Source organism: Venturia canescens, chromosome 4 (assembly GCF_019457755.1).
Source record: "Venturia canescens isolate UGA chromosome 4, ASM1945775v1, whole genome shotgun sequence".
Classification (NCBI taxonomy): Eukaryota; Metazoa; Arthropoda; class Insecta; order Hymenoptera; family Ichneumonidae; genus Venturia; species Venturia canescens.
The window spans coordinates 2,529,144-2,592,275 of NC_057424.1; the positions used below are offsets into that span (position 1 = coordinate 2,529,144).

The window sequence follows — 63,132 nt, forward strand, 5'->3', positions numbered from 1 at the left end:
AGACATGATCGTGAAAAGAAAAAACGACGGGAAGAAGAACGCTCGAGTGATAGGAAGATATCAGCGAGATGTAATTTGAAGCGATCTCATAGAAGTCCGGAAAACCAAGGTCGAATAAAAAAAACACACAAGAATTCAGAACACAGTAATTCAACTGACATTTCTACTGTGGTTGATATGAATTTTGCTAAATTGACAGAAATATTAACAGGTATGGTGAAACTGAATACTCAATAGACAAGTAATAATTTTATAAATGAAAAGTTTCTACCTGAATTTGATCCATCGGAAAAAAACCTATCTGCAATGGGTTGGTTGAATATAGTAAATACTTGTGCTATACTATATGGATGGGATGAAAAGACTAAACTTTATTTAGCGGTGTGCAAGCTTCGGGGAAATGCAAAAGTCTGGTATAATGAATTACATAAATCACAATTGACATGGTCAGTATTTTCGCATGCTATTGTAAAGCAATTTCCGGATGAACTTACAAGGAAACATAGGGAGGCCGACCCCTCCGATTTTGATCTAATTTATATATGTTGTAATACATCGTAAACTAAGAGACACGTATTTTTCCTTATCGGCCCATAAACGGTTTAACGGGGTGAAAACAACCCCCGAAGATGGGCACCTCACGGGGTGGTTTCTCAGTTTTGCATATAAGCGCTCTTCATTATTGATTGGGCTTTCAGCAATGTTCATCGCTTCAAACGTGATCAATAAAAGTCGTATAACATTTAATGGATTTACAATCATTTTGTATTACGCGTGCAATAGCGGTGTATATTTCACTTGAATATCCCGTGACGAACTGATATTTGTCTCCAAAAATTGCTTTGAGGAATATGAAAATATACACAACACCCAAGCCAGATAAGCACGCTTGGCAGAACGATAAACAAGGAGACAGATGGCACAAGGCTACAACCTACGCACAACTATAACTACGCACATATCTATCTTCCGAATAATAGTCATATCACGATAAAATCACGATCAAGACACTTTGGAGTTTGGTAATCGGCGCTGGATATCAAGGCCGTGATATTTTTATTCCGTTGTACTCTGATGTATCATTTAAGAGTATGGATCAGTCGGCTAACCTCACTTGGAATTTTTGAAATTGAAATTCTCTGACACGGTTTGATCGATTAAAAAAAGGCTCTGTCAGCCTACGCAGAACGATGGCAAAAATCGACTGACAGAGCCTTTTTTTAATCGGTCAAACTGTGTCAAAGAATTTCGATTTCGAAATTTGCAGCTATCTCTCTCGCACTCACGGTTGCGATATACCGACTGATCCATCCTCTTTATATAAATTTACAGAGCGTAGCATGGAGTGTTCACATCATTTAATATGGATATACATACTATACTTTATAATTAAATCTAATTTTCTATATTTTTCTGAACGGGGCTCTGCGGCAGGAATTCCTTTCGAATGTACAACATTCTATGGTCTATAACTTATCACATTTAAATCTATGCTTTATTTCCTTCATAATAATTAAATCGTAACTCACAAAGGGGCGATGTGGAAATTATCGATACGGGGATGATCTCGCGTAGAAATATGGTCAAAGGTAAACTTATTTTCGAGTTTGAAGACATTCCAATAATATATGTAAGTGGTTGTGCTACCGTACAACAATATAATTGAGAATAAAAATGTTTTTATAATGATATAAGGTATTACGACGAAAGGGGTGATTTACCCCCTTAAAAGCGAATTTTTCCGAAAAACCCCGAAACACGTATCGACTAATTTTTCGACCTCTACAAAATGCAGTTGGTACCGTTCGAATCGGAAGAACAGTTTTTATGGTACAGAATAAAATTTTCGAATTAGAGGTTTTTCACCCCTTAAAAACCCTTTCCCCTAAAAAGTCTTGGGCGCGTTTCCGATGATTTATCAATATAAATATTTTAGCGTTGGTTTCATTTGAATACATAAAGCGCTTATATGCAAAACTGAGAAACCACCCCGTGAGGTGCCCATCTTCGGGGGTTGTTTTCACCCCGTTAAACCGTTTATGGGCCGATAAGAAAAAATACGTGTCTCTTAGTTTTCGATGTACTACAACATATATAAATTAGATCAAAATCGGAGGGGTCGACCTCCCTATGTTTCCTTGTTAGTTTTGGAAAATTACTCGAAGAAGCAGTTTTATATAAGGCTGTGTCTACTCGTCCGGAGGCCGGACGAATAAGCGACCGCTATTCGTCCGGATATTTATCGAAAATGAGGCCATATTTTTTCTGTTTATACTTTCTTTGAATATAACGGTATAAAATGTACATATCCGGACGAATAATCGTACGGTATTCATCCGGATATCTCGATTATGCTCGTTTTCGTACATATCCGGACGAATAATTACAAGTTATTCGTCCGGATATGGAATACATAATGGTACAATATATCCGGACGAATAATCGTACGGTATTCATCCGGATATCTCAATTATGCTCGTTTTCGTACATATCCGGACGAATAATTACAAGTGATTCGTCCGGATATGGAATACATAATGGTACAATATATCCGGACGAATGATCGTACGATATTCATCCGGATATCTCGATTATGCTCGTTGTCGTACATATCCGGACGAATAATCACAAGTGATTTGTCCGGATATGGAAACATAATGGTACAATGTATCCGGACGAATAATCGTACGGTATTCATCCGGATATCTCGATTATGCTCGTTTTCGTACATATCCGGACGAATAATTACAAGTTATTCGTCCGGATATGGAATACATAATGGTACAATATATCCGGACGAATAATCGTACGGTATTCATCCGGATATCTCGATTATGCTCGTTTTCGTACATATCCGGACGAATAATTACAAGTGATTCGTCCGGATATGGAATACATAATGGTACAATATATCCGGACGAATAATCGTACGGTATTCATCCGGATATCTCGATTATGCTCGTGTTCGTACATATCCGGACGAATAATTGCAAGTGATTCGTCCGGATATGGAATACATAATGGTGCAATATATCCGGACGAATAATCGTACGGTATTCATCCGGATATCGGCTGTAGTTCCGAAAGGGACACTTCCCCGACTAGAATTTTACGCCAGGACCAGGCCAGGACCAGATCATAATTTAATCGGGTTCAAATAAGGTCCAGATCATGTTAAATTCATCAGGACCTGATCAGGACTGTAACGCTTAACCCACCACAGGTCCCGATCAGAATTTTCTCATCATATCCTGGTCGGGACAACCAGATGCTGATCAGAAATTCCACTTCAGGTTTTGATCGGGATTTCCACTTCAGGTTTTGATCGGGATTTCCATTTCAAATTTTAATCGGGATTTCCATTCAAGATCCCGATCATAATTGCCAGATCAAGAGACTCTGTAAAGAATCTGTAGAGTCTCGGGACAAGTGGCTCTCGCCAAGACTATACTTTTTTTGAATAAAACGATTCGCGATTTATAATATATATTATAATCAGGCAATTATGATCTAGAATGAATTTTATTGATGCTCAATATTATTATTTGAAGTTTATTGAATATTATTGAAGTATATTATATTTTAATTACATCAAAATTTAAAAAAAATTTCATAACATACGCATTTAAGATTACACGTTGCTAGAATTATCCATTTTTTTTTTATTGATGCGTACAAAACGCTGACCGTCCCAATCTTTCGCGTTGTCTAATACAGACCGTAGCGATTTTAAAATGTTTTCCTCACTCAGTGGGGTAGTAACACTTTTTGAAAAGACCTTGATTACTGCATCTGAAATTCATGAACACATGAAATATAAAGAAAACTGGTTTATAACTGTATGTAACTTATATATCTTATAATCATTCTACCTTTAACGCAGGAGTAGATTTCAGTCGATTTGAACACATGTTTGTTGGGCATAGGTTTGACCGAAGTGAATTGCATAGCAATATCTCTCGACAAATACGTACGGAGTATATTACCGATATTCTTTGTCAAAGTCAATTTGTCGCTGACGATACTCAACATACGGAACATCTGAAATCAACACAAGACGAAAAAAAATATATTCAGAATAATTAGAAAATAATAAGAAATTGATGAATCTGATGTACTAACCATTTTTTTCCGATAGCTGGTTATTTTCAGCTGTTCTTCGTGCTTAGCAAAATCGTCAAAGGATTTAATCGGTATTTCGATTGGTTGTTTCGGTATTTCTGCTAGCTCTCCTTCGCTCATATCATTCACGTTTTTCTCATTATTGCCCCCTTGCTCATGGTCCCGAAGCAATCGAGCAATATTCTGCTCGATATTAGAGACTCTCAAATTGAGTTCGACAATCAGTCCATTGCCTTTCGCAATTTGTTTAGACAAAACATTATGCGATTCTATAATAGCTGTGAGCACGCCTACAAACAAAAACGGCCATTTAAATATCAATTCACACGCATTAATTCACATTAGAACTCTAAAAATCGTTTCTATTTATAGTTTATTACCTTTGAAATTTTGTGTGTTATTTACGTCTATACCTCTTTTCACCTTTGACATTTCGGTATTTTTTTCGGTGACGACAGATCTGTCCACGACTGAAACTTCGAATTCTGTAGCACGAGAAAAATGTATTAATATTTGTTGACAAGTGCAATTTTGAGAGAAATATTTACCAGAAGTTCCGCTTGTAACAGATAAGGATGATAAATTTTTGTCCGGTTGTATAGACTTGGGAGCTTTTTCACTAGTCTTCATTTCATCTAGAGTGGAAAATAAAACAGATTTGGCAAGGTAAAAATCTATTAAATCTTTCAATTTTGCTGCGATCGTGAACATTTATTATTCAATGCGAATTTTTTATATTGACTACCTGCAATTCTGAAATTCCGAGAGGATCGTTCTGTAGAAGAGTGAGCAGTTCTGTTACTGCATGGTAATCTCGCAAGTTCTTCCAGCTTATCATCGTTAGAAAACTCGACTGGCAACCGTTTTTTTTCATCAGCCTTTCGTTCATTCCGGCCACGTTTCTTTTTGGCTTTCAACTTTGTTTTCATCTTTCGTTTTTCATCATCAGTGGCTGAAGTGGTTGATGAAACTGATGCGTTTGGCTCTTCTTCGGTTCTTGAACTAGTTGAAGATCTGCGACCTAAAATTTTTGAGATTTCGATATAAAAAAAAGAATACACCAAGAAAAAATACAATTCAACGTAAAATGATGAATTACGTTTGTTTGATCCAATCGTTTTTTTCAAATCTATCGACACTCCGTTCAGTTTCCTTTTCACTCCGTCGGCATCTGAATAATTTTTCAATTTTAAAGCTTTTTTGTCTTCATTTGCTTTTGTGAATGCAGATGCATCTGTATCAGAAGTATACACGTAAAGCTTATGCTGCAGTTCCAAAACTTTTCTTTCGGCTTCCTGATATGTTGCTGAAATATCACATAATTGGTAAATGAAATTTCAAATGTAAATGACAAAATTTACATCAATATTCAATATTAAGGAAACCACAAATCGTACCAGCTCTTCCTCGAATGTCGATAGCGTATGTAGGCCAATCTTTTTCTGGACTTTCACAGTTGGTTACCATTTTTTTTAAGTGAGCTGTTCGTTCTGGTGTAAACGGACCTTTCATAAATTTGCAGTAGCAACCGTCAGGATCATCCTCTTTGAACACCAGCCATGTTATTGGAATAATATCAACATCCAACAATTTTTGGCTTTTCGGTTTTTCTAAAAAAGCTACTATACGATACTTCAGATCCATTTCTGAAATCAAATATTAAACAACAAAATGAAAGCAAAGATAACATACAATAGATTGATTTTATCATCCATAACAGGAATATCCTTGTTTATTTTTTAACAACTATACCAAAGCATATTCTTACTTTCCGACAAAAATATGTATGAATACTCTGTCAAGTATTTTTCAAGCAATAACGTGTTTAATGAATCTTCATATTTGTTTTGGGCCAAATAGAGCTAAAAATGGATATTGCCGAAATTTACTCTAACTGAAAATTTGCATTCATTTCACAAAATTAAATTGAAAAAATCACACCCAACAAAATATCTAATACTTTCATCATTCAGTGAATTTTTATAACTCAGAGTGTTTGAAAATATTGGTTGAATGAATGTTAAAAAAATTTTATTTCAACATGAAACAGATTTAAAAAATATTTTAACTCGTAATTTCCGACGAATGACGTGTGAAATGCATTTTTTTAGAATTATAAGTAATGATAAAAACGTGTCCAAAGAGAATAAGATATTTAATATAATACCAAAATATCTAAGGTTTGAATATGTGCATTTACAGAATTTTCACGTCGGAAGTTATGATCAAAAAATATATCAAATCGATTTCTTAGAATGCCAACAGAAGTTCTACTATAATTACTTGAATCTACGAGAATAATGTTTGGGTTTTTTTGGGTACATTCTTGCTCACTGACTTCAAAACCATTTTTTCTCAGTACTTATTCGCAATTTCTTGTGATTCAGAATCACATTTACTTTCTCATTTTGCTCTCCTTCGATTTCATTTGTCAACAATGCGGGTGCTACGATCGAATGCTACTGCGTACGGTTACAGTAAAAGTAGTGAAAAGTGGGGAAAAAAGTAATGACAAAAACACACGATGTTGTCTAACGTACTTCTGAATTTGATGAAAATTCCGAAGAAAAAATTGCAAAAGTTTTCCAAGTCGCTTCTGATACGACAAACGAAATTCCCGAACTTTTCGCTTCCTGCGTTAATGCGTGCAATATTTAAAAATTTGAGAATTCATTATTATTCAATATGCGAATCTTCTAACCAAATGTATCGCGAAATGAAAGAATACGACCTGCTTTTGGTATTGACTGACGAACAGATCTCTGCACGATTCAACGATTCATAATCGTGAAAATAATGACATATATTTCAAGATATATAGTTCCATTTAAGGCAGAAGAAAAAATTCGTCGTATAAATTTTATCCAAGAAAGAAATTTTTTTTTCCTAGGCATTGAAAGAATATATTCAAATATTTTTGTTAAAAGTTATTTGTTTAAAGTTATTAAACTGTTAAGCTAATTATAATTGAACTTCTGTTGGCATTTGAAACAAAAGATTTGACATTGATAATAATTTGCGACGTGGAAGCTCACACGAACCACACGTTATTTGTGTGAAATCTTACCTGTATAATTGAAATGATGTTTCCCAGTACGTACCGTTCACTCACACAAACCACTATAATTTTATTGTCACCGCGATATCAACAATAAAATAATTTTTCCACCGAATCGCACTGAACCGCACAACCTTCCCGTATGAAGATTATTCCCGAACTGCTGCCACGTTTTCATAGAAGGACGCACGGTCAAGCGTTGACATTGTGTAGGTTCCGACTAGTGTGCATCGACTGACGAAGTTCGAAAACAAACCGAACGTAAACATCGAACATTGTTAGGGATCGTTCGTGTGAAATAACGTGACGATTACTTCTTGTCGTTGAATATTTTTCACGCTGCTTCAAGGAAATATACGAACACTGGACTAACCGATACGTGTAGACAATTTTTATTTTCGTACCGTTGCGTTGCACGCTGCCATAGAGTTCGAAAAAAAGCGACGCGAATATGTCTTTCTAAGCGTTGTTTCTCGACTGCGCATTCGAAAGCAAAACAACGGCTAACGTGACTCGCGCCGTACACGCCTCACACCAAATACACAAAGAAGCATATCACTTTTTTTCGTCTCATAAACACGGGAATCATAAAACTTCACATATGAAGTAACGGCATGGTGAACATTTTGTCTTCATGTTCATCACTTATTTTGAGAGTCACCATTTTTTTTTTTACATTCTTCAATGCACAAATTTGGGCAGTCGCACCTCTTTTTGACACTCTCCACATTTCCAGCGATTCTGAATTACATGGATATTCGTAAATTGGTTTCAGTTTCCGTAAAATAGTGCCAAATATTTTAATAGACTCCTGAGTTTCATGAAGAAAATAATATATACTGTTTATTTCCATTACTTTACCGTTAGTTAAAAGGACAGTGTTATTCGGACTTTTATCGGTAAGCAGTACATTTTTATATTGCACTCTTTTAATAGAAACTTTACCCGTTCTGTCTGGGCGTAATTCTCTCAATATTTTAAAACATGACGATAGTTTTGCTTTTTGAATATTGACAGAATTCATTTCGTTAAGCCGACGGCATAATTGTGATAAAGGTTTATTTCCATTGCGAAGAAGATTTTTTATTTTTCCGAGAAGATTTTCGAATGGATATGCAGTTATATCTGATATCGGGCAATTCATAAATGCACAGTCATCTGCCAAATGGATGAGATTATGCATATTTCCAGATAAGCACTCTTCGCCATATAAACTTTTGGCTATTTTAACAAATTTTTTCAGCAAATAATTTGCATGTTCCCGATGACTCACAGCAAGCTCTCTAGACCACAGAATACGACAGGCAGCATGAAGTAGTAAAAAATGACGGTACACGTCTCCAGACAATATTTTTTTGAAAATGACAGGTCCAGCGTACAAAAGTATGAACTGAAATTCTACAGCTTTGAATCTTTTTACTTCTGCTAATGTTCTCGTACACCGTTGAAATTCATCAGGTATTTGCCGTTGTATAGCAATTAATATTTGAGTTAATAGTCGTTGAATATTCTTACTTAATTTTGCAGTTTTAACGTTTCCATCTAACCAAAATTCAAATAACTTTTTCATTATTCCTAAAAACAACAAATGCATCGGGTCCAACACAAATGTGCGTATCATATCGATTGGCGGATTTATATGAAGTAAGGGGCTATCCGCGTTGTGATGATCGGGATTGCTTTTTTCACGAAACGTTCGGTCAGTCCGTGGCACACAGTCGGCTCTCTTTACGGGATAGATAGTTAGCCCTTTTCTCACTCTTTTTCCTTTCACCGAACATTTCTCACACGCCCAATATCCTCCGTGACCTTTTATGCACTTTATAAACGAACGTGCTGGTCTATCACAGATGATTGCTTTAATATTAATTCGAAATTGCTGATTATTTATGAAAAATCCATGTTCTTGAAGCTGGTTGATTTCAGTAACAAATTTATCGAAATATTTGTTAACGTTGGTTGGTTTATGATTTCCACAGTAAACAGCCACGGGGAACGGTTTGTATACGTCAGATTGATGATATACTTTACATAGAATAGGCCAAAATTGTTTTGCGCTGGATTTGAATAGATTTACACCATCGATATTTATTAACAATTCGATAAGACGATTCTCATGTAAGTCGGGATTGATACATTTTTCGAGATAATTCTCAATTCCAAAGTAAACAAATTCACCGTCATCAGATTCATCGAGCTTCTCGATATTGTAATTAATATTCGTCGTACCCATAAATGTTTTCGCACTTTTTGGTAAAGAGGGGTATTTACGTCTCAAAATATTCAGCAGCGATTCAAGACGAGAGTGTGGAATGGGCGGATTTGACAAAGCCCACTTTCGTATTTCTTCGATGTCATCAACTTCTTCAACTGATTCATTTTCACTCTCAGTATCACTTGATGATTCTGATGCTGATTCTTCTTCGTCTGAAATATCGTCATGCTGTCTATGTTCATTGTCTGATGATTCCCCCTCATGAGATCTTTCATTTACAGAAATTTCTTCACTTCCTTCAGTTTTACTATTTACATCACTATTTACATCACTATTTACATCACTATTTACATCACTATTTACATCACTATTTACATCACTATTTAACACTGGTGCATCATCTTCATCCGAACTGCAATTAATTCTCTCATTTCTCTCATCGATAAGATCTTGTTCATTAGAAATAAGTTGTTCTTGTTGATGACTTGTACTTGCCACAGTTTCATCACAAATATTTAATTCGTAACCTGAAACTATTGGGTTACGATAATTTCGTACTCGCTCTTGGCCGAGTTTACGTTTTTTCCTTGCTTGAAAATCTTGATTCGCCATTTTCACGCAATAAATATCGAAACTTTACAAACACGTGATTCTTCAACGTTCATTCAAAGCGCGCACTGTTGATATTTGAAGGTTAAGTCTTGCTAAACTCCGTGACGTGACTACAGCGTCGTTGAGTATAGCGGCAGAACTGCGAAGTAAATTTCGACTTGTATTTCGATAGCATATATATATATAAAACTTCGAATATATATATTAGAAATTTATCATAATTCCAGAAATTTATCAATTATACTTAATCAATTTGTATTTTCAAATTCATAATTTGTTATAACAATTTTTTTATAATATATTGACTTCAGCCTAAATAACTTGGTCGGAAAAAGTCTTGAAAAATATATAAATATATATGTGGCCTGGTTACTTTGCTATGGTCCTGAATAAATCATGATCAGGATAACCTTGGCATATTTGATTATATTTTATCTCAGGTTATCCTGATATGGTTCTGAATAAATCATGATCAGGATAACCCTGTCATAATTGATCACATTGTATCTCAGGTTATCCTGATCTGGTTCTGAATGAACCATGATCAGGATAACCGTGGCATATTTTATCACATTTTACCTCAGGTTATCCTGATTTGGTCCTGAATGAATCATGATCGGGATAATCCTGTTATATTTGATCGCATTTCATCTCAGGTTATCCTGTTCTGGTCCTGAATGAACTATGATCAGGATAACCTTGGCATATTTAATGACATTTTGTCTCAGGTTATCCTGATCTGGTCCTTATTCGAACCGATCCAGGTAAATCCTGTCGTACGATATCTCTGGTTATACTGATGTGGTCCAGATCGGGTCCTAGCGAGGTTTGCCTTCTCTGGCACACCTCACTTTTACCCGGTCGGGACCTGACGTGTGCTCAGGATAAATTCTAGTCGGGTCGATTTGAACACCCAGCTTTTGCACACATGAAAAGGAGGTTAAAACAAGGTCACACCTAAAATTTCAACCGCGGCAAATGATTTTTTCAATTTTTATCATCATTTTTGTGTGTCGGCAGCCAACTCGGAAAGACATACACCAAGCGAATTTTCATATCTTTATATATACGACAAACGAGTAGTTTGGTGACTTTTTGAAGTATTAATCGAGTATTTTGATGACTTCTGTGCACTTTGGTGACTGTCACCGAAATACCCTCATTAGATCTTTCCGGCGCTTCGCGCCGGTTAATAATTAATTTGAAAGTTACATGATTGGCAAACGTTGCGCTCCTTGGCTGGGCCACTCCGGGGATTTTTACCTAAAAATTCCGTCTCTCCGGCGCGAAGCGCCGGGGAGACCCACAAATTTACTTCTTAAAAATTTTCTGTTTTCTTTGTTCAAATTTAAACAATTAAAGAAAAAAATTCTTGAAAAGTAAATGGGTGGGTCTCCTCGGCGCTTCTCGCCAGGGAGACGGAATTTTTAGGTAAAAATCCCCAGAGTAGCCCAGCCAAGGAGCGCAACGTTTGCCATCCATGTAGTCTTTAAAACAACCGTTGACAAACGTTGCGCTCCTTGGCTGGGCTACTCCGGGGATTTTTTCCTTAAAATTCCGTCTCTCCGGCGCGAAGCGCCGGGGACACCCACCCATTTACTTCTTAAAAATTTTCTGTTTTCTTTGTTCAAATTAAAAAAATTAAAGAAAAAAATTCTTGAAAAGTAAACGGGTGGGTCTCCCCGGTGCTTCGCGCCAGGGAGACGGAATTTTTAGGTAAAAATCCCCAGAGTAGCCCAGCCAAGGAGCGCAACGTTTGCCATCCATGTAGCCTTTAAAACAACCGTTGGCAAACGTTGCGCTCCTTGGCTGGGCTACTCCGGGGATTTTTTCCTTAAAATTCCGTCTCCCTGGCGCGAAGCGCCGGGGAGACCCACCCATTTACTTTTCAAGAATTTTTTTCTTTAATTTTTTTAATTTGAAGAAAGAAAACAGAAAATTTTTAAGAAGTAAATGGGTGGGTCTCCCCGGCGCTTCGCGCCAGGGAGACGGAATTTTAAGGAAAAAATCCCCGGAGTAGCCCAGCCAAGGAGCGCAACGTTTGCCAACGGTTGTTTTAAAGGCTACATGGATGGCAAACGTTGCGCTCCTTGGCTGGGCTACTCTGGGGATTTTTACCTAAAAATTCCGTCTCCCTGGCGCGAAGCACCGGGGAGACCCACCCGTTTACTTTTCAAGAATTTTTTTCTTTAATTTTTTTAATTTGAACAAAGAAAACAGAAAATTTTTAAGAAGTAAATGGGTGGGTGTCCCCGGCGCTTCGCGCCGGAGAGACGGAATTTTAAGGAAAAAATCCCCGGAGTAGCCCAGCCAAGGAGCGCAACGTTTGCCAACGGTTGTTTTAAAGACTACATGGATGGCAAACGTTGCGCTCCTTGGCTGGGCTACTCTGGGGATTTTTACCTAAAAATTCCGTCTCCCTGGCGCGAAGCGCCGGGGAGACCCACCCATTTACTTTTCAAGAATTTTTTTCTTTAATTTTTTTAATTTGAACAAAGAAAACAGAAAATTTTTAAGAAGTAAATGGGTGGGTCTCCCCGGCGCTTCGCGCCGGAGAGACGGAATTTTAAGGAAAAAATCCCCGGAGTAGCCCAGCCAAGGAGCGCAACGTTTGCCAACGGTTGTTTTAAAGGCTACATGGATGGCAAACGTTGCGCTCCTTGGCTGGGCTACTCTGGGGATTTTTACCTAAAAATTCCGTCTCCCTGGCGCAAAGCGCCGGGGAGACCCACCCATTTACTTTTCAAGAATTTTTTTCTTTAATTTTTTTAATTTGAACAAAGAAAACAGAAAATTTTTAAGAAGTAAATGGGTGGGTCTCCCCGGCGCTTCGCGCCGGAGAGACGGAATTTTAAGGAAAAAATCCCCAGAGTAGCCCAGCCAAGGAGCGCAACGTTTGCCAATCATGTAACTTTCAAATTAATTATTAACCGGCGCGAAGCGCCGGAAAGATCTAATGAGGGTATTTCGGTGACAGTCACCAAAGTGCACAGAAGTCATCAAAATACTCGATTAATACTTCAAAAAGTCACCAAACTACTCGTTAGTCGTATATATAAAGATATGAAAATTTGCTTGGTGCATGTCTTTGCGAGTTGGTTGCCGACACACAAAAATGATGATAAAAATTGAAAAAATCATTTGCCGCGGTTGAAATTTTGGGTGTGACCTTGTTTTAACCTCCTTTCTATGTGTGCAAAAGTTGGGTGTTCAAATCGAAGTGTCCCTTTCGGAACTATATCCCGGATATCTCGATTATGCTCGTTTTCGTACATATCCAGACGAATAATTACAAGTGATTCGTCCGGATATGGGATACATAATGGTACAATATATCCGGACGAATAATCGTACGGTATTCATCCGGATATCTCGATTATGGTCGTTTTCGTATATATCCGGACGAATAATTACAAATGATTCGTCCGGATATGGAATACATAATGGTACAATATATCCGGACGAATAATCGTACGGTATTCATCCGGATATCTCGATTATGCTCGTTTTCGTACATATCCGGACGAATAATCGTACGGTATTCATCCGGATATCTCGATTATGCTCGTTTTCGTACATATCCGGACGAATAATTACAAGTGATTCGTCCGGATATGGAATACATAATGGTACAATATATCCGGACGAATAATCGTACGGTATTCATCCGGATATCTCGATTATGCTCGTTTTCGTACATATCCGGACGAATAATTACAAGTGATTCGTCCGGATATGGAATACATAATGGTACAATATATCCGGACGAATAATCGTACGGTATTCATCCGGATATCTCGATTATGCTCGTTTTCGTACATATCCGGACGAATAATTACAAGTGATTCGTCCGGATATGGAATACATAATGCTACATTATATCCGGACGAATAATCGTACGGTATTCATCCGGATATCTCGATTATGCTCGTTTTCGTACATATCCGGACGAATAATCATATGTAAATCGTCCGGATATTGAATGATACATAATGGTATTGTGTCTTTCTGTGCGGAATCGTTGGGCGAGTTCGAAACGTGTTTTCTTTGAAGTAAACTTTGTGTCTTTTAATCGTGGAGCGAAATAATTGTGTTAAAAAATTATAGCGAAATAATCTAAAATTTGATGACGTGATGATTCATTTAAAATTTTAATAGTCGTTCTAAGGGGGGCTACGCCCCCTGCGACCCCCGTCGCCCACGTTCAAATCGCTTACGGATATTTAGCATCAATCGTAGTATGGAGGTGGGCATGGCTCTAGGCAGATTTCAATAAAACATCTTCGAGCTCAATCGTTCCCACGACAATGAATCATCGCGCCAAAACGTACTGCTTCCAATGAAATTGTTTGTACATATCCGGACAAATACCGTACAATTATTCGTCCGGATATGTACTGCACACTGGCATCGTCATGTATCCGGATGAATACGCACGGTTAATTAATCCGGATATATAAGGGATATAAGAAAGTATCTGTAACGTAGGTATAACCAGATACAGAATATGCTAACCTATACGCTTTCCGGACGAATAACCGTCGCGTATTCGTCCGTACTCCGGACGAGTAGCCACTCCGTTTATATAAAAGTAAACCTGGTTTGGATTTGCAAATGTATTGTTTCAAAAAAATAGGAAAAATGAATAAGCTAAAGCTTGTATTAACGGAGGATAAACTTGTTGATTTTGTGGCACATGGAATTTGTGATGACAGAATTCGCACTATGATTTTAGCATCTCGTAATAAAACTCTATACGAATTGAATAATTGTTTGAGTGTTTATCAGGAACTACTGAAGCGTAACACCGACTCGAGAACTTTATTTTATTTTTATTTCAACGACATGGCACGCACGAGTGTTTACACCGGCGGCCATTTTGAAAAACTGTCACTTCGCGAAGCGGCGCTCGGGAAGCGAGGCGCTCAGCGCTGCCAACTCAATTTCGCTTTACCAAAATTCCCTAGACTCGCAAAATTCTTGATTTTATTCAATTTTAATTAAATTATATTATTCTTGTTCAGAAAATTAATGCGGATCATTAGAAAAACATATTTTGAACAAATGGGTGAAGATTTCAGAGTAAAATCATTTAAAAATTTAAGAAAACTTTTCTTTGAAAGATCGAGCGTGCACAGTGCGCATGCGCGATTACCTACATTCAACAGGCACGTGCAAGAACGTGACTTTCGGCAAATTTGCGAATAAAATAAAATAAAAATAATCTTATGGACAGAATTGATAGAAAATAAAACAAAATAATGGAGAAAGTCATAAAATGAATTAAAATTGATCAAAAAATCATTTTATTAAATTTTATTGAATTCTTGCACATGCGCAGAGTGACTACAGCTCGACTCGGCCAATTGGGACCCACGCGGGGGACTTAGCGCACCAATCAGAGAATTTAGAGTGGGAGTCCCTGGTTCGAGATTAAGTCGCGCAGCGAATTAGAGTAAGGGACAAAGTCCAAGCGCGTTATTATTATTATTTCCTTTGTTTCAATGGGTATAAAACCCCGGCGCAGAAGCTCCGGTAGCCAGTCTCGTCTCGAATCTCGCCACGCTAGGAGCTAGTCTTGTCTTGAATCTCGCCACGCTAGACTCGCTTACGCAATAACGCTCTCTGAGCTAACAAAGAGCCAGTTTCGTCTCGAATCTTGTAGAGCTTGACTCGCACTCACAAATATCAAACGCCAGTCTTGCCTCAGGATCTCGCCACGTAAACTCGCCATAATAGAAGCGAGAATAAAGAAACATAAATTCTTTTTGGCTCATTTCAAAAATAGCTCTAAAAACAAAGAGCAAAATAACATCGCTGTTATCCCACTCAGAATTCAAACAGAATAACACCTTTCCTCCTCACGCTAGGAGGGCCGGGTTCATTCGATTTCGTTTGAACTCAAGATTCCTAGGTAAGTTTCCGATCTATCCAGGAGGGCCGGGACAGTTCGATTTCGTTCTGTCTCAAGATTCCTGGTAGATTTCCAATCCTTTTTTCTATCCAAGAGGGCCGTGGCCGTTCGATTTCGTTCGGTCACAAGATTCTTGGGTGGGACTCCTACTTTTCCACGCCAGAGGGGCCGGGACAGTTCGGCTTCGTTCTGTCTCAATATCTCTGGGTGGATTCTTTTCCATCAACGAATCATTGTTTTCTGAGTGGTGATCAAATTCTTTCAAAATTATTAAAACCAAGCAAGTTTTCTTTATTCTCAAAACGAGAAAATTTCGAGTCATCTATCATTTTGAGCTAATTAAATTATTCAAAAACAAAATCACTCACCAAAGATCATTACTTTGGATTATATCGAGTCACCAGAGTGAAAAAGTAAATAAAATTCACTCGTCACACTCAATTTGTATTGTATAGAGTCAAAAAGTGAGTTTCTAAGAATTATAGCTCAATTATCAAATTATCAAATGAAATTAATTAAAAATTTATCAAAACCAGCGTTGGCGAGATTATTATCGTTATAATTGCGAGAAATATTAGAAATTTGACATTAAAAACAAATTCCTTCATACGAGATAATAATTATTATAATTTCGAAAAATAAATAATTGCGAAATTCCAATACAAAGAAAAATACCGGAAATAAAATTATTCATGCGAAATAAAATCTAATAAAACACAATTCTCAGGCAAAACAAAATTCATTTATTTTTGTAATTTGATCCGTGAATATTCAAAATTTAATAAATACTTTGTTATTTTCAATTTAATTTCATTTTACTTTTGTTTTTCTTTCATGCCCGCTCTTCTTAATCATAGAATTGCTCGAATCCACGCGTGACGGTGTGCACAAGCACAAACGTACCGTTACACTACATATTGCTAAAACTAAAGAATCAAATAAAAATCATCCACGTGATGGTACATTTGTAAAACAAAAAATACACGAAGAAAAGAAAATTGCTTGTTATCGATGTGGTAAAATTGGACATAAAAAACATGATTGTCCTGATAAAGAAAATACCTCAATAATAAAAACAAACGAGAATTCAAAGTTGAATGAAAAGAATGATAGTAGACCTAAGTGCGGATTCTGTAATATGGTCGGTCATACGGAGAATCGTTGCTATCGCAAAAATGAGAAAAAAAGAGTGACGAAACCTTTATGACTAGACCGTCTCGCAGTTCCCTTAAAAGTCGGCCAAATAAACAAGTGCAAAGTACGTAAACCACTCAAAATGTGCCGTATAAACAATATTGAAAATGAATGTATTATTGATTTGGGAAGTGATTGTTCGATAATGCGCGATAGTGAAGCGAAAGTGCTTGGATTGAAACTATTGCAAACAAAAGAAATTTTATCAGCTTTCAATCAAGCGTTAGTTACTCCAATCGCTCGCGCTGAAATTCAACTTTTAATTGATGATATAAATTTCGAGATAGAAATTTACATAGTCCCGGATGATCAATTATCAAGGAAAATACTTATTGGTCGTGATATACTTGCAAATTCGAGAGTTAAGGCAACTGTAGATGCTATGGGAATAAAGTTGATAAAAGACAATACTTATGACAAGTTGGTGAAACCTCTGGAAATTAATAATGTTGAAATGAGCATAAGACCAATAAATGAAGATGATATTCAATGTTAAATAGTAGATCGTAAAGTTGTGGCTAAAGTATTACAGTTGTTGAACAAATATCGTTCGAGTATTGCATTAAATATGAGAGAATTGGGCAAAGCTGAAGGTACAACAATGCAAATTCGATTGACAGATGAAGAGCCAGTACATTATCGACCTCGAAGGTTGTCTTACATGGAACGTAAAAAAGTAAAAGAAATTGTTGAGGAGTTAGAGTAGACCGGAATTATTCGTGAAAGTTATTCACCATATGCAAGTCCGATATTATTAGTACCAAAGAAAAATGGAGAAAGTCGAATGTGCGTTGATTACAGAGCAATTAATAAAAAAACAAAACCTGATCCACATCCTTTACCACATATTGATGATCAAATAGATCGATTATCAGGCAAGAAGTTTTTTATTTCATTGGATTTGAAGTCAGGATTTTATCAAATTCCAATGGATGAAGACTCGATTGAAATAACTGCATTTGTGACTCCAGATGGTCATTATGAGTTTTTGCGGGTACCCTTTGGTCTCAAAAATTCACCTGCAGTATTTCAGAGAGCTATTAATAGAGCTTTAGGAGAATTAAGATTCTCTATCGCGCTTGGGTATGTGGATGATATACTTATACCAGCGACGAGTATTAATGAAGCTCTTGAAAATTTTGAACTTGTTATGAGAGCTCTTCAAAAATATAATTATACTTTAAATCTTGCCAAATGTAAATTTTTGGAAACTACTATTGAGTATTTGGGTAGAGAGATATCGGTAGAAGGAGTACGACCGGGTAAACACAAAATTGAAGCAGTACTAAAAGCAACAGAGCCGACGAATATAAAAGAATTACGATCGTTTCTTGGTCTTGCCAACTATTTTAGAAAATTTATTCAGAATTTTGCTAGAATAGTTGCTCCATTGACATCTTTATTACGAAAAGATGTTGCATTTAAATGGGGGCAAGATCAGTCTAGTGCGGTAAATCAAATAAAGAAAATACTCACAAATAGACCAATTTTAGCTCTCTATGATCCTAAACTAGAAACAGAGGTGCACACGGATGCTAGTTCTATCGGTTCAGGAGCGATCTTAATACAAAAAAATAACGATGAAAAACGAGTTGTCTCCTATTACAGTCGTAAGACTTCAGTTGAAGAACAAAAATATCATTCTTATGATTTAGAGACACTCGCAGTGGTTGAAGCTCTCAAAACATTCCGAGTTTATTTATTAGGAATAAAGTTTACTGTAGTTACTGATTGTACTGCAGTTAGAGCAACGGCTGGAAAAAAAGATATATTACCTCGAGTTGCTAGATGGTGGGTTTACATGCAGGATTATGAATTTGAGATAGTATATCGACCAGGAGCTCAAGGAGCGCATGTTGATTATTTAAGTCGAAATCCGGTTGACTGCATGTTAATAGATATAACTGATAACGAATGGATTAAAGTAGCTCAAATGCAAGATCCAAATTTAGAAATCATTCACAGAATACTTGAGTCTGGAGATGTTCAATCTGATACGAAACAATATTTTGAAAAATATGATTTGAAAGGTGGAGTGATTTTCCGACGAACAAATACGGGAAATAAATGGGTAGTACCACGAGCTTCACGCTTCAACATTGTTAAGATGTGTCATGATGATCAAGGACACTTTGCTTTTGAAAAAACTATTGAAAAAGTTGAGGAACATTATTGGTTCAAGGGCATGCGAAGATTTGTTTCTAAATATGTTAAAGCATGTCTAAATTGTTTGTATTATAAGAATATATCCGGACGTAAACCAGGCTTGTTACACCCCATAGAGAAAGTCGCTATCCCATTCCATACTATACACATTGATCATGTGGGTCCGTTTGTGAAGAGTAAACGTAAAAATACCTACATATTGAACATCGTGGATGCCTTCACAAAATTTTGTATTCTTGAACCTGCAAGAAACACGAAGACTAAGTTCGTGATAAAAGCACTCGAACAATTATTTGCAATTTTTGGAGTAGCTACAAGAATTATCAGCGATAGAGGAACGTGTTTTACATCTCATAGTTTCGCTGCATATTGTCAAGAATATGGTATTAAACATGTGTTAAATGCTGTAGCAACACCAAGAGCAAATGGACAGGTCGAACGTGTAAATGCTACAGTTCTTAGTTCACTAGCTACTACAAGTGCTGGTGCTTCAGAAGATAAATGGGACGATTATGTCAAAAAAGTATATATATATAGCCTTTATTTTCCCTTACGGGTTACAGCTTGACTCCCACTTCCATTACAAAATTTCACATTTCCTTATTCTACTGATTCTACTCGGTCTTAATCTAATCGCACGCACGCTTCGCTCCGTTTCTTGAGAAAGAGAGAGAGACACACCACATACACTCCCTCACACATTCTTCTAACCTCTTGCACTTCGCCCGCCTCTCCCGACCTCCGTTTCCGCTGCACCTTTCTACTCCCTCCCTTTTACCCCCTCCACTCCTCAATTTTTTTCATCCACTCCTCCCCTTGTCCATCCCCTCCCAACACCTCTCCCCTCATACTCTGCCATCCCTCTTCCGCCCCCCATCCCGTACATTCCTCCATCACATGCTCCCAAGTTTCTCTCCTACTCGCACATACCCTGCAATCTCTCCTATCACTTTCCTCCCAGTACTTCCCCCCTCTCATCTCGTCCCCTAGCCTGAACCTTGCTACCCTCCCCCAACTCTCCTCGCTCCATCCCTTTCTTAAGTACCCCGGCCCTCTTTCCTTAACAAATTTGTAATCCCTATTGCTTCTTGACTTTATTATTTCCTCCCATCTCCCCACTTCCTGCCTTTCTCTCTCTGCCCTCACTATATCCTCCCCCCTCATCTCCCCCCACCTCCATCTTCTCTCCACCTCCTCCTCATTACATCCCATCCTTAAGTAAAACTCCCACCTTTCCTTTTCCCACCCTCCTGCTTCCCTCCTTCTGCCTACCCTTCCCTTCATTTCCTCTCTACATCTTCTCGCTAATTCCCCCCCCCCTTCCCCGTCTCCAACCTCCTCTCGTAACCCCAGGTTCTCATCCCTGCGCTTAACTCCAGCTTATCTCTTTGTAATTCCTCCCTTACCATATACCCCGCCATCTTTCACGACACTCCCAGCACCCATCTTAAAAATCTTTCCTGCAGCCTCTCAACTATCTCCCTACCCTTCCACCCCCATATCTCTGCTCCATAACAAATTACTGACCACACTAATTTGTCAAACAGCCAAATTCTCCTTCCCCAATCGTCACCAAACCTTCTTTTCCCTATCCCCCAAACCTTCCCCATTATCTTCGCCGTCTTCATCACTCTCTCCTCTACGTGCTCCTCCTGACGTCCATTCGCCCTCACCACGTAACCCAGGTACGTGTACCTACTTACCTCTTCAATCCTTTCTCCCCCCCCCCCCCCCCCATTGCCATACCACCTTCCTTTTTCTTCCCTCTCCCACTCTGCGCCCTTTCTCTTCTATGTATCTCTCCAGCGTCCTCATCATCCCCTTCATTTCATCTTCGTCTTTCGCCAACAATACCACGTCATCCGCATACGCCAGAGAGTACACTTTCCCCCCACCCCTTAGCTTCACGCCTCCCCACCTCCCTTTCTCTAGCTCCTCGTCCAAATCAGCCATCAGCAGTGTGAACAGCTGCGGACTCAGAGGACACCCCTGCCTCACCCCTTTCTCCGTCCAAAACTTTTCCCCTTTCTCCTCTCCCACCTTCACCCTCGCATACGTCTCCTTCATCACCTCCTCACACCTCTCCGTTAACCCCTCCCTCATCCCTCTCTTCCTCATACTCTCCACAAACTTCGTCCTATCTACCGAGTCGAAAGCCGCCTTCAAATCCACGAACAACAACACCAACTTCCCCCTCCTTTCCGTTATTTCCCTATTAATCACATAATTCAGCACGTACACGTTGTCCATCGTTCCCATACCTTCCCTGAAACCTGCCTGACTGCTTGGCATCATACCTTTCTCCTCCACCTCCTTCCTCAATCTTTCTGCCAGCACCCCTACGTATACCTTGTACGCCGTCTGCGTTAGCGTTACCCCCCTGTATTCCTCCACCCTCTTCCCTTCCCCCTTCGTTACCACTGGCACCACTATCCCTTCCTTCCAACCTTCCGGCCACCCCTCCTCTTTCCACACCTTTTCACACATCCTCTTCAAACTATTCACCACCCTCTCCCCCCCGTACTTCCACACCTCGTTCGGAATCCCATCCTCCCCCACCGCTTTTTTGTCCTTCAACTTCCTTATTGCCTTCTTCACCTCTTCCGTTGTTATCTCCCTTTCCTCCCCTTCCTCTCCTTCCCTTCTTTTTTCCCCCCGTCTCACTTTTCTTTCTGTTACCCCTCCCAGCCCTTCTCTGAAGTATCTATCCCATTCCTCCCTTCGTATCTTTTTATTCACCCCCTTTCTCTTCTTCCTTCCCCTATTTACCACCTCCCATACCTGACCTTCCGTCCTTATCCCTTCTATCTCTCTTTCCCATCTTTCCCTCTCCTTCTTTTTCTTTTCTTCGCACATTCTCCTGAACTTCCTCTTCTGTTGTCTGTACCTTTCCTCTTCCCTGCCCTCCCTCTTCCACCTCTCCAATTCCCTCCTCGCCTCCTCCTTCGCCCTTCTGCATTCCTCATCCCACCAACCCCCCCCCCCCTCCTCTCCTCTACTCTCTCTTCCTCTGACTTCCTCATCGCTCTCTTTATTCTCTCCCTCATTTCCTCCCATCCCTCTTCCACGCTCTCCATCTCCCACTCCCACCTCCCAAACCCCTCTTGAAACTTTTCCACTCCCCTCTCCGTCCACACTCCTCTCCCCTCCTTCCTCTTCCCCTCCTTTTTCTTTCCCCCGCCTTTTCCCCTCCCTCCCCTTCAGCCATACTACGACCGGCATGTGGTCCGAGTCCACCCTGCTCACCACCCCCATTCTCTTAACTCTTTCCCATACTTCCTCCCCCACCTCTAACTCCCCCTCTTCGTCTTCTAACTCCTCCATCACATCCAGCGCCATCCCTCCCTTCGCTCTACCCCTTCGCCCCCCTCTTTTCGCTCCCTGTATCACCCACCTAAAGCCTCTCTTCCACCCTTCCCTTATCGCACCCCACCCCTCCTTCGTTACCCATGTTTCCGACATAACTATCACATCCCATTGTTTTATACCCTCCCAAAACTCCGTATCCTTATTCATTACTCCCGCTACATTCCAAAACCCCACTTTATATACCGCTTCTGTTTTTCCTTTGCGCTCCGTATTCCCCCTTCCTCTCACTTCTTCTCTTCCCTCCTCTCCGCCCCTTCCCCTTGCCCGTTTCCCGCCCTGTCCGTGCATCTCCCCTCGTCCTCGTTCCACACCAAGTCCTTTCCCTCCACCCACATCCTCATATATCCTACCCTTACCCTTTTTCCCTTTCTCCTCTCCTCGTTCGCCTGCCCTTCCACCAGCCATTTTATTCTCCTCTCCTCTTTCGTCAAATCATCTTCTATCCTTTCTCTATTCCCTTTCAACTTCACCTTTGCCCTCATTATTTCTATCTTCTTCTCCCTTCCCTCCAATCTGACTAGCACCATTCCCCTCCCTCCCTCGTCCACCCTCCCTATTCTTCTCATCTCTTTCCTGCCTCCTTCTACCCCTAAATTCTCCCATATCTTCTCAATTTCTCTTTCCCACTCTTCCCCTTCCGCCATCTTCACCCCTCTAATCACTATGTTGTTTCTCCTTTCCTCCCTCTCCCTCCTCTCCAACTCTCTTTCTACCTCCCTCACTCTCCTTCCAATCCCCTCCCCTCCCTCTCCCCCCGTTCCTCTTTCCTTCTCCAGCTCCACCACTCTACGCTCCAACTTCTCAATTTTCATTTTAAACATTTCCCTCTCTTCTCCCCACTGCCTTCTCATCTCATCGTGTTCCTTTCTCACCTCATCCTTTCTAACTCCTGCTTTAACAACTCCTTCATCATTTCCCCTACCCTTCTTACTATCTCGTCCGCGTCCCCTCCCTCTCTCTTCGGTGACCTAACCACTTTTCTACTTCTTTTGAACACTTCCTCCTCTCCTCCGTCTTCTCTTCTCGCCGTACCCTCCTCCCTTTCCCTCTTCTTCCTGTCCCCTGCCAGAATCGCCTCCATAATATTCCCTACACTGCCAGATCTAGCTCTCCCATCCTGGCTCCTTACCCTCCCCACCCCATCCCCCGCTCCTTTCTTCCCCTGCTCACTTATCTCCCTGTACTCCATTATTGTTCCCCTTTACTCTCTTGCCCTCACTTTCTCTTAATTCTCACTTTCCTATATTGCCTATCCCGCTCCTATCACCACTTTCCTTCTTTCGCACGCTTCTACCTTATCTTCCTTACCTCACTCTTTCCCTTGTCTTCCTACCTTGCCTACCTGTTCCTCTCACCTACTTCCACCGTTCTCCGCTTGACACTGTCTTACTTTTCCTCGTATTCTTTCTCCTAACTGCACTCTTCACTCTCTACCTAATTCACTCCTTAGCACTCTAACCTCTAACTTTTCACGTCCCCTTTTTATCCCTGTTTTTTACTTCTCCCCAACTTACCCCCGTCACCCCTTTGCCGTCTCTTCTCTCGCCTCGGCTCTTACCCCCCTTTCCACTCTCACCTTTTCTCCCGCACAGCCTCTTTTTGCGCCCTTTCCCTTTATTTCCCGCACCTTACTATTCCCCACTGCTTCCCACTGTCACCGGAAACGGTAGTCCATGTCGAAAAAGTACAAAGTGGCATTAACTGTACTACAAATCGGACTACTCGAAAAAGTCCGAATCAACTTTTGTATGGTTACAAGCCCCGTAGCGCTGCGGATGCTGTATTACTTGCATCGATACAAGAGACTCTGGATCAGATGGATTTAACAGAGTTACGTAATGCAGCTAAGCGGGCTACTGATAGGGAACAGGAAAAACAAAAAATTCGGTTTGATGCACGAAGATTTAAACCACCGCATTATGCAGTAGGTGATATTGTCATGATAGCATCTAAACCAGCGGCTACAGGACAAAGTAAGAAATTAGTGGCAAAGGCTAAAGGTCCTTTCAGAGTTACCGCAATACTGCCACATGATCGTTATGAAGTTGAAGATTTAAGAGAACTTAAAAAAGCACGAGGTCAGAAAAGTGTAGTTGCAGTTGATAGTATGCGTAAATGAATTACGTTTGACGCCCTTGATTAATTTCAGGTGAGATAATGTTAACCCCTAGGAAAAAAAAAAAAAAAGGTTGGGACAAGTACATTGATGGTCCCTCGTTTGCTGATAATTCCATCCATAAAATAAACTTAAAAAAAAAATTTTTATAAAAAATGGGCAAAAAAAAAAAAAAATTATTTTATAAAAAAAATACAGAACAATTCAAAAAAAAATTTCACAAATCTTGAAAAAACATTATCTTTAAAAAAAAACTAACCTGTATCTATTTTTTAAAGTGTTAAAAGAATCAAATAACAAGTAAAAAATAAAAACCGAAAAATCGCGCTTGAAATCATTTTGGAAACCGATGCCTCATTCTTCTTATTTGATTCGAACAGCTAAATCAATTGAAAAAAATTCCATCTAATTTACGTGCAGCATTAAAATTTATTATATCAATTCGAGGCCAAGTATTTTCTAATGAATTGAAAAAAGTTACCACTTGAGTTACGTGCAGCACTAAAATTTATGATATCAATCGAAGGACAAGTAATTTATGAGTAACTCCGCTCTGCAAAATCCAACCCTACGTCCGAGATTTCTCACGTGCAGGGCGGGCAACGAGTGCTTTTGCACACGGCTAACAGGGCTCTGGTCACACACACACACACACACACACACACACACACACACACACACACACACACACACACACACACACACACACACACACACACACACACACACACACACACACACACACACACACACACACACACACACACACACACACACACACACAACGCAAACACTCATACGCACATGTCCTTTGACAAACCGGGGAGGTGAATGCTCGGTGACCCTATAAACGGGTCTTACCGAAAAGCGAATGTCCGGGGACTTCTATAAACGGAGTCGCCCGTAAGCGAGTGAAGGGGATCCCTATAAACGGGCTCTCCCCATGAATGAAGCCCGGTTTGTCACTACGGGAACCCACACTCACGCACACTCTACAGGGGGGAACACAGAACCCACAGGGAGAGGGGGGGGGGGGCCTCAGGGGCCGCGCGTTGTCCCAGCGCGGTTCGTGGAGTCGCGACCACGAGGGACCTGTAGCACGATGGGACAGACAAGAAATGGACATGCACAATAAAAACAATGACTTACCTCAGGTGGTAACCCCTTCTCAGGGGGAATCCACCCCGGGTTCCGATCGGGTGAAAGCCCCGGTGGCCACGGGCAGCGGCATGGATTCTGAGGGCCGCAACTTGTGCACGGAGACGAGGAGGACGAGACGAAACAACGACACGAACAAGACGTTACTTAACTTACCGAGACGAAACAGGACGGACAGCGTATCTAGCGGGAGCAGCGCGGCAAGCTATGCTTCCGCCGTAGAGAACGCGCTACTGACGACGAAACAAACAGCCACAACGACAAGCAACAAACGAGACTTGACAGAACTGCTTCGGCTCATCCACGAGACGGCGACGAAAATGGCCGAAGCAGCAAACGTTCAGAAAAACATGAACATGACTGTCAAGACGGGAATCAAGACGATCCTCGAGACCGCGGACATTGCACTGCACATGCATTCCGAAACGGCCTCCAAGGGACGTCTTGTAGACACTAACAAGACAGTGACGGGTACAAACAACAGCGAAGAGACGCCACGCACGAAACGGAAACGTTCGTCGAACGGATCCACGCCGGAGTCCTCCCAAAAGAGGCCTCCGACGATGGGACCGCCCACAGACTGGCAGACCGTTACCAAGACAAACAAGGACAAAACAAAAAAGAAAACGGACGCAAAGACTCGAGCTGACCAGAGCGGCCCGGCCCCCCGGAAACGGGGACTGGCTGTCCTGGTCAAACCGGGCACAGACACGACGTACTCGGACATAGTACGAAAAATACGGACGACGATCGATCCAAAGGAGAGTCACGTGCAGGTGCGACCATGAGGAAGACGAAGAACGGACTGTGTCTGCTGAAATTACAAGTAGAAGCAGACAAACCAGACGGACGCGAACAGTTTGGACGACAGATCCAAGACGTGATCGGGGAAGCGGGCAATGTCAGGGCTATGACCTCCAAGGTTCAACTGGAGATCATGGACCTGGACTGTGTGGCGACCCCGGACGACGTGACGGACGCGCTCAGGCGAGAGACCGGACGAGACGCGGACTTTCGGGTTCACATTTTCGGTCCAAACCGCGCTGAGCAGTACATGGCGGTCTGCGAACTCGATTCGCGGGAAGCCGATGCGCTGCTTCGGCGTGGCCGGATCGGAATTGGCTGGGTACATTGCCGCGTTCGGAAACGACTGACGGTGACGAAATGTTACAGGTGCCTGGGCTTCGGCCACGTTAAGGCCGAATGCAAAGGCAAAGACAGGACGAAATGCTGCCGCAAGTGCGGTGCATCCGGACACCTCGCGACGGACTGCAAGAACAAACCGGTCTGTCCACTGTGCTCCGAGGCCGGGCACAAGGACGTGGCGCACCTCGCCGGAACCGGCAGGTGTGCCGTGTTTCGGGCCGCGCTGGAGGAGTGCAGGAAGCAGGCCGGAAGACGGACAGAGTGATTCAGGGAAACCTGAACCGAAGTAGGACCGCAGACATGCTCCTACCACAGATAGCAGACGAACACGACGCGGATATCCTGATCCTGTGTGAACCATACAGGAGAAGGACGACTCAGACGTACATTACGAACGAGACAGAGACCACAGCTATCTGGGTAAGGGGTGCCACCCAATCCCGAGTCTCTAACCGCGGTGTCGGGGACGATTACGTCTGGGCTAAAGTCGGCGCTGTCACTTACGTCAGCGTCTACTTGACACCCAACTGCACCGCGGCCGAGTTCGAGAGGAAGGTGGCACTACTAGAAGACGGTATCAGGGACCTGCCCGGGGACGTCGTCGTTGCGGGGGACCTCAACGCGAGGGCGATCGAGTGGGGAATGACGGAAACGAACAGACGCGGACGACTGCTGCTGGAGATGGCCGCAAGGCTGGACCTAGCAGTGGTCAATACGGGACATACGCCGACGTACAGACGACCAGGATTTGGAGACTCCATCCCGGACGTGACGCTGACGTCGGACGGTATCCTGTCACGGCTGAGGGGGTGGCGGGTGATCGAGGACTATACAGCCAGCGATCACCAGTACATCACCTTCGAAGTGGCAGGACGGACAGAAACGAGACGAACGAGAGCCCACCAACCCCCGCGGTGGAACCTTGACAGACTGGACGGACGAAAATTTTCTGAGGAGTTGATGGCAGCACCAGCTCCGATGACGAAAATTCCCCCCGAGCTAACTGGCCGGCAAAGGGCGGAGAGACTGACAGACGAGACGGCCAAACTAATAGGCGGCTTGTGCAACAGCACAATGCCGAAACGACGACAGACACAGAAAAGACGACCACAATACTGGTGGACGGACGAGATCGCCGAATTGCGCAGGATTTGCCTGGCAAATCGGCGACGAGTGACGAGGGCTGGGGGCGGACCCGAAAGGGAAAACCTCCAGGCCATATACAAAACAGCACGGAAGACGCTGACGAAGGCAATACGGGACAGCAAGACGCGATGCTGGAGGAAGCTCTGCGAGGAGGTGAACGAGGATCCCTGGGGAACCGGTTACAAGATTGTGACCGGCAAACTAGGGGCCCGAGTTCCACCAGAACTCAAAGACGCCGAAACAGCAGGACGGATTGTTGACGGATTGTTTCCGACGCACCCGATACGGACGAACGTGAACGTGACGGACGACGCTGACGTGCCGGCGCCCCCCGTCTTTGTCGCTGAGGAGCTCACCAGAGCAACGAAGGCGATGAAGACTGGTAAGACGCCGGGACCAGACGGAGTACCGGCTGAGATCCTCCGGCTCGTGGCTCGCCTACGGCCGGAGATACTTCTCGACCTGTACAACACGTGCTTGACGACAGGAACGTTCAGCGGTCGGTGGAAAGAGGCGAGGCTCGTCCTTATACCGAAAGGTAGGGGCGACCCTAACACGCCCTCGGCCTACCGACCGTTGAGTTTACTTGACACGACAGGTAAACTCTACGAACAATTACTGAGACCGAGACTGACGGACGCGATGCAGGCCGGAGGGGGTCTCTCCGACCTGCAGTTCGGTTTCAGGAGGGGTCGATCGACGATTGGAGCAATCCAAAAGGTGGTTGACTCTTTCCTGGAACTGGACAGACACTGCCACGCAGCCCGACCTATCGTGCTGTTGGCGACACTGGACATCAGGAATGCTTTCAACTCGGCCAGGTGGGTGGATATCTTGGAGGCGCTGAAAAGCAACTTCGGGATCCCACCTTACTTGGCTCGGGTTGTGGAGGATTACCTGAAAAACAGACGTATAACGTACGAGACGATAGAAGGACAGGTAACGAGACAGGTCACCGCTGGGGTTGCCCAGGGGTCGATACTGGGACCTGACTTCTGGAATGGCTTATACGACAGCTTGCTTCGGCTGGAGATGCCGCTCGGAGTGATCCTCGTCGCCTACGCTGATGACGTAGCGGCGGTGATTACAGAGCGCTCTCCGGAACTAGCACAGCTGAAGTTGAACCAGACCATGAGACGAGTTGGACGTTGGATGACAGACCACGGACTGCAACTCGCAACGGAAAAGACGGAACTGACGCTCCTTACGAGAAGACGCATACAGACGATACTGCCCATGAGAGTGGGGGCACACGAGACGGAGACCAAGGGGGAAGTCAAGTACCTTGGGGTAACCCTTGATACGAAGATGACCTTCTGGCCTCACATACAGAAGACGGCCCAGAGGGCGGCAGAGAGGATAGCATCCTTGAGCCGCCTGATGGCCAACACGACGGGACCGAGACCGGGGAAACGGCGACTGTTAATGGCGACAGCTCACTCGATCCTCCAGTACGGTGCGGAGATCTAGGCAGACTCCCTGCAGACAAAGAAGTACTGCAAGACGATGACGATGGTACAGCGACAAGGAGCGCTGCGAATCGCTTGCTCCTACCGGACAGTCTCTGCACAAGCTGTTCTGGTGGTGGCGGGCGTAATTCCCGTGGATCTCCTTGCGTTTGAGCGTAAGAGGGTCTACGGGAGCAGCGCGGACATAGGACGGAAGAACGCGGCAATTGCCGAGCGCGAAAGGACGATAGACACTTGGCAAGGACGGTGGACAAACGGAAACGATGGCAACTGGACGAGACGACTTATACGGGACCTGAGGCCGTGGCTCGGAAGGAAGTTTGGGGACGTGAATTTTTACGTTACCCAGCTCTTGACGGGGCACGGTTACTTCCGACGGTACCTCCACAGAATGAACAGAGTACGGACACCTGACTGTAAGTACTGTGGACATGAACGAGACGACGCGGAACACACGTGTTTCGTGTGTGACCGCTGGACGAGACAGAGACAAGAACTGGAAATAACAGTGGGCAGTATTACCCCGGAGAATATCGTCGGGGTAATGCTGCACGAACCCGAATGGTGGCGCTTAGTCGCCACCTACACGGAAACGATACTGCGACGTAAGAACGCGGACGGCTGCTTAACGGATGACTGAGTAGACGGAGTGACGCGACGTTACGATAACGGTGGGACAGAACGGACGAACGAACACAGACAGAACCCCCAGTCAGAAGTAATATCAACATAGTCCCTGGCTGGGGGGAAGGACAACAAGGAGGTGGCGGTTTTAGTGGGTAGGCCTGTTTTTTTTTGGGAGTCCCACATACCCATGTAGTCCGTAAGACTACATGGAATCCGTAAAAAGGATTTCCGCAACTCCTTGGTAAAAAATAAAAAAAAAAAAATAAAAAAAAATTTATGAGTAACTCCAAATTGCAACATTATGGAATTGTTCTAAGAAGCTTTTAAATCCAAAAAAATCACATGCAAGCTAGTCATTTCTTACTCTATGGTGGCAAAGACTTATAAGAATATCGATTCTTTTCAGACTTTCAGGAGCTACTGATATTATTCACAATATTCGACGTCGATTGGATCGATACAAATTATGTTTAAATATGAGTTAAAAGTACTTGTCCGGCCCATGGTATACTAAACCGGTATAAAAGCGGCCGCGTAAATGTAGACTATGATCTGTGTATGCTAAAAAATATAAAAAAATGCGCGATGCATATGTCAACGAAACTTTTCAAGATTTCATTATTTCGTTCGATTGGAAATAAGTGTCAACTGAGATAATCTTTCAATTAAACCAGAGTTCGCGGAATATTGTCCAGTGTAAATATATCATCAGTTGCGTGATAATATATCATATGTAATAATGTCGGTCATATATACGAGTTCCCTTTGTATTGATAGCTGTGTGGTAACGAACCGGCCGGGGTTTGACGTTACGAAGTGCGGGACAAATGTAACAAACGTTCGCATAGTTAGAGAATAATATAAATAAGGCAAATCAGTTTATCAAAAATAGGTCTGGAAGTTGTAAGAAAAAATGTTCGTCAACCTATAACGTCAAATTTTCTATTTGCGATCTGACATAATTTAATAAAACAAGAACACACAGAACTGTTAGTATATATAATGTGAAAAACTCCAATCGAATAAATGTTTTCTAATTTATTTCTTGTGTCATCATTATTTTTGAATATTCCCATATTTTGCTTCCTATTGAGTTTGGCTCTGCTCTATCCGATCCTTGTTTTGACTCCATCGGTTTGCAGCGGATGGATACATAGTATTAATTGGTTTCCTAATATGTGTCCTATGATTTTCTAATATTTCTTCATGCTGATTGTGGTAACGTAATTCAAGTGGTTTCCGACTATGATCATCAATCGCACATTTTGTATATCAGATTCTCAAAACAGTTTCTGGTGTTGATATAAGTGTAGTTATACTTTTTCCACCTGGTCTGTCGAGTAATAAATTTTGAAACTTGTTCCAAAAAGTCTTTGGATGTTTTTTTTGCTGATAGTATGAAAAGTTGAATCTTCGGAATGCGGTAGGCAAACACAAATTTTGACAACAATACTTATGAAATAACGTGTATGTTGAGTATTCCTATTCCGCAAACTGCAAATGTGGAATTATTGGTGAAAACATTCATTACGATATGTCTACAGTTGCTCAGTGTTGGATGCGATTGAGTATAATGCCTGCCAACATCATGGAAACCTACAGAATTTCTGAATGTTATGTGCGCTATGTCATTTTAATGTAACATCATGACTTTGAACAACTTTTCACTATAATACTATATAGATTTGGACCATTGAAATACAGCAAAAATCTGCAAACTATAAAATTTATATACTTTGCCATTCATTTTACTTTTTGACTCTCACTGCAACATAAATATGAAGTGAAAAATTCATTAGAAAAGTCTTCAGTTGCTCATTAATGCTTTGAAATTTGATTGGAAATTGAATGAAAATGATTTGAAATTGCTGTTTTCGAAACTCATTGCGCAGATACATTGAATTGCAGCAGATAGCTGCGAACTTTAAAATTTCTGTGGATAAATATATGTGCTAAGTATCACTTCCTATCTTTAATTATGGTAATATGTAATGGAACTTGATTCAGCAAGTTTTAAAGTGTTTCTTTTCAAATAGTATTGAAGTTTGTATTACTGCGGTATGGAGCGAATACCTTCAAATTTTGATATTTTTGTGTCGCAGCATGTGTGCCAATCATTTTAATTTTTTACTCCAACGTAACATGTAATTTCAAAAATTCATCACAAAAGTTTTCATCTTTATTATTTAACTTAATTTTCCTTTTTCTAAATTCCATGCTAAATTTCTGATTTTCTAAATTTATTTCTAAATTATCCTGAAATGAAATTGTTTTCCTCCACAACCAATGCAGGTACCTTAAACGTCTTTGATTTCCGTTGCTCTGTTGAATTAAGTACGCTCAGTTTTTTTTGCTTCTTTGAGTTCTGACATAGTAAATGTTTCTGAGTGCCTTTTATCTGCAACTATCAAACTGTAGATAATTGGATCTCAGCGGCCACTTGCAAACTTTGGAAATATATTTCATCAGGGGCATGTTTTGGATGACACGAAAACGTCTAGATTCCGAATGCAAAAGCGACATTTAAAAATGGCCAATTCTGTTGGATTTGTTGTGTCTTGAATTTGATCTGTTTTCCTCTTTTCCTTTCTTTTTTCTAACGTTATAAGCCGGAAATCATATCTCAGCCCGCAACACGCATTGCTACATGCTCTTGAGTTCCCAATGGACAAAACATATTAGAAGACAAGGGGAAAAATCGCCAAAGTCCAAGAATAGATCTGTGACGAAATATTTCCAGTACAATTTCGACGAAATTTAGGTCTTTTTTCGTGGAAACCAACGTTATAAGCCGAAAATCATATCCCGGCCTCCAACCCGCTTTCGACCGTGCTCTTTGGTTCCTAATTGTCAAAACATATTAGAGTACGAAGAAAAAAATTACCAAAGTCCAAGGACAGACCTGTGACGAAATATTTTCAGTACAATTTGGAGGAAAATTAGGTCTTTTTTCGTAGAAACCAACGTTATAAGACGAAAATCATAAATAATTCATAGAAATTTAAACTAAAATCCTATAGTCAACTGAACATAAATAAGGAACTTTTGAGAAAAAAGACGTGATATCAAACCATAAACTTCCCCTAGGAAAAAAAAGGTTGGGACAAGTAAAAAGGTTGAAGATAACTCTCTAAATTCGCTCTGCATGAATATTTGTGCTCGATCAGTTCTAGAGAAGCCCTGATTTTTATTTGAATAAACAATTTTAATGGAAAGTGATGGGCCGGACAAGTACTTTTAACTCATATTTAAACATAATTTGTATCGATCCAATCGACGTCGAATATTGTGAATAATATCAGAAGCTCCTGAAAGTCTGAAAAGAATCGATTTTCTTATAAGTCTTTGCCACCATAGAGTAAGAAATGACTAGCTTGCATGTGATTTTTTTGGATTTAAAAGCTTCTTAGAACAATTCCATAATGTTGAAATTTGGAGTTACTCATAAATTACTTGTCCTTCGATTGATATCATAAATTTTAGTGCTGCATGTAACTCAAGTGGTAACTTTTTTCAATTCATTAGAAAATACTTGGCCTCGAATTGATATAACAAATTTTAATGCTGCACGTAAAATAGATGGAATTTTTTTCAATTGATTTAGCTGTTCGAATCAAATAAGAAGAATGAGGCATCGGTTTCCAAAATGATTTCAAGCGCGATTTTTCGGTTTTGTTTTTTTACTTGTTATTTGATTCTTTTGACACTTTAAAAAATAGATACAGATTAGTTTTTTTTACAGATATATGATTTTCGGCTTATAACGTTGGGTTCCACTAAATTACTTATTTTCGTAAAAATTGAACTGGAAATATTTCGTCACATGTTCGTTCTTGGACTTTGGCGATTTTTTTCCTTGTACCTTAATATGTTTTGTCAATTAGGAACCAAAGAGCACGGTGAAAAGCAGGTTGTAGGTCGTGATATGATTTTCGGCTTATAACGTTAGTTTCTACGAAAAAAGACCTATTTTTCATCCAAATTGTACTGAAAATATTTCGTCACAGGTCTCTCCTTGGACTTTGGCGATTTTTTTCCTTGTACTCTAATATGTTTTGTTAATTAGGAACCAAAGAGCACGGTGAAAAGCAGGTTGTAGGTCGTGATATGATTTTCGGCTTATAACGTTGGTTTCCACGAAAAAAGACCTAAATTTCGTCAAATTTGAACTGGAAATATTTCGATAGAGGTTTGTTCTTGGACTTTGGTGATTTTTCTCCTTGTCTTCTAATATGTTTTGTCCATTGGAAACTCAAGAGCATGTAGGAATGCGTGTTGCGGGCTGAGATATGATTTCCGGCTTATAACGTTAGTGAAAAGAAAGGAAAAGAGAAAAGATAGATCAAATTCAAGACACAACGAATACAACAGAATTGGCCATTTTTAAATGTCGTTTTTGCATTCTGAATCTAGACATTTTCGTGTCATCCAAAACATGCCCCCGATGAAATATATTTCCAAAGTTTGCAAGTGGCCGCGGAGATCCAATTATCTACAGTTTGATAGTTGCAGAAAAAAGGCACCCGGAAACATTTATTATGTCAGAATTCAAAGAAGTAAAAAAACTGAGCGTACTTGATTCAACAGAGCAACGGAATTCAAAGACGTTTAAGGTACCTGCATTGCTTGTGGAGGAAAACAATTTCATTTCAGGATAATTTAGAAATAAATTAGGAAATTCAGAAATTTAGCATAGAATTTAGAAAAAGGAAAATTAAGATAATTAGTAAAGCTGAAAACTTTTGTGATGAATTTTTGAAATTACATGTTACGGTTGGAGTAAAAAATTTAAATAATTGGCACACATGCTGCGACACAAAAATATCAAAGTTTGAAGGTATTCGCTCCATACCGCAGTAATACAAACTTTAATACTATTTGAAAAGAAATACTTTAAAACTTGCTGAACAAAGTTCCATTACATATTACCATAAAGATAGGGGGTGATACTTAGCACATATACTTATCCACAGAAATTTCCAAGTTCGCAGGTATCGGCTGCAATTCAATGTATCTGCGCAATGAGTTTGGAAGACAGCAGTTTCAAATCCATCCATAAATGAGCAACTGAAGACTTTTGTAATGAATTTTTCACTTGATATTTATGTTACGGTGCGAGTCAAAAAATAAAATGAATGGCACAGTATATAAATTTTATAGTTTGCAGATTTTTGCTGTATTTCAATGATCCAAATCTATAGTATTAGAGTGGAAAGTTGTTAGAAGTCATGATGTTACATTAAAATCACATAGCGCACATAACATTCAGAAATTCTGTAGGTTTCCATGATGTTGGCAGGTATTATACTTAATCGCCTCGAAAACTGAGCAACTGTACACTTATCGTAATGAATGTTTTCACCAAGAATTCCACATTTGCAGTTTGCAGAATAGGAATACTCAACATACACGTCATTTCATAAGTATTGTTGTCAATATTTGTGTTTGCCTACCGCATTCCGAAGATTCAAATTTTCATATTATCAGCAAAAAAAGCATCCAAAGACTTTTTGGAACAAGTTTCAAAATTTATTACTCGACAGACCAGGTGGAAAAAGAATAACTACACTTATATCAAGACCAGAAACTGTTGTGAGAATCTGTTGTACAAAATGTGCGATTGATGATCATAATTGGAAACCTCTTGAATCACGTTACCACAATCAGCATGAAGAAATAGTAGAAAATCATAGGACACATATTAGGCAACCAATTAATAATATGCATCGATCCGCAGCAAACCGATGGAGTCAAAACAAGGATTGGAAAGAGCAGAGCCATAGTTAAAAAGAAAAAAGACAGCGCAATTGAAAGAGAACAGAAATCAAAACTGTTTCATGTATCTGTGCATTAGTTTCTGAAGACAGTAATTTCAGATCCATTCAGAAATAAGTAGGTGAAGACTTCAGTAATGAATATCTTCGTTAATATATTCCAGTCGGAACCAAAAAGTTAAAAGATTGGCATACCTGCTATTTCACAGAAATATCAAAGTTCATAGGTACTTGCTACGTACCAGTTATACAGACTTTGGTGCTATAGGGAAAAACACTTCAAAATTACATGAACCACATTTTTGAAACTTATTATGACACATTCAAAAAAAAAGTGACAGATACGATGCATGTTGAAGCAAGCAAAATGCTGTAATTTTGTATGTCTCCATGGTTATCCGCAGACAAAATATTTGATCACATTCAAAAATGATCAGGTGTAGACTAACAGACATGAATTTTTCAACCCACAATGTCAATCGCAAACATGGTCTGGAAATATTCAATATACATGTCACTTCATCACTTTGTCGAACTTTAGAGGTGTTCATTGCATTTCGAAGATACAAATTTTGATATCATGAAAATTAAGCACCCAATGACTTATTGAAATAAATTTCCAAATTTATCATGTAACAACTTAAGTGAATGTATCTATGCATTTACATGGCCCAAAGATTTTTCAAAACTTGGGTGTATGAACAAGCAATCATGAAGGCTTTTTGTTATAATTATTTCAAATTATCTTGTTGAAATTAATATAAAAAAATAGAAATACGAATATCTCTCGTATTGTCTGGAGAACAAATAGAAATTGGTATGACAATATACACTGTAAGCTAAGGAGGTGGAAAAAAGGGACCGGTGAACACAGCCAAACTAAATGAAAGAAATTATGACAACAATACATTGAATTACTTGACCAAAGTTTTTTAAAATTTATTTGAATTCGTTTACACACAACCATCCACCTCTTTCTTTAATGTAATTACACAACATAGAATTTCTGTTTGGAAAGAATGTTTTAGAGGTTATAATGAACGAACGTTTTTTTTCTCATTGTTATTATTATTATTATTATTCAACACTAATTAGTCACGTCATTAATAATATCGATTCCTTCCACTTTTCAATAACCACTTTTATTTTTCTACACTCTGCACGCAACAGCACTCCGGCGGTCATAACCTCAAACGTCAACATGACGCGAAATCTCGCAAATTTGCTATCTATGTATATATTACGATATCGAAGTAGAACAGATAATTCTTAATTTTCACGACACACATTATTCACGTTTTCACTTCTCAACATTTTACTCACTCTCAGTACACTGTATGAGATCAATTAATCCACTTTTGAGGTTTTATTTATTATAGATATTATTGTCGTGAATTGGGCTCGAAACTTATTGAAACTTTTTTTATGAAAAAAATACAATTGATTATATCCACTGCTATTTCCAATAATGTTTTATTTATTTAAACGAAATTTGCAAATCTTGCACCGTTGATCCACGGGGCTACGATCGCAATCACTGTATAATAACATAACAGACGATAACAGACGGTATACAAGAAAACATTGAGGACTATCAGAAACTTTCTCATCGGCGATTGGTCGAGACGGATAGATTCTCACCGGTGATTGGTTATGATGGGCATCAAGAAGCCCTTGTATGTATCGGTCTGAACCCATATACGGATACGTCAGCTGCGTAAATGTGTTGGTACTTTTTGCATAATCTTGAGCCCGTGCAAAGTTTTTTCTCAGCAATTACGCCACCGATCATGCTGATTTTGGGCGCAATCGAAAGAGAATTACTTAATTAGCTGAAAGTTCAATTTTCAAATTGCGACATAACTCCTGAGCTTCGCAATTCAAGAAAATGACATGTCGATTTTACCCCCACCACCGCGAATCGTTTTATTCAGAGATAATATAGTCTCGGTGAGAGCCTCGGGCCAGCAGACGACAGGGCTGTCAATGTACTTGTCCCGAGACTCTACCGAGTCTCTTGATAATGAGTTCTGTACATTTCAGAATTTTAGAGTGGTGTTTGTATATTTGAAGAGCTTTGGAATTGATAAAAGTTGAGAATTATCAATAACACAGATTCAAAATTAATTTTGTGAATTGAAGTCACAAGGTTGTACCTTGGGCCGTAGTCAGAGGTATCTTAACACGGTCCTTAGTCAAGATCGTGTGTATGGGGTCCTTGTGGTAAGGTCGGGACTACTTGGCCGAGTTAATCAAACTCTGGCACGAACCCTGGTCAGGTTCGTGTGGATGGAGTTATTGGCGGAGGCCGGTGACCAGATTAAATACAATTGAGAAAGTGTAGTTTAAATAAGACTAGATTAACTGTATTCCTTATTTGTTTAATAACAATTATATATTGAAACGGCACTCCCTTCTCATTTCACACAAAACCTTATTTGAACCCCGCGCCACGCGAGCTCGTACTTAGCCGCTCGACGCGACTTTCCGTGGCTCGGCGTGAAAGCTATCACCTCATAGAAATAGACTCTTTTCTTTCATAATTATATTTCTTTTGTGTTCAAACACTTCAATTAACATAAATTTTATAAAAGGCAAGGTTTGATTTAATAGAACAAATTAAAAGTTCAGTCGAAAAGACAAAAAAGAGAATTCAGGTAAAATTTGTCCAGAAAACTTCAATTGCGGGCTGGCTCCAACGGAAATGACCAGTCACAAATGAGCGCTTGGTTCCAGGGGAAATAATGATTGAAATTGACAATAATTTACTAATGGAACGATTGCAACAAGAAAATTTGATTTATTTGATTTTGAAGAAGCAAAATATGATTTTTGGTTGATAAAAACATTTATTTTTACTCAAAGATCGTTATTTCCATAAAAGCGAGGGAAAACAGCCTAAAGCTTATCCAACCACGTGGAAATAGAAATCAGATGGCCAATCAATGAATTTAGCGAGCAGAATTCTGGTTGGAGATTATTTTTCTAAGCGAATCAAAGTCCAAGTTATTTTTAAACGGAATTATCATCATTATTCCTTTGTTCAAACGAGTATAAAAGGCCGTGCGGAGCAACCACGGCAGCTCATTCTTGAATCAGCTCTCGCTCTAGTACAGAGGTAGTGACTCTGGAAACAAGCTCCAGCAAACCCAAGACCTTAAAAATTCCAAATTTCACGCCGAGAGGGAGGGGACTGTGCGATTCCGTGCAGGCCAAAGATTCGAGGGTGAAATTCCTTTCCGATCACGCCGAGAGGGAGGGGACTGAGCGATTCCGTTCAGGCCAAAGATTCGAGGGTGATTTTCTATCCATTCAGTTTGAGAGGGAGGGGACCTTGCGATTCCGTGGGGTCTGAAGATTCTCAAACTTGATCCATCTTTCCTATGCTAAAGAGGGAGGGGACGGTGCGATTCCGTACGGTCTGCAGATTCTTGGCATAGGCCCCTTTTCTTCAACCCACTTTTGATTTTTTTTTTGTTGGAAGCAAAAGATTAGTTTAATTTGAAAATAAAAGCTTCATTATCCTCTTAGAGGCGAGAACTGATTCAATGCTCCAAATTATTTCAATTATTCAACAGAGACAAAACTTTGAAAATTTATTTTTGTTTGTCCAAAAGAAATCAATCTCAGTTTAATTGTATCGAGCCAAATCACTAATTTGTTTAAAAATTGTATTGAGTCACTAAATAGATCGGATTGATGAAGACAGGAAATTATAAAATTGGACAAATTTATTGAAACAAAGGAGCGAGAAAAACATTGGACAAGTTTCTTGATATTAGAGAAAGAAAACCTAAAATTGGACAAGTTATTGATATTAGAGAGATATTTTCATTCATACCACGAAACACCAACGATTCGCATCGCATTCTCATTTGTTTAATAAAGTTACTTTGAATAAACACTATTATTATAATTTTACACACAAATTCTTAATTTCTCGTTCATTTCATGCCTGCTCCTAAATTTTTAGTAGCTCGAAAACACGCGTAGCGGGTCACGTCTAAAAGCGTACCGTTACAATATATAGTATACTATGACATGCTTTATACAGTCTGATGAATTTGATCACTTTATCAGATATAAGTCTAAAGTAATGTTACATGGTTATTGCATTATATATGAAATAAAATAAAAAAATGTTTGTTTGCTAAATTATTGTTTCAGAAAAAAAAATTAATGACAAGCCGAGGGCAGCTTGAGTGTCAGGAAGGTCGACTGAAGTAGAAAATTATTGTTATGATTGTTGTGAAGTTCTTGTCCGTGCGGAAGAAGAAGAGTATAAAAATGGGGTTTCGTTTGTTTCAAGACTTTTGGGGTAGAGATTTGAGATGTCATGGAAACGAACGGATAACAAAAAGGAAAATTCTGGAGACAAGACGTGAAAAAGATTGATTAATAAATAACATCCAACTTATTGTATAAAGCATTAAAAAATCATTATTTTATCTACAACAGTAGAGTATTATCGTGGGAGAGAGTATCGGAGATGAGATGAGAGTCAGATAAGACGCCTCACGCACCGCGTGGCGACTCAAGCGCTTCGCAAGATGGCGGACGGTCACACAGACGCGCCCACTCCAGAGTCCGTATACCGAGAGCGCGGTCTTGATGCAACAGGCACACAGCCTACCGTCGGACAAACCGTCGGTGCCACGGAACCGCCACCCAATCCCATACACGACCCACTCACTACGTGTCTTTGTTGCGCGATAAAAAGGAAACCCCAAGGCCGTACGTGTCCTCTCTTTCTCGTAACCTTCTTCTTCTTCTTCTTTCTATTTGGCTAGCGTCACGTATAATCCGTGAAGCTAGCCTGGCCAATGGTAATAAACCGCTTCGGCCAAGGGTCGATTTGTTTTGAGGTTGGTGTGAGCTCCTCTATATATATATGTGTGTAGATTGTTTTTAATATAAATTTATTTGAATGTAAATCTAAGATTATGCTGCGTTGTTGAGCAAAGGGGAAGGAACAATAGAATAAGTAATTCAGGGAAGTCATAAAGCACACCGAGACTGTCAATTACATTCCATGTTCTATTTCCCTAAGCAAACGCTATCTTTATGTTTATGTTGATAATTTTTTCCCTTCTCTCTTTATTATACCCCTCGTAAGCTGGATTAGCCTCGAGAGGTGCGGAAATTGGGAGAATTTAGTGTGTCATTTTCTTTATACATTGATGTGGTTTAATATTTAGTTTTTATAATTTTAATGTATTATTTCATTTAGCTTTTATTAATTTTTGGTTTAATCGTTAAGATTCTCATTGCTTAATCATTGAGACTGGCCGGTTGTACTCATGGTTCCATCTTATTCTTGGTGTATTGTTGAGACAATGAGAATTTATTTATTTATTTATTTAGTTTATTTTTTACTTAATTAATTTTTTCATTTAACGGGTGTACACTGTCACTTTCATGTCACTTGTTCTAAAATTTTTAAATACACGGAACCTTTATTAGTTTCCGCGGGATCACGGAAACACGTCCACCCTCTTCCAGGTTCGACGGCCGAGGCCTTTATCGTAACCTGAAGCGAACTCCTCGGCCTTTCTCGTTCAGCGACGTTATCCCCCGTGAGGCAGTGTCGCCCCAGGCGCCTCTCGGCGCGACACCTATGCGCTGGAGTGATGCGCGGTAATAAAAGAGCTCAGCCCGCAGATTTTCGTTATCAATATGATGTTAGAAACTTCAATTGAATAAATGTTTTCTAATTTATTTCTCGTATCATCATTATTTTTGAATATTCCCATATTGTGCTTCCTATTGAGTTTGGCTCTGCTCTTTCCGATCCTTGTTTTGACTCCATCGGTTTGCAGCGGATCGATACATAATAATTAATTGGTTGCCTAATATGTGTCCTTTGATTTTCTACTATTTCTTCATGCTGATTGTGGTAACGTGATTCAAGAGGTTTCCAGCTATGATCATCAAACGCACATTCTGTACATCAGATTCTCAAAACAGTCTCTGGTCTTGATATAAGTGTAGTTATTCGTTTTCCACCTGGTCTGTCGAGTAATAATTTTGAAACTTGTTCCAAAAAGTCTTTGGATGCTTTTTTTGCTGATAATATGAAAAGTCGAATCTTCGGAATGCGGTAGGCAAACACAAATTTTGACAACAATACTTATTACATAACGTGTATGTTGAGTATTCTTATTCTGCAAACTGCAAATGTGGAATTATTGGTGAAAACATTCATTACGATAAGTCTACAGTTGCACAGTTTTGGATGCGATTGAGTATAATGCCTGCCAACATCATGGAAACCTACAGAATTTCTGAATGTTATGTGCGCTATGTCATTTTAATGTAACATCATGACTTCTAAAATCTTTTCACCATAATACTATGTAGATTTGGATCATTGAAATACACCAAAAATCTGCAAACTATAAAATTTATATACTGTGCCATTCATTTTACTTTTTGACTCTCACTGTAACATAAACATGAAGTAAAAAATTCACTACAAAAGTCTTCAATTGCTCATTTATGGATGGATTTGAAATTGCTGTCATCCAAACTCATTGCGCAGATGGACATTTTTTTCAATTGATTTTTTTTAAATAACTTATTTTGATTTTTCGTTTTTTTTATTTCTTACGTTTCATTTGATTTTTTTGACACTTAAAAAAATAATTACAGATTTGTATTTTTGTTAATGTAATGTTCTTTCAGGATTTGTGAATTTTTTTTTAATCGTTCTTTTAAAATTTATTATTGTGCATCGATAAATGAAAAAATTCTACATAATATATATGTTCTAGCTTTCAAAATAACTCTCCAGTTTATATTCAACCCCTAGGAAAAAAAGGTTGGGACAAGTACATTGATGGTCCCTCGTTTGCTGATAATTCCATCCATAAAACAAACTTAAAAAAAAAATTTTTATAAAAAATGGGCAAAAAAATTATTTTATAAAAAAAATACAGAACAATTCGAAAAAAATTTAACAAATCTTGAAAAAACGTTATCTTTAAAAAGTACTTTTAAAGATAACGTTCAAGTACTTGAAATACGGGCCGGACAAGTACTTTTAACTCATATTTAAACATAATTTCTATCGATCCAATCGACGACGAATATTGCGAATAATATCAGTAGCTCCTGAAAGTCTGAAAAGAATCGATTGTCTTATAAGTCTCTGCCACCATAGAGTAAGAAATGACTAGCTTGCATGTGATTTTTTTGGATTTAAAAGCTTCTAAAAACAATTCCATAATGTTGAAATTTGGAGTTACTCATAAATTACTTGTCCTTCGATTGATATCATAAATTTTAGTGCAGCACGTAACTCAAATGGTAACGTTTTTCAATTTATTAGAAAATACTTGGCCTCGAATTGATATAATAAATTTTAATGCTGCACGTAAATTAGATGGAATTTTTTTAAATTGATTTAGCTGTTCGAATCAAATAAGAAGAATGAGGCATCGGTTTCCAAAATGATTTCAAGCGCGATTTTTCGGTTTTTATTTTTTACTTGTTATTTGATTCTTTTAACACTTTAAAAAATAGATACAGGTTAGTTTTTTTTTAAAGATAATGTTTTTTCAAGATTTGTGAAATTTTTTTCGAATTGTTCTGTATTTTTTTTATAAAATAATTTTTTTGCCCATTTTTTATAAAAATTTTTTTTTTAAGTTTATTTTATGGATGGAATTATCAGCAAACGAGGGACCATCAATGTACTTGTCCCAACCTTTTTTTCCTAGGGGAAGTTTATGGTTTGGTATCACGTCTTTTTTCTCAAAAGTTCCTTATTTATGTTCAGTTGACTATAGGATTTTACTTTAAATTTCTATGAATTATTTATGATTTTCGGCTTATAACGTTGGTTTTCACAAAAAAAGACCTATTTTTCGTCAAAATTGTACTGGAAATATTTCGTCACAGGTCTGTTCTTGGACTTCGGCGATTTTTTTCCTTGTACTCTAATATGTTTTGTCAATTAGGAACCCAAGAGCACGGTCGAAAGCGGGTTGGAGACCGGAATATGATTTTCGGCTTATAACGTTGGTTTCCACGAAAAAAGACCTATTTTTCGTCAAAATTGTACTGGAATTATTTCGTCACAGGTCTGTCCTTGGACTTTGGTAATTTTTTTCTTCGTACTCTAATATATTTTGTCAATTAGAAATCGAAGAGCACGGTCGCAAGCGGGTTGGAGGCCGGGATATGATTTTCGGCTTATAACGTTGATTTCCACGAAAAAGACCTATTTTTCGTCAAAACTGTATTGGGAATATTTCGTCACAGGTCTGTTCTTGGACTTTGGCAATTTTTTTCCTTGTACTCTAATATGTTTTGTCCATTGGGAACTCAAGAGCATGTAGCAATGCGTGTTGCGGGCTGAGATATGATTTCCGGCTTATAACGTTAGAAAAAAGAAAGGAAAAGAGGAAAACAGATCAAATTCAAGACACAACAAATCCAACAGAATTGGCCATTTTTAAATGTCGCTTTTGCATTCGGAATCTAGACGTTTTCGTGTCATCCAAAACATGCCCCTGATGAAATATATTTCCAAAGTTTGCAAGTGGCCGCTGAGATCCAATTATCTACAGTTTGATAGTTGCAGATAAAAGGCACTCAGAAACATTTACTATGTCAGAACTCAAAGAAGCAAAAAAAACTGAGCGTACTTGATTCAACAGAGCAACGGAATTCAACGACGTTTAAGGTACCTGCATTGGTTTTGGAGAAAAAAAATTTCAGGAGAATTTAGAATTGAATTTAGAAATTTAAAAACTCACAATAGAATAGAAAAAGGAAAATTTAGATATTTAGAAAGGCTGAAGACGTTTGAGATGAATTTTTGAAATTACATGTTACGGTTGGAGTAAAAAATCTAAATCATTGGCACACATGCTGCGATACAAAAATATGAAAGTTTGAAGGTTTTCGCTCCATACCGCAGTAATACAAACCTCAATACTATTTGGAAACAAACACTTTAAAACTTGTTGAACTAAGTTCCATTACATATTACCATCGAGAAAAAAGAAGTTCGTGAAAAAAAAGTCATAACGGAAGTTACGTGCAGTACTAAAATTGATTATATCTATTCGAGGCCAAGTATTTATCAATAATTTGAAATATAATCTCCGGCGACAAATGGGTGTTGAGAATCCTCGTCGGGCTCAGAATGTTTCATCGAAATTACTTAAAAATAAATAGAAATAAAAAATCGTAGAACCTTTTTTTCGAATATTAAGAACGATATCAATCCATTTTTTTTAACCTGAACATATAAAAATCGTTAAAAATTCACATGAAAGTCATTCATTACTTCAAGAAGGTACAGACTTTAAAAAATCGATTCCCCTGCGATTTTCAGGATCCCCCGGTATTATTCACAACATTCAACTTCGATTGGATCGGTACAAATTATGTTCAAATACATCTTAACCGTACTTGTCCGGCCCATCACTTTTTATTCAAATTGCTCATTCGAAAAAAAAATCAGGGCTCTTCTATGATCACAAATATAATAAAATGGATGGAAATAAAAATAATATCTCCATGTAATTTGAACTTGATTGTTCTCGAGTTCGTATTGCAATAATAGCAATTTCCACATCTCATTTCCTTCAGTGAGCACATACCATTCGGTAGCAACCAACGAAAATGATAAATAATAAGTCGCATTAGAAGAAATTTTCGGACCTCCTCAGCCATGCAATGTTTTTTTTTCGATAGTCACGTACATATTTTGAGAAATATCACGAGTCGAGTACGACAAGAGCGATTCCTGTAATTCGAAGGAAAATTATTTTCTCGGAAATTGCGGTTCTTTAATATTAACACATGGATTAACTTCGTTTTTGATTTTTTTTTGAGCAATTTGAATAAAAAGTGATGGGCCGGACAAGTACGTTTAAGACGTATTTGAACATAATTTGTACCGATCCAATCGAAGTTGAATGTTGTGAATAATACCGGGGGATCCTGAAAATCGCAGGGGAATCGATTTTTTAAAGTCTGTACCTTCTTGAAGTAACGAATGACTTTCATGTGAATTTTTAATAATTTTTATATGTTCAGGTTAAAAAAAATGGGTTGATATCGTTCTTATTATTCGAAAGAAAGGTTCTACGATTTTTTATTTGGATTAATTTTTTAGTAATTTCGATGAAACATTCTGAGCCCGACGAGGATTCTCAACACTCATTTGTCGCCGGAGATTGTATTTCAAATTATTGATAAATACTTGGCCTCGAATAGATATAATCAATTTTAGTACTGCACGTAACTTCCGTTATGACTTTTTTTTCACGAACTTCTTTTTTCTCGAAAATAATTATTATGAATGATTAGTGGCTCCTGTGCATAAAACGTTAATTTTTCAAGGAAAGTTTCCAATCTGTTCGATAAATATTCCAAATTATCAATAAAGACTTGGCCTCCAATTGATATCATCCACTTTTATACTGCATGAAACTTGGATAGTATATTTTTCAATTTGCTCAATATTTATGAATTTTTTTGAAAATTTTTTATTTGCCTTTATACAATTTTTTTCGATTGTTTCTTATTTCTGTTGAAATTTTTTGAACTTTTAAATTTTTCCTTTTTTACATCTATAGAGTTTTTTTCCTGGTTTTGAATATTTTTTCTATGTCATCCAGAAAAAAGGGACCATCAATGTACTTGTCCCAACCTTTTTTCCCTAGGGGGGAACTTTGGGGTTCATATCACGTTTTTTTTCTCGACTCCCTCGATTTCATTTTTATGGCTATAGAATTTAAATTTCAATTTTCATGTGTTATTTTGTTAGTATGTTTTTTAAGAATATTATTTTGTTAGTGCATTTTCAAAGATTTTAAACACGCACGATGATGATATGATACTGTGATCTCTCCCTGACACTTCGCCATACCCTATTTTAGAGGGTATTGGGTATGGGCATCGAGGTACGATTTCAGCACCATTTTTGGGGCATTCGATACCCAGTACCGGTACCTCTTCCGAGAGGCACCGGTATTTCTTTCAGCATCGTACGGGGAGGGTACCGGTGCCTCTTCAGAGAGGCACCGGTATTTCTTTCAGCCTCGTTCAAGGAGGGTTCCGGTGCCTCTTCAGAGAGGCACCGGTATTTCTTTCAGCCTCGTTCAAGGAGGGTATCGGTGCCTCTTCTGAGAGGCACCGGTATTTCTTTCAGCATCGTACGGGGAGGGTACCGGTGCCTCTTCAGAGAGGCACCAGTATTTCTTTCAGCATCGTTCAAGGAGGGTATCGGTGCCTCTTCAGAGATGCACCGGTATTTCTTTCAGCATCGTACGGGGAGGGTACCGGTGCCTCTTCAGAGAGGCACCGGTATTTCTTTCAGCATCGCTCAAGGAGGAAAGTTGAGTAAAATAAACGAGGATGCAGTAAGGTGGGGAAGTGTTTAACTCTCCAAGAGCAATTACATGTATTTTTTGCTCTTGGAGTGTGGAAAGAGGGGAAAAACAATTTTTTTTTTTTAGTACAAAAAACTGGATTATAAATATAATTATATGTCGCAGTAACTACAGAGAGCGGATAGAAAAATGTTTCGGAATAATCAATTAAACCGCGCAACCCTTGAAAACTGCAATTTTTCAATCCCTTCTCTGTTAATCACCGTATAACATTGTAGAAAAATTTCAATTTCTCAATGAAATATCGGCGATTTATGATGTATCACGGCTTATAATCTATTACAAGTTTGCAAGTAAATCGGCGCTTTTGCAAATATGTTATAAAAAATACTTAATAATCCACTTTTCTTTCGCAAGGTAAGGGCGTGACAACAATCGTTTCATGAAATCGGCTCGACGATAACTTTTATTGCATTAATCAGTCTCCCAAACGTTCGTCATTCTTACACCGTATGTAGCCTCGTTCGTTAAATTCATTATTATAGCCGGAGCCTTCAAATCGTCTTCGATAACAAATCCTCTTTGGTTCGAATGGTTCAGTACTTTTATGTGTCTAGTTTCTCCCAAGTTGCCAACAGTTTCATAAAATGTAACGAACATTCCATTGATCGCTTGCTCCTCGTGGTTAACAAATTTAACGAACGACAATATCTCGGCAAAATGATTCTCCTTCGTGTAAATGTTTTTGTTGGATTCTCGCGTATCATCTTGCTCGACGCTACCACAAGTGTACATATTTCCTTTTATTACACATTTTTTAAAAACGTTTATTCTGCCTCTGCACGTTAATCTAATTGAATTTAAGATACGACGCTCACAATCCGTTAGTTCTCTCGAAACGAACGTACCTAAACCCTCGAAATTTTCATGTTCATGTAAATTAAATTTGATGCGAAACGGCGCTTTCCTTCCATAGTTAAGAATGCTTATTATCTGGCTTCTCATTTCTTCCGCCATCGTTGGATCGTGAATGACGCACCGCATGAAATCGTTTAATAAGTATTTGTTCATAATTTGCAACGGTCGACCGGTTGGACTATTGACAGCTTCTGCAATTTTTCGATTGTAAGACTCGTAAATAAAAGCGCTGTTGCACCATATGGGGCCCCAATTTTCAACCGTGTCGCAAAGGTGTCGGAGAATATGTACATTATATGTCATATTCTCGCATCCGAAAATTGTTTGATATTCTGCAACAAACTGTTCTATCAAAATTTTGGCCCTGTCCATTTCTTCTCGATTTATTGAATCGCCATTTAAAATGTGGAGAGCTTCGGAGAGTTTGCAAAAGAGCGACAAATATTCGTTTCCGATTATTCCTGTCAAACAGGATACGGCGTAATATAGTATCCAATTACGCCATTCGGAAGCTTTCCACGTTTTATAGGTATTCATGCTTCTCGGTTTTCTGGCAATTCGGCTCGGCGTTCGTATTTTTTTCATTCGTTCGTCGATTAAACTTAAGATCGCTGGGCTTCCATGATACCAAACAAGCGTTGCTGCACTAAAAAAAATCAAATGAAACATTTGTTTCGCAACACCGAGATCAGCGTTGTGCATCGCGTCCACTACCATGGATTTTCGAAGGTGAAACATCGGAAGAGATTGCAAAATTGACGCTCCCTCAATACCAAACTTTGGTTCACGAGTTATCATCGCCGATCGCATATGCCTTCGCATTTCGATGTCAGTGCGGTATCTATAATTCCGAACGCGATATATTCTATTATTACTCGTTGGTAGTCTTTGCCCTTTTGCGTAACAAAATGTACATCCGAAAATGCCAAGAAAACTTCTCATATTTAAAATTTCGTATCTTGCCACCGAATCTACTACACAAGTAGTCGTTACGAATTTGGATGTGATGTTTTCTACACCGTCCGGCTTCCAAACGATACCAGTCTCATGAAAAAATCGTAATTCTTCGACGATCGGGGCTAAGAATGAATTTAATATTGGTTTCCTTTCGTCGACATAAATACCAGCTAATATAATGTATCTCTTTCGCATGTGCGGATGCAATTCATTTATCGTTAATAAAACCGGCCACGCGGTTTGCCGCGATGAATTCGCTACTTGAAGTCCATCCGTATTAATCGTAAACGAAAAATTGAATTCCGAATTTAAGAACCTGCCGGGAGCACTCAATTTTTTGTACAATTTACCGTCGTAGATATCTTCCAGCGCATCTTGATTTTTTTAACCCTATCGTAGCGATATCTGAGATGTCTTATAATGTTTGGTATCGATAGTATTCTTTTCAATTGTTGAGTCAAGTTGAGATTAATAAAAAACGAGGTATTTTTCAAAGGTTTGTTCGGACCCGAATCCCCGCAGATACAATCGATTGCTGGTATTTTTCCAACGCCTAATGGCTGCTGACACGTTTTACAATAAATGTTTCGCGTTTGGAAACTTTCTTCTTCCCTTCCGACATATTGCCATAAACTTTTTGTCGTTGTTGGTATACTGTTGGCATTCATTATGAAGCTAAAAATATTCAATAATACCAAAAGTGCTGCGAAACAAAATTTGAATCGCAATGCCGTTGCAATAATCAAAGTTACGATATCGCTCTCTCTTATATTCGGTCGTATTGTAACTATCTCATGAATACCAATACGCATCGCTACAAGATCATCATATTCACCGTTCTCATCGCCATCACCGCCGCCATCGTATCCGCCGCCGCCGCCGCCGCCGCCGCCGTCGTCGTCGTCGTCGTCGTCGTCGTCGTCGTCGTCGTCGTCGTCGTCGTCGTCGTCGTCGTCGTCGTCGTCGTCGTCGTCGTCGTCGTCGTCGTCGTCGTCGTCGTCGTCGTCGTCGAATTCGGATATTGTCATTTCATTCTCGTTTAGGTTTTCTACGCCGCTTGATTCATATGGATTCTCATTGCGTATGGTATCTGTGAATTTTTTTCAAACATCAGTTATATCAATTACATGAAGAACTTTCTCATGTTCATTTTCTTCATTTCTTCTTTAATTATTCGTCGATGCTAATTCAAACGTTGCTTTCTTATTGTAACGGTACTGACAACGTTTATGTTATGCCAATTTTATACTTGCCTCCAGTTGCAGTACTTGCGGCAGTTTGTTCTATGTATGAATTATTCTCGATAATCAAATTTCCGTCTTTGTCATTCCGACTCATTCCCAAAGGAGATTCCGCTTCGTTTAACGTCCTGTTCCTCGAGTTCGTTGTCAGACGTTGATTATTCTCATTCACCTGCAAATGTTTGGGAATACCGTTCACTTTTATTTCATTGACGGAAATATCAACATCATTTTTCAACCTATAAACGCAGCTGTTGTTCGCTATAATTTTCATAATTTTTTTTACTCTCGTCGCATGTTTTGTTGTTTTAAAGTTGATTCGCTTTCCTACATTTTTCATACCTGCGACAGTTCATATCGTGGCATTTCATCGGTGTTTATCATTGTTCCATCAACATTCGTTAATATCGATTGGGATACTTCCATTTGATTGAAATCGGTATTATTTCCTCTACTTATGTCATCCAGATCCTCATTCGTTCTGGAATCTGTAAAATTTTTGCAATAATGTTAAGTATCCTATTGATAACGAATCCTTTCATGATCTATTTCTTCGCCCTTCTTTTATTATTATTTGTCCTTCCAATCCTCTACGTCAACAGCAATATGCGCACACCACATAACGGAACCGTTAATATGCAATTGCACCTTATCGTCCAATATTTTGCGAACTATTGAATCGAACGAAGCGGTATGATCGCGACGTATGTGCAATTACGAAAAATTGAAATCAAAAACAAAAATTCAAAACACAGTTATGAAATTGAGCGTAATTATCTTAAAAGTCGAATATTTCATGTGAGATACACGTTGTTTGTGGACGTGAGCGCGCACGTTTTCGCCGATGCACGATCACAATACACTGTACCACCACAGAGTCACGATCAACGAATACTTTCAATCGCATCCACGGACGTAAAAACATTCCGGAACGTTTTACATCGCGGCCATTTTATCGTCGAAGCTGTTTCGTCGTTACTATATATATATATTGGCGGGCGGAAGTCAAATATGTTACTCGACAAACAGTGTTCGTAATGCGTGAATCGTATATCGGAATTCGACGTCGTTGAATACAAAAAAAAAAGATAAGCACTAAAACATTATAGCACTCTTTAAACTAGTTTCCAAAGCAAAAACAAAATATGTATTAATAATACGATTACTAAATTTTTCTATCGCGGGTATATAATAATCAATCCATCACTGCGCACGCGCTGGTTATCGAACCATACGTCATCTTATTATGTTCTCGTCATTTTACTTCATAGGTATCTAGGCCCTCTACGTTATCGGCCACGTGAGGCGATCTAAACACACTGCGGTTATGAATTGCTCATTTTCACCACCAGAGTTAGGGAACAGTGTATTCGAATGAAAGTGAGAGTATAACGGCGGATATGTGAATATTTCCAATAAAGTAAGTAAATAAAAACAGCTGCAAAAAGACGTAAGAAAATTTTTAAATGCGACGATTCTATGGGCGCCATTATATCACACAAGTTGAATGAATACTCGCGTCACCACGAAACGGTTGTAGTATACGAAGTAAAAATATAGGGACGGGGAATGCGAAAATGTAAAAATACTGGAGAACCGAAGTGTGCGTTCGGGACACCTCGGTGTTCGGGCGCTCTGAGCGTTATACGCGACGGGCGGAAAGTAGAAACGCACCCGCACATATGTACTCACGAGTCTTGGTTTCGAACACGGCCAGCATGCGCTAACGATGATGCGCGCGAATTCCGTTATGACACCTTGCGTCCTTATTGCGTCGGCGCAAATTGGAAGTATATATGTGAATCGTTGGAACGCAGAGTTTCGTGTTGTCGTTAAATCAAAATGGTAATTGTAAAAAGTGCGTGATTATAAACGTGAAGTGCCATTTTCGATGTTTCGAAACGTAATCTATACATCGCGGGATCATCGATTTCGAATATCGCGATGTATATGTATGTGCGCGAGTGTCACAGTAAACCGGTACGTTTTCAATGAAAAAATACATGTTACTGCCGCGAATAACCTCAATATGGTTCTTTGGAACTTTGTAAATATTTGTGCCATGTTTAACGGTGAAATTATGAGAAAAGTTCAACGAAATAAATCTGCGATAAAATGTAGGTCATAAGAAAGTGTACAATCGTACGAAAATCATGACACCGACGAAGAAAATGATCATAAGAGTAATTAAGCTTGACTGTTATTGTTGAAGAACGTGACGAGGAAAAGTTATAGCTGGAGAACTTCGCATTATGGGTGAACGAAGAATCTGTGGCAGGTGGAACACCATGAGGATATGCGATTAAGAAATATTAACCATGAACAAGAATTTCTATCCTGGGATAGACAGACAAAATAAATACATGTAAGAAGGGTTCAATCATTTCATGTCAAGAAAGTAAAAATCTGTTTCTTATCAACATAAGAATTTCAGGAATATTAACGGAACTGTAGTCTGAGGAAAATGCATTCAATGTGTGCATCGGAGGAGGAATACTAAAGCGATCATCGCACGATAGGTCAAGGATGGAGGAACATGGGAAGCGAATACTGGGAATCAAAACTGCCAACGAAACGAAACAATAAACCAAGCAAAAACTTCTAGCCATAAAAATGGACCACAGGAAGATAACGAAAACAGCGTCGTATAGCAGGGGTATGTTAAATTAAAATAAAAATATTTCGATGAAGCCAAATAACGCTGAAGTTTGCAACGTTGGAATCCAACGAAATGATGTAAAAAAACTCCTAATGATTCCACTAATTCTCCAATCTTGTTACCTGCCAAATTTGGAATTCGTAGTTTTTCAAGCTGCACCGATATTTCGTGAAATAAAAAATAATTGGTGGATTACAAATGTTTTTTCCTTCATTTCGTTGGACTCCAACGTTGCAAACTTCAGCGTCGTTAAAGCCAAACGCTTCTTCCGTCAACCTTCTTCTGTCATAATTTGAAAATATCGTCGTCATGGAAGAAACGATGAGAGGAGAAGATAATGCAGGTGTTAACGTAGATTAAAAATATCTGGTCATGGCGAATAAACACATTGAAGCAATATGAAAGAAATGAGAAAAGTTTCTCCTATCGAGTAATAAAATAGAAATGTGAAGAATTATTAAGGATTATAAAATTTCAAATAGACAGGCTTAATCATTGATCTTGACCAACAATGAAATCTCATCGAACAATATAACTACAATAAATGATGGTATCTAGCGAGGTTGAACTGTCTGTGAAATAGCAGCATTGCATAAAAACGTATTCTAGTATATAATGAAAAATTCACCGTAATTGGAGCCTCTCAATAATCGGCGAATGGATAATCGTTTTTCAATCTATTTTTCAGATATTTCAACGGAAATAAGGGCGGAACAAAGGCGTTCGAGGACGAGAACAGCAAAAAAATGGCAAAAACCGAACGGGCGAGAGAATAGAGAAGAAATCAGTAAGGACAAGACAAAAACGGGAACAACGAGCAACGAGATAAAGAGGACGATGACTAAATTTAAACGTCGCAAGAGGATTATTTTTCAAATGACAGGCAAGTTAAATTTACGAATACGTTACGGGGTTGAGTAACTGCTGAGTAACCGATGTTGTGCATTGCTAGTGGATTCGTGTTACAGCACATCTTATTGACATGTTAAAACTTAAAAACGATATTTTAGCGGAACCATCAGCTGATAGATGAAAATTTCCACGATGACACATCACCACTGGTATTTTTCAACGAATTATCTGCGTTTTACGACAGATTGTTTTGCAACAAGTCTCATTTTGTTCCTTAACTGGTCCTCTACGAACCGGCTATGTGTTTTTTCCAATTAAATCGTTTCACTATTGCAGCTAATTATTCGTTAAGCAAATAAACTTTTACATTGATAATTTCTGAAATCAACTCCGTTAGAAAATACAGATAATTCTTTGAAAAATACCTATGAAAGTCATGGGAATTTGCATTTATCAGTTAATGGTTTTCAAAACGATCGTTTTTAATATTTTTTCACGTTAATGAAATATGCCATGTATACAGTCCATTTTTTACGTTCTCTGAAATTACCAATAAACGGTAATCGGAGTATTTTGACGTAATCAATAATTATTTTTCATTTGGATTTCAGATTATTCATTGGAAAGAAAGCCGGATTCGAGGAGTTCGACGTCAAATGAAGCAGTGCAAAGCAGTTAAGATTTTTTTTATATCGCGTGTAACGGAAGCGGTCAATGCCGGACTTTCTACGTTTAAAAGACGCTGAAGTAACAATTCATTTTTTTATTATCGAATAAATAATGCAACTTTTGTAATGGCGCTCTCCTATTACGAATCAAGTTGAAAAAAAAAATTACGAAGGAACAATTCAAAATCCAGCACAAAGGTTTTTTCATGATGGTCGAACAATAAAAACATCTGAAAAACTCTCGCCTTCCGTGCAACCCTTGAAAACTATGTTTTTTACGAACGGCTATAGGACGAACCGGAGTGCTGAGATTTTATTGCTTATTATATCTCGCGTTAATGTTTATAGCGACTTGATTTGTCAAGGAGAGCGCGCTACGATGAAACAAAAATGTTAATTAGTTTTTAAGTTTTTTGTAATATTTAAAAAAATAAATTTTGTTGTATTCCCCTCTTTTCACACTCCGAGAGCAATAAATACATGTAATTGCTCTTGGAGGAGTTCAAAATTTTCCCACCTTACCGCATCCTCATTTATTTTGATCCCTAAACTTTCCTCCCTGTACGAGGCTGAAAGAAATACCGGTGCCTCTCTGAAGAGGCACCGATACCCTCCTTGAACGAGGCTGGAAAATAAAAATACCGGTGCCTCTCTGAAGAGGCACCGGTACCCTCCCTGTACGAGGTTGAAAGAAATACCGGTGCCTCTTCAGAGAGGCACCGGTACCCTCCCTGTACGATGCTGAAAGAAATACCGGTGCCTCTCGGAAGAGGCACCGGTACCCTCCCCGTACGATGCTGAAAGAAATACCGGTGCCTCTCTGAAGAGGCACCGGTACCCTCCCCGTACGAGGCTGAAAGAAATACCGGTGCCTCTCAGAAGAGGCACCGGTACCCTCCTTGAACGAGGCTGAAAAATAAAAATACCGGTGCCTCTCTGAAGAAGCATCGGTACCCTCCTGTACGACGCTGAAAGAAATACCGGTGCCTCTCTGAAAGGGCACCGGTACTGGGTATCGAATGCCCCAAAAATGGTGCTGAAATCGTACCTCGATACCGGGTATCGCGTTCTGTCAGGGCTTTTCCGCACCACCGCAGGGGTAGTTCCAGGCGCGTTTTTTTTTACGTCACGTTATGTCCATTAGGAACCCAAGAACATGAAGAAGTTCATGTTGGTGGCAGGAATATGATTTTCGGCTCTTAACGTCGGATTCCGAGAAAAAAAGACCGATTTTTCGTCAAAATTATACTGAAAATATTTCGTCACAGGTCTGTCAGTAGTAAGGCTATACTATAAAAATAATAAACGAAAAATTGAAAAGTTCAAAAAAATTCAACAAAAATAAAAAACAATCGAAAAAATTCTGTAAAGAAAAATAAAAAAATTTCAAAAAAATTAATAAATATTGAAGACATTGAAAAATGTACTATCCAAGTTACATGTAGTATAAAAATGTATGATATCAATTGGAGGCCAAGTTTTTATTGATAATTTGGAATATTTATCGAACAAATTGGAAACTTTAATGAAATTCATGATAATTATTTTCGCGAAAAAAGTTAATGAAAAAAAAGTCATAACGGAAGTTACGTGCAGTACTAAAATGTATTATATCAATTCGAAGTCAAGTATTTATCAGTTATTCGAAATATAATCTCCGGCGACAAATGAATGTTGAGAATCCTTGTCGGGCTCACAACGTTTTATCAAAATTACTAAAAAATGAATGGAAATAAAATCATTAAAAATTCACATGAAAGTCATTCGTTACTTCAAGTACTTCGGTACACACTTTAAAGAATCGATTCCCCTCCGACTTTCAGGATCCCCTGGTATTATTCACAACATTCAACTTCGATTGGATCGGTACAAATTATGTTCAAATACGTCTTAAACGTACTTGTCCGGCCCATCACTTTTTATTCAAATTGCTCATTCGAAAACAAATCAAAAACGAAGTTAATGCATGTGTTAATATTGGAACAGTAATTCCCGAGAAAATAATTTTCCTTCGAATCGCTCTTGTCTAAATGAAACGAAAATGAAAGATGAAGTTGATTAATCTATTTATATTATATGGAGTCATAATTCACAACAAAATCATTTTTCTCCAAATTCCAGGAATCCACGTGTCGTACTCGGCTAGTGATATTTATCAAAATGTGTACGTGACTATAGAAAAAAAAACATTGCATGGCTGAGTAGGTTCGAAAATTTCTAGTAATGCGCCTAATTATTTCTCATTTTCATTGGTTCTTACCGAATGGTATGTGTTCACTGAAGAAAATTAGAAGTGGATATTGCTATACGAACTTGCGAACAATCAAGTTCAAATTACTTGGAGATATTAATTTTATTTCTATCCACTTTATTATATTTGTCATTATAGAACAGCCCTGATTTGTTTTCGAATGAGCAATTTGAATAAAAAGTGATGGGCCGGACAAGTACGTTTAAGACGTATTTGAACATAATTTGTACCGATCCAATCGAAGTTGAATGTTGTGAATAATACCAGGGGATCCTGAAAGTCGGAGGGGAATCGATTCTTTAAAGTGTGTACCTTGTTGAAGTAACGAATGACTTTCATGTGAATTTTTAATGATTTTATTTCCATTAATTTTTTAGTAATTTTGATAAAACGTTGTGAGCCCGACAATGATTCTCAACGCTCATTTGTCGCCGGAGATTATATTTCGAATAACTGATAAATACTTGACTTCGAATTGATATAATACATTTTAGTACTGCACGTAACTTCCGTTATGACTTTTTTTTCATTAACTTTTTTCGTGAAAATAATTATCATGAATTTCATTAAAGTTTCCAATTTGTTCGATAAATATTCCAAATTATCAATAAAAACTTGGCCTCCAATTGATATCATACATTTTTATACTACATGTAACTTGGATAGTACATTTTTCAATGTCTTCAATATTTATTAATTTTTTTGAAATTTTTTTATTTTTCTTTACAGAATTTTTTCGATTGTTTTTTATTTTTGTTGAATTTTTTTGAACTTTTCAATTTTTCGTTTATTATTTTTATAGAATTTTTTTCCTGGTTCTAAATCTTTTTTCTATGTCATCCAGAAACAAGAGACCATCAATGTACTTGTCCCAACCTTTTTTTCCCTAGGGGAGAAGTTTATGGTTTGATATCACGCCTTTTTTCTCAAAAGTTCCTCATTTATGTTATGACGGTTATAGGATTTTAGTAAAAATTTCTATGAATTATTTGCTTAGTACATTTTTATAGATTCCATTCTCATACGAACATTTTCCCTAGGTATGATGTTCGGCTTATAAAGTTGGTTTCCACCATAAAAAACCAATTTTTCGTAAAAATTGTAGTGAAAATATTTCGTCACAAGTCTGCCCTTGAACGTTGGCGATTTTTTTCCTTATACTCTAATATGTTGTGCCTATTAGGAACTCAACAGCATGGAGGAATCCGGGATGAGGCCCGCGAAATGAATTTCGGTTTATAATGTTGGTTTCCACGTAAAAGACCAATTTTTCTTCAAAATTGTACTGAAAATATTTCGGCACTGGTTTGGTCTTGGACTTTGGTGATTCTTCTCCTTGTCTTCTAATATGTTTTGTCTATTGGGAATCCAAGAGCATGAAGAAATGCGTGTTGTGGGCCATAATATGATTTTCGGCTTATAACGTTGGTTTCCACGAAATAAGATCTATTTTTCGTTAAAATTGTACTGGAAATATTTCGTCACAGGTCTGTCTTTGGACTTTGGCGATTTTTTTCCTTGTACTCTAATATGTTTCATCTATTTGGAACCCAAGAGCATGGAGAAAAGTGTGTTGCGGGCCGAGATATGATTTTCGGCCTATGACGTTGGTTTCCATGAATAACAACAAATTTCTCGTCAACATTGTACAGAAAATATTCCGTCACAGGTCTGTCCATGGAGTTGGGCTTTTTTTTTCTTCTACTCTAATTTGCTATGCTTATTGGGAACCCAAGAGAATGGTAGAAAGCGGGTTGGAGGCCGAGATATGATTTTCGGCTTATAACGTTGGTTTCCACGAAAAAGAACCTATTTTTCGTCAAAATTGTACTAGAAATATTTGGGCATTGGTTTGTTCTTCCACATTGGTGATTTTCCCCCTTATCTTCTAATATGTTTTGTGTAATAGGAACACAAGAGAGTGAAGAAATGCGTCTCGTGGGCTGTAATATGATTTTCGGCTTATAACGTTGGTTTCCGCGACAAAAGTTCTATTTTTTGTCAAAATTGTACTGAAAATATTTCGTCACCTGTCTGTCCTTGGCCTTTGGCGATTTTTTCCAAGTCGTCATGCCAAGAAAGAACTGATGTAAAGATTTCCTTAATAGAACAAATTTTATTTATCCCTTTTCTTCAAAATTCAAATAGATCAAATTCAAGGCACGAAAAATCCAACAGATTTGCCCACTTTAAATGTCGCTTTTGCATTCTGAATCTAGAGATTTCATTTCATCCAAAACGTGCCCTCAATGAAATATATTTCCAAAGTTTGCAAGTGGCCGCTGAGGTCCAATTATCCACAGTTTGATAGTTGCTGAAAAAAAGTACCCGAAAACTTCTAACATTTATTATACCAGAACTCAAAGCAGCAAAAAAAACTAAGCGAATTTAATTCAACAAAGCAACAGAATTCAAAGACGTTTAAGGTACCTGCATTGGTTTTGGAGGAAAACCTATTCAGGACAATTCAGAAATTAATTTAGAAATTCGAAAACTCACAATGGATTAGAAAAAGGAAAATTGAAGTATCTAGAAAAGCGTAAGACTTTTGTGATGAATTTTCTAGATTACATGATACGGTTGGAGTAAATGATTTGAATGATTGGCACACACGCTGCAACACAGAAATATCAAAGTTTGGAAGTATTCGCTGTATATCAGTCATACAAACTTCAATACTATTTGAAAAGGAACACTTAAAAACTTGTCGAACCAAGTTCCATTTACATATTACCATAATCAAAGATAAGGGGTGATCCGTCGCATATATATTTATCCACAGAAATTTCAGAGTTCGCAGGTATCTGCTGCGGTTCAATGTATCTGCGCAATGAGCTTCGAAGACAGCAATTTCAAATCTATCCATAAATGAGCAACTGAAGACTTTTATAGTAAATTTTTTACTTCATATAGATGTTACAGTTAGAGTCAAAATGTAAAATGAATGGCACAGTATTTAAATTGTATAGTTTGCAGATTCTTGCAGTATTTTAATGATCCGAATCTACAGCATTATAATGAAAAGTTGTCAAAAGTCATGATGTTACATTAAAATGACATAGCGCACATTGCATTCAGCAATTCTGTAAGTTTCTGGGGATGTTGGTAGGCATCATATTTGATCGCATAAAAAACTGAGCAACAGTAGACTTATCGGAATGAATTTATTTTATAAGAATTCCATATTTGTAGTTTGCAAAGTGGAAATACTCAACATACATGTCATTGTATAAGTTTTGTTATCAAAATTTGTGTTTGCATACCGCATTCCTAAGATACGACTTTTCATATCATTAGCAAAAAAAGTATCCAAAGTCTTTCTGGAAAAGTTTCCAAATTTATCACTCGACAGACCTAATGGGAAAAGAATAACTACACACTATACCAAGACCAGATTTTTTTTTGAAAATCTAATTTACAAAATGTGCAATTCAAGATCATGGTTAGAAACCTCTCGAATCATATTACCACAATCATCATGAAGGAGTAGAAAATCATAGAACACATATTAGGGAACGAATTAATAATATGAATCGATCCGCTGCAAAACTGATGGCGTGAAAACAAGGATCGGAGAGGGCAGAGCCAAACTGAATATCAAGCAAAATATGGGGATGTTTAAAAATAATGACGACACAAGAAATAAATTAGAAAACATTTATTCAATTAAAGTTTCTAATATCATTCTAACAGTTGCGTGTATTTTTGTTCTATTTATTCGTATATATATAACCTATGTACACATGATATATAACCACGCCAGTGACGATATATTCGCACTAGACAATATTTCTCGTAATCTGGTTTAATTGAAGGATTATTTCAGTCAACACTTATTTCCAATCGAACGAAATAATGAAATCTTGAAAAGTTTCGTTGACATTGCATCGCGCATTTTTTATATTCTTTTTCACACACACATCACAGACTACATTTACGCGGCCGCTTTGATACCGGTTTAATATATCACAAATAACAAAATAAATAGTAATATGCACTTCTTTAGATGATGAAAATTATTTTTTTATTGATCCCGCACGCACTTCGTAATGTCGAAACTCTGTTCATACGATCAAAAACTGACACATGGTTTGTACGTATATATATGACAAATGAGTAGTTTGGTGACTTTTTTTAATATAAAGTGAGTATTTCGGTGACTTTTGTGTACTTTGGTGACTATCACCGAAATGCCTCAATTAGATTTTTCCGGCGCTTCGCGCCGGAAAAATTTACTTAATGGTTAATTTGTAAACTACATGGATGACAGACGTTGCGCTCCTTGGCTGGGCTACTCTGGGGTTTTTGACCTAAAAATTTCGTCTCTCCGGCGCGAAGCGCCGGAGAGACCCACCCATTTACTTTTCAAGAATTTTTTTTCTTCAATTTTTTTAATTTGAACAAAGAAAAAAGAAAATTCTTGAGAAGTAAATGGGTGGGTCTCTCCGGCGCTTCGCGCCGGAGAGACGGAATTTTTAGGTCAAAAACCCCAGAGTAGCCCAGCCAAGGAGCGCAACGTTTGCCAACCATGTATTTTTTTAAATGTGTCACCAAAATACTCACCTGTCTTACATATATATATATATATATATATATTTACGTTTTTTGCAGTTTTCCTCGTTGTTGCTGATAAGAAGTTACGGACTTGTGGCTTGGTTCATCGTGTTTTTCAGAAACGAGTTTGCTTAATGTATTTTGGTAAAAAATATGGTCCATTTTGAAATTTGCTCTGACTCGTTAATTCAGGAGTCAATGGGGTTGGAGAAGAAATTTATGAGGGCGTTGATGGAATTCTTGATAATTTAGAAAATGGCGCTGAATTTGTAACCGCATAACAGACTATTCGAAAGTGTTGATGATTTTTAATCGAACAAAGTAAAATTTAAGTTGGAAATAAAATATGCGCGCGCATGTTTGTTTGGCTGTATAGTACTTAAAACAACTTTAATGTATAATAAAATGATTTCTCAAAAAAACTAATTCTGCGTAAGTTGGATTTTCAATATCGCGTTATCTGGAATTTTTATTAGCCGTAATTTGATATATTTTTCTCTTTCAATGAGGCAGGGAATTTTTTAAAAAATTTCCAAGGTAGAGAAACTAAAAATCTATTTTATTAATTAAAAATTTTTCCGAATACACTGATAGGTAATAATTATAATGCAGGAAATTCTATATTCACTTGTGGACAGACTTATGTCGGTCTTTCTCGTGTTACTACCTTAGACGGACTACATTTAATCAATTTCGATCCCCATTCTGTAAAAGCAGATGAGTTAGCTATAAGGGAATACAATCGTCTCAGACAGAAGTTTCGTACAGATCTTGTCCTCATAAAGTTTGCCAAACAATGGGCTCCCAAAATTCCAGATTTTGTTTGGGCTATATCCAAAAATGTTATGGAGTGTCAATCAGCGCCAAGTGAATGGAAAAATATGAGCTCCTGGTCTATTAACGGATTAACCAATGCGGATGGTGTTTCGTGTTATGCTAATTCTATTATACAATGTATTTTCAATTGCAAACCTTTTAGGGAAGAATTTTTCAGAACTTCGGCGGAGAAAGAAAATCCTATACCTCTTTTACTTCGGTCTTATGTGGAAAGAAATAAATCAGTGAGTTCATGCGTTGTAAGAGAATATGTAGGAGAATCGTTTATTCAAAAAAAAAACAGCACGACGTTTCTGAATTTTTCATGGGAATCTGCAAAAAATCTGATTTACTTCGAAATGCTGTAGAACATAAATTGATTATTAAAGTTCGATGTAAAGCTTGTCAATATACGACCACAGATGAACAAGCAAATAATATACTAGTTTTGAGCTTTCCGCGTGTTAAAAAAGCTTTTACTTTACAGGAATTAATCGAACATAGTTTGTCTCAGTGAAATCCGATTGAAGGACATCAGTGCAATGCTTGTGGCGGAATGGGAACACTCTTAACAAAAACTTCGCTATCAACTGTTCAAGGCATTTTGATTCTTCAACTTTTAATATTATCTATAGATGAAAAAACTATGAAACTTTCAAAGATTGATTTTAGTATTAAAGGTATTCCATCCGCTGTAGTTACTGTTTGCGGCGAAAAATATAAAGTCAATAGTGCTATTTTCCATCATGATCGAACAGTATTTGAAGGGCATTATACGA

The 63,132-nt window shown here is 38.6% G+C and overlaps 3 protein-coding genes across 5 annotated transcripts; 1 reads left to right on the top strand and 2 right to left on the bottom strand.

The window, feature by feature from the left end:
- Positions 1-3,552: 3,552 nt before the first annotated feature.
- LOC122408901 (outer spore wall assembly protein SHE10-like) lies at positions 3,553-7,845 on the bottom strand. 3 transcript variants are annotated; one of them, XM_043415999.1, is made up of 9 exons: positions 7,190-7,845; positions 5,520-5,768; positions 5,222-5,428; positions 4,868-5,143; positions 4,671-4,757; positions 4,503-4,592; positions 4,123-4,412; positions 3,873-4,041; positions 3,553-3,792 (listed from the first exon to the last, which is right to left on the bottom strand). In XM_043415999.1, exons 2-9 carry the CDS (start codon positions 5,764-5,766, stop codon positions 3,632-3,634), a joined length of 1,527 nt encoding a protein of 508 aa, XP_043271934.1. In that variant the 5' UTR covers positions 5,767-5,768; positions 7,190-7,845; the 3' UTR covers positions 3,553-3,631. The 3 variants fall into 3 exon arrangements, with proteins under 3 accessions (XP_043271934.1, XP_043271933.1, XP_043271932.1); XM_043415998.1 differs by having other exon boundaries at positions 4,503-4,607; positions 7,224-7,843; XM_043415997.1 differs by having other exon boundaries at positions 4,503-4,607; positions 7,190-7,839.
- Positions 7,846-26,708: 18,863 nt separating this feature from the next.
- LOC122408969 (uncharacterized) lies at positions 26,709-42,779 on the top strand. Its single transcript, XM_043416116.1, has 4 exons — positions 26,709-27,271; positions 27,436-27,857; positions 28,440-29,506; positions 42,771-42,779. Exons 1-4 carry the CDS (start codon positions 26,709-26,711, stop codon positions 42,777-42,779), a joined length of 2,061 nt encoding a protein of 686 aa, XP_043272051.1.
- Positions 42,780-47,885: 5,106 nt separating this feature from the next.
- On the bottom strand, positions 47,886-50,182 carry LOC122408894 (uncharacterized). The gene is made up of 2 exons (XM_043415988.1): positions 50,148-50,182; positions 47,886-49,987 (listed from the first exon to the last, which is right to left on the bottom strand). The coding sequence occupies exon 2, from the start codon at positions 49,505-49,507 to the stop codon at positions 47,912-47,914; it is 1,596 nt and encodes a 531-aa protein (XP_043271923.1). The 5' UTR covers positions 49,508-49,987; positions 50,148-50,182; the 3' UTR covers positions 47,886-47,911.
- Positions 50,183-63,132: the final 12,950 nt, after the last annotated feature.

Coding starts and splice junctions, on each gene's coding strand:
- LOC122408901 (XM_043415998.1), bottom strand. CDS start 5,766: ATGGATCTGAAGTATCGTATAGTAGCTTTTTTAGAAAAACCGAAAAGC. Junction 5,144..5,221: donor AACGATTGGATCAAACAAAC/GTAATTCATCAT, acceptor CAAAAATTTTAG/GTCGCAGATCTTCAACTAGT. Junction 4,758..4,867: donor TCGGAATTTCAGAATTGCAG/GTAGTCAATATA, acceptor TTTCCACTCTAG/ATGAAATGAAGACTAGTGAA.
- LOC122408969 (XM_043416116.1), top strand. CDS start 26,709: ATGAGGAAGACGAAGAACGGACTGTGTCTGCTGAAATTACAAGTAGAA. Junction 27,272..27,435: donor CACCTCGCCGGAACCGGCAG/GTGTGCCGTGTT, acceptor TGAACCATACAG/GAGAAGGACGACTCAGACGT. Junction 27,858..28,439: donor CGTGACGCTGACGTCGGACG/GTATCCTGTCAC, acceptor GAGTTCCACCAG/AACTCAAAGACGCCGAAACA.
- LOC122408894 (XM_043415988.1), bottom strand. CDS start 49,507: ATGCGAAAGAGATACATTATATTAGCTGGTATTTATGTCGACGAAAGG.